Genomic DNA, 71361 nt, shown 5'->3' with positions numbered 1-71361 from the left:
TGCGGAGCTACAACAGTGTTGGAGTGTGTATTCAGGACTGTTATAAACCATTAACCTTGTCACAGAGTTAGATTATGATATACATGCATGTATGTGTCCCAGCTGCTAAGCTTCATAATAAAGAGCAGAAGTGCATACCCTCTGTCATCACTACTCAAACTCGCTCACATCCCCCAGTCCTCGACAGGTGTGTTTCCTCACTTGATTTTGCAGTCACTTGCATCCTGTGTCATGCCTTCAAAACTTACACTAAACAACTGTCCAAATGCACCACGATGGACAGCTCTCGGGAGGCTTGGGTGCACTTTATCTGACCGTACTCTCATTCCTGACAAAATGATGTTGATTGGATGATGTACTGCAATCCAAGGTCATTATAATCAGTTGTGTCATTATGTTTTATATTAAAATGTTGAAAAGTGTTGCAACAAGTTATGAAAACAATTTTTTTTGCCTAATTGAAAAAAACAACAATGTTATTTCTCGCAATCATGACTTTATTTCTCATGACTTCATATTTCCCAATTGTGACTTTATATCTCACACTGAGAATTAAGGCTGGAATACACTACTTGACTTTCGGCCAGATTTTTGCTTTGGTCAGGCATTGGTCCTGGCTTTTGTTCACACAGGGCGCGTTCCGGGACTGATCCCCTCAATGTTACTAGGTCCCCATCCCGGCATCAATCCCGGGACGTGTTTGCGTTCACATAGAAGGCACTCCAGCAATTTTACGGCAATTTCCCGGGATCAACGCGTTGTGTGAAAGGGGCGTGAAAATCACGTAGTGTATGATGTGTACAGGCTCTGATTTTTTAACTTCAGACAATGATTCCATCAAGTCAAAGCACATCAACCATGTTTGAAAGTTTGAGCCAATTTTTTAACACATATTTTTTTCATTTGTCATTGTGTCTCCTAGCCCCACGGACCGTTGGCTGAACATCTGCAATTCACAGACAGCAACATGGTGTCGGCCCAGATACGGCACACATCTGGTACACGTGGATTCCACACGGTCCAGATGTGGGCAGGATCTGGGCAGACACTATGTTGCTGTTCAGGATGGCACACAAAATTGGAAACACTTCAGGATTTTAGAAGTCGTCATCTGATTGGATAAATTCTACAGGATGTCAGGGAGACGTTTGTGTCTAGCGTTCTTTATCATTCCGCATGGAAACAAAGATTCCGTTTCTGCAAACCTTTCAACATACAAATGTATATATTTTTTTTTCAAAGCAGCTTTACAGCACTGATATCAGGAAAATTAGGCTATGCATTTTGGCTGTTGTTCAGCTAAAGTCAGTTTAGTGTCGATTCAGTTCCGTTGTAAAAATCATCAGTTATTAAATTTGTTAATTTCATTTATAAAGCAGTTCTACCAGAAAGACTCGGGAGAATTATTTCAACAAATCGTACATTTATTGACAGCTCAGCAAGCTGATAATATACAAAGTCATTTGGCGTAGGCCCCGTCCGTAGTGCATAATCCGAGGGTATCGGATCTGCAATTCCTGCCTGAAGACGAAGGCAGGGGCGCAGCCGACCCCCCCGGGAGGTATGGACAGGACCATCCTGGTGGTGGTGGGGAGGATGGGGGTAATCGTCGCTTCAGTATCTGCGAACTCAACATGTGTAAGTACCGAGCTTTTATACAGTGAGCATAAGAATAAGATTGGATAGAAGTGAAGGCAATAGGTGACGTAGTAATTGAGTCTTCCCGGCAGAACTTATGCTAAAGCTTTCATTTCTGCAAAAAAAGATGTCATCGTCCACCTCAGCTCAGTTCTCATGCAACAGGGTCAGTACAGTCAGATCAATAATATTGTTGAATATTAAGTGTCCCCAACTAAGCAAGTCAGAGGCGACAGTTGCAATGAACCTTGGGAGAAACCAGGCTCAGTCTGGGCTCCAGTTCTCCTCTGGCCAACAAACGAACTAGAGGTATCTTGTATTTCGTGGAAGGAAAGTATCATTGCATACAGAAAGGCCTTAAAAACATACATGCTTTATTTCCCATTACTTTTAAATTCTCATTAAACACTAATTTTCTCTGATTTTGCTGTTTTTATTGTCAGGACTAATACTGCTGTCAGTTCTCTTTACTCTTAAGGACAGGCAGACATCAGCTGCTTTAATCACGCACTCGCACACATTCACATGTAGAACAACAGACACAGTGAGTGTCAAGTCAATAACGCAATGTGTCTGGGCCAGCTTGACAATGGAGCCTCTCATCTATCAAAACACAGAGGCCATCTTTGAGCAGAGGTTTCCTGAAAGACATACTCACACAGAAGAACATACTCATGTGCGAAAAACAATGACGGGAGAGTTGTGGGGTCTCTTGTTACTGTGATGGAGCGCAGAGCTCTCGGAGAATGTGTAACACATTAGCTCCTGGATTTGCCTTGAGTGTGAATGTTATGCAACTGTCCATATGACAGATGAGAGTAATGTCTACACTGGGAATTCCTACATTTTCTATTGTGGTTTCTCCAGATAAATCACATATGACGTTTGGCATCAGATCAAGTGTCTAAACTAAGCCAGATGGGTCTTATTGCAATAATTTTTTATATATATCACAGGTTCGTCATTTGTGTAGTCAAAAGAAATCATACTTTTTGCCTCCCTGTCATAACATTTTCTCATTTATGGGTAGAGTTGAATCTTCTTTCCATTCTGAAATCCACTAGTCCGCTGTTGGATTTGTTACTCTCTACATCTCTATACTTTGTAACTCCTGTGAAACTTTTTATCCACCTTTCTCTCATCTCCTCTTTTTCCCTCTTTGTTCAACCCTGTGGTTTGGGCTCTTTTGATGTTTAATGTGATTTATCCTCCTCTGTTTAAGCTGTAATGAGCTCTGGGAGAAAAAGAAAGTATTAGCCTAAGGATAAACACAATTTTACCACAAAGAGGTTATATGTCCAGGATTAGTTGTTTTATAGCACCTGTCTATTACTATGAAAGTCACTGCCAATGAGTTTGGCTTTATATTTCCGATCCTTAAAGTCAAGATGAAAATGTTAACGCAACCCTCTAGAGTTATTGTAAATACTTCATTGAAGCACATTATTATTATTAGAACAGGTTGTTTTAAATAAGTTTGACAAGAGACCAGATAAGAAAATATGTGAAATTTACAACAAAATAATACAAAGTGATTCAAATTCTGAATCACTCTGCTGGCACATGTTCAGCATGTCTTGTCAGCCTGAGGGGTTTTTGTATTGTTTGTATTAAGTTCTTATACTTAACATAAATAATCTACAAAAGCCTTGTGAAGATGTAAGCCTAAAATGTGAGCATTTTCCAGCTATTAAATGGTGTTTATGCGTAAGGGTACGTTTACACGACGACGATGTAATAATGCGTTTTTCACACACAGACGACAACGTTGTCAAAACGATCCCCGTCCACACGGAAAACGACTAAAAAACATTGTATTGTGCATGCCAGGCCAGTAGATGGCAATGCCACTTTGTAAAGAAACACTTAGCGGCTATAGACTGAACACGTAATACGCATACACATGATGTCGCCGTTTTCACAAATTCGCATTTTTGTAGTTCGCACGGAGACGATAATGGTATCGTTTTCAAAAACGTGGACTTTGAAACCGTTTTCAAAAGTTTGCGTTTTCAGGCACTCAAAATGCCATTGTCTTGTAAATGAAGGGCCAAAACGCATAACAAGTTTTACATTTTTAATGTCTTGTAAACACCCCCTAAATGTCCTGGAAAATTTTACTCAGGGGGAATCTACAGTGTTTGACTTGAGCATTGAAAAACGTCTTGCGTGTGAGCTTGCAGTTATTGTGTGACACGGGATGTTTATCAAAACTTTTTTTTTTAACAGACGACATAAGATGTTACATTCAAGCCAGAAACACACACGCACTCTCTCTTTACACAGGTGTCTGTGATCTTTCATTCATGAATAGCTAGGCCTACATATTTGGCTCCAGCTGCAGATGCTGTTTACTATCTAAGCTTGTATGGCAAGTCTAAGGGGTCAGACCTGCTTTAGGACATTTCTCTGGGTGAGACTGCTTTTCCTTTCTGCAATATCGTATTTTGAGTGCCCACTGCAGCTATTCAGACAAATCTCGCAGTTGAAGAAATAGATGAGTGATATCCATTATAATGGAGGAGACAAGCAATACACACAGATGATGTTGATGATCATGTTACACAATCTCAAAACCAAAGTAAAAGCATGTTGTTGAATGTGTTTATTCTTTACAACTCCCAGTGACCACACCCAGAGAGGACCAAACCTGTCCATGTGTGAATTCAGATCAGACAAAGACTGAAGTGGCCTCTCCATTCAAGTGGTGACAAAAGCCAACTAAACTTGTTTGCACTGACTTCCATTCAAGTTCAGTGTAGTTTTCCAGGCAACATTTGAGGTGTTCATTGTATGTGCCTGTGCGTTTGTATGTTTGGCTAATAAAAGATAATATATAGCACAGCAAGCAGAACAATAACCATATTGTACACCAAAAACACCATCCCTCATCCAGTTCCTTTTGTGTTGCATGGAAACAAAAAAATCATATTGGTTTGGAGTGACATAAAGTGAGGCATAATTTTTGTAATATTAAAATATTGCTCCAAGCTGTATAATTTTTTTAATTAAAATATTATGTGTATTTTTTGTTGCTTAAGTTAAATTTCTTTAAATATAAATTTTTCATTATTCAACAAAACAGCTATACATTTCAATAAAACTGATCTAAAAAGTGATATAAAGATGAATGAAAGTGCTGTTCATGTTTTTCACAGCAGTTTTGTGTTTAAACGTTGTATTAGTTTTTAAAAATAACTTCACTGCTAATATTGTTAGCTCCTTTTAATTAAACTGCATATGCACATAACCAGTGATGGGAATAACGGCGTTATAAATAAACGGCGTTACTAACGGCGTTATTTTTTTCAGTAACGAGTAATCTAACTAATTACTGCTTCCTCCATTACAACGCCGTTACCGTTACTGTCAATAAAAATGCGGCGTTACTATAATTGAGCTCACTGAAGCGGTTTTCATCCGAGTAGGCTCTCTCTCAGCCATAGGAGCTGCAATGTTTTTTCTCTGGTGTGTGAGTGTTTATGAGGCGCGGGACTCGACAAAAGCGAGGCGAATGCCGCGAGCGTGCTCGACAGTGCGCGAGAGAGACCGAGTGTGTCCGAGAACGCGCTCGACAGTGCGCGAGAGAGACCGAGTGTGTCCGAGAAGCGCTCGACAGTGCGCGACGGAGACCGAATGTGTCCGAGCATAAATACTTTATTTATAAATAAATTACACATATCAGCATTTGAATAATCTCTGTAGCATATTGGTATCATATGCAATGTTTTAATTAGTTTATATAACATAAACTCCCAAATAACCTGCAGGGAACGTTCAAACATATTTGTTTGACGGTTGTGAGCATGCACGTACACGTGCGGCAAACACGACTAGAATTTGGCTAAAATAACCTCTGATGATGACGTTCTCTGTAGATTATGAAAATAAACCCCCAAAAGATTATATTGTATTATTATTATTTATGTTGATACATTGTTCAGTATTATATTGAAAACACTTTTTGTTAAACTTACTATTGTGAGGAAGAAAATACTTCAAGGCTATACAGAATGTCTACCAGTTGTAAAGGTGTGTGAGTTTTATCATTTTAATTATATGCACTAGTGTATGTGTATGTATATTTTTATTAGGATACTATTTATTTATTTTTGGTACATTTCTTAAGAAGCATAATTTATTTTTAGACTTAATTGTTGGCCAGTTGTGGTCTGTGCAATAAATATTAAAAGTTCTAAACCATCTATTGTTTTATTGTTGCACTATAGTAATGATAATATTTTAATATTTAAGTTAATAGGTGTCTCTCACATTGTCCCACAGCAACATTAAAATAGTGTAGATTAGTGTACAATGTTTTATAATAATAAGATGTTCTATTTAGTGTCAATTTCATTCATTTAACATTTCATATTGGGGGTATCCAAGAAATTTCTTATATTTAAACTTTTTTTTTTTTTAAGTAACGCAATAGTTACTTTCCCTGGTAATTAGTTACTTTTGTAATGATGTAATTCAGTTACTAACGCAGTTACTTTTTGTGAGAAGTAACTAGTAACTATAACTAATTACTTTTTTTAAGTAACTTGCCCAACACTGCACATAACATACAATAACCATATTCTACACAATCACCAAAAATAATTTACATTTTTTGTTGAACAAAATAATAGAAAAATGTAGCCTAGGTTAAATTTATTTCAATAAAAAGTGTGATTTTTCATTATTCAACAGTTAGATAAAACTAATATATATATATATATATATATATATATATATATATATATATAATATTTAATTTGAATATTTACTGTAGTTTTTTAAAATAACTTCACTGCTAATATTGTTAGCACTTTTATATTAAACTGCGTGTGTATTTCTTCATTTGTAAAATGCATTTGCCTGAACTGATGTATTTTTTTATTTTTGTGCACAGTATAAAAACATATAAGCTTCCATGAATGATGTTTGCGGGCTCCGTGTGTGAATACGTGTCTCTGTGTGTGTGATAAGACCTAGAGGGTCTTCCTCTCACATTGTGCTTCTTAATGGATAAAACATGCTGTTTCCCCAGGATGCTATACAACTGGGTCAGGATTTCACCATTTGAGGTTAAAGTGCAGAAAATGCACACCCAGCACTACTGCAACATCATAATACCACTATACCACAACGAGGTTTTGCACAGTATTAATAATTGGACATTATTACAACATGAAAGTTTAAACACAAGATGCATGAACCACAGTCTGTCTGTCTGTCTGTCTTTCACTCGGGGAGATGTGTCTGCATCCGATGGTGATTTTGGCGGGAGGATGTGGTGTGTTTATATGAGTGTGTCTGTATGAGTGCCCAGCTGGACTGGCAGTGAGAGCAGAATCGTTTAGCTTTCTAACGGGCAGCCAGGGATGGACGGTCCGCACAATGCCATCCTCTCACGAGCACCTAAACGGACTCTTTGTAGCTCCAGGAGGAAGGATGAGTCGTCTCTGCATCCAGATCCGGCCTTACACACTTCAACACACATACAGGTGTTCAAACAGACTAAATTTGTGCTGTTGCATTCCTCTTCTTTCCTATAGTCTCCTTTTTGTTCACTAACAAAATTGGGTCAACACCTTTATTAAGCTCTCTTAAAAATAAAGGTGCCAAAGAGGGGTTTTACACTGATGCTACATTTTGGGTTCCCCAAAGAACCTTTCAACCCAATTTGAACTATTTATTGTCTTAGTGTGCGAACATCTGAATCATCCTTAAAAACATTTTTGCACTATAAAAAACATTTGGTGCAATGCAAGATTCCACTGATGTTAAAGGTTCTTCATGACCATCAATGCCCATAAAAAACCTTTATCTTTAAGAGTAGACAAACAGTAAGGCTGTGGGGGATGTATATTATTGTACTGCAATTTATTTTCTCACAAAATAATGAATATTTAAATTTTTTCGCATTTCGTTTTAACCCTTAAATACGTGAATGTTTCACCAATCATTATTACATATTCGGGTCTTTAGAGACCCGGATCTATATCTAACACGGATGGATCGCGATAATATAAAACTCCCCTGATATCTGAGTAACCATTACAGAAGAATAAAATAAAGCATATTTTATTACCTTTTGAAGCTTGGAATTAAGGGTTCAGTTTGAGCAGATGTTTTATACCATCATCTCTGTCCTCATCAGAGCGAATTTCAGTACATTCAACATCTGGCTAATATTCACGATTTCAAACATTTTCTCAAAACTATCAATTTTCAACATCAATATTTTGATCGCTGACAGCTTCTTCACCAGATCCACCATCAAGTGACAGTGACACTAATATTTGATTGCGTTCAGTACTTGCTCTGCAGTAAATCACTGAGCCATTTCAAGTTTTGCTGATGATTCTTCCTATTCTTTTGTTTTCTGCCTGCGGTAACTATGAGTGAAACGTCACTTCATCATTGTGTTTCACACATTGCCACCTTGTGGAATAAAGGTGAACTGCACTTATTCAGTCATCAAAGATTAAATTATTGTAGTGCAGAAAAAATATATACTTACACTGTTACACACCTCTGGTCATTAGTGACCCCTATAAAATGTTTAAAAAAAATAAATGGGAAAACACTGATTCTTCACTGAACACTGGTGATATTGTTTACAATGAATTCATTGAGAAATACTAAGAAGATTGATGTCTAAAAAAAACCAGTATAACAAAAATTGTTTTGTTTTGTTTTTGTTTTGAATTGCAAAAACCCCCAGTCAGGGTTGTATAAACAATGTAAGTCTATGGCAGGGGTTTTCAATCTTTTAGACATCACAGACCTCCATACTGTATGGCCATCCAGCTGCGAGGGACCCCCATCCTAAAATTTTAAAGGCAGCGTTATTATCACTAAAGACCCAATTTCTACAAATGAAACCTTTTTGTAAAGTGTTACCGCATTATTGTTATATGTTTTTATACTCACTACTATAGTAGGCTACTGTACTGTTTATTTATTTAAATCCATTTATTTATTTTAATAGTTTTTTTTGCATTTTATTCAAATTATTTATTTATTTCCAATTTCTACTTTGAAAATTAATATAATAAATATACATAAAATATAATTTGGAAAATATTTAGTTTATATGTTACATTACTATGTTTTTTATACTGTTTTTACTATAACTCATTTACTTATTTAAATCCATTTATTTATTTGAATAATTTTTATGGATTTTGTTTAAATTATTTATTTACAGTGCTGGGTAGTAAGTGATTACATGTAATCTGGATAATGTAATCAGATTTCACAAATGTATTTTAATCATATTATATTACGTTTTACTCGTAATCAGACTACAGTTTTTTTTATTTATTATTGATTACATGATTACTTCATTCTCACAATGGCAGTAAATTATTCATAACTTATTGATTCTCCCTAATTCTTCTTTTTCATGTTTTGTGTAATTGCACACACAGACCAGCCACTATAGTCAGGTGGCTATAATTACATGAAAACTGAGACCCAGACAGCATTTGATCACTGGATTTACAGAAATCATTTCACTTTTAAGGAGTGATTTCTCAACATTGCATATCGAATGAACTCCTGACGAACACATTCATTATTATTTGAATTATTACTCAGGGAATCATTTACTTACTTACATTTTTATTATCATTTTTATTATTTAAAAATTATTGGTTTTAATCTACATTTTTTATGATTTATTCAATTATTAGATTTTCATTAAATTCACAAACACCCTGCAGTTCCTTCACAAACCCCAGGCTGGGAAAACCTGACATAATGTAATATTTAATGCTCTTCACGTTGTTGATAAAGAATGGAACATATTTTTTTTTTCTCTTTGTATTTTTATATCAATATGGTACAAGATTATCGTATTCAAATCAATGAGATAAACAAGTTAGGTCAAAGAGATGATAATCTAAAAGTAATCTAAAAGTAGTCTGAATATATTACCTTAAATGTGTACCTTAAGTAATGGATTATGTTACTACTACAATTTTTGTCATGTAATCTACCAAATGTAATCTATTTAGTACAACAGTTCATCTTTTTATTTTTTATTTGTGTATTTTTGCTGTTTTTTCTTGAAAACTTTCCTCAAATTTTAGCACTCCCTCCTAGCACTCAGGGGTCCCTGGACCACACCCTGTGTGTGTGTGTGTGTGTGTGTGTGTGTGTGTGTGTGTGTGTGTGTGTGTGTGTGTGTGTGTGTGTGTGTGTGTGTGTGTGTGTGTGTGTGTGTGTGTGTGTGTGTGTGTGTGTGTGTGTGTGTGTGTGTGTGTGTGTGTGTGTGTGAGTGTGTGTGTGTGTGAGTGTGAGTGTGTGTGTGTGTGTGTGTTTGCGTGGTCCGGTTAAATTCAGTCAAAATGGCCAACACGCAAAACTGTGTCCAAATTGACTAGAGCTCTTTAGCAGTCTTAAACGCCTTAACGTCTCACCTCTCTTTCTTCATGTCACCTAGCAGACATCTCTTTCCCTTCACACACGCACAAATAGACACACACACGTCTGCCTCATCTGGCCATTGCAGCCTGTAACAACAAACCGCCATTCCCCACTTCCTCCTGACAGGTGCTCCCAATGAAAAGACCTCCAGTGTGAGAGATACATGGCACCCCATCAAAGCTATAGAGTGACGGGAAGTGAGCAGAAACAGAGCGAGAGACAGATAAAGAAAGGGGAGAGAGAGAGATGACCCTCTCTGAATGTCCCGAGAAGCAAAGCAGCATACCAACACGGTCATGCTTTAGTTAACAGAGACATCACTGATCAACCCGAGCATCATTTAAGGGTTTGTACGCATCTGAGCAACTACAATGAAGCAGTCATGAACTCAGGCTCACCTGCACTTCCAGTAGAAAGATCACAGCACATCAGCCAGGAGCCAGAGAAGAGGCTACATGAAAAAAGTACATGTAGAAGAAGAAGAAGAAGCAAAGAAGCTAAATTAGCTACTTCATGATTATGTGATAGCAGAACAAGGCTGTTGGAGATAAAGCCAATTCCTTATATCATCCATAAAACATATTAATTGATACAGAGGTTACAGCTAACTATTAAGCCTAAGTATTATGAGGGTTTCCAGCTTTTCTAATTAGCTACAGCTCAAATTATTAAATAAATTAGGCGCTGAGGTCTTTTCCAGGTCTTGACCTGAGCCAGATCAACACTGCCATCTGCTGATCCTGGCAATGTACTACAAGTTGACTAGTATCTTAGCAATTAAACAGCAAAGTGTTGCCTCGTTTTGAATATCAATTGACTGGTGGTGTTATGCAAATCTGGCAACCCTGAGACTTTCATATTGAACTAGCTAACCTACATCATGATAGTTCATTAGTGGATGAACTCATCGGCATGACAGACATCGGCACTGATCCTCAACAAACTCGTCTCCATACTCCATTCGTGACTCTGATCTTCAACCAGATGGAACTGGATAATACTCTGATTGTTCCAATCCAATCTGACTTCTGACCTATAATGTTGCTTGAATCATAATCATACACTGTTCGTTCGTTGGTCAGAAGAGAACTGGTCCCCCGATTGAGCCTGGTTTCTCCCAAGGTTTTTTTCTCCATCCTGTCACCTGATGTTGTTTTGGTTCCTTGCCTCTGTCGCCTTTTTCCACCTTTGTTGCCATTGGCTTTTGGCTTGCTTAGTTGGGGACATTAAATTTAACATTTAATTTAATATTCAATAATAATATTGATCTGCTTGCATTGGCACGAATATATGAGAACTGAACTGAGCTGGACGATGACATCCGGTTTCCTCCAGAGTGGCTATACATTTTACATTTACATTTTACATTTAGTCATTTAGCAGACGCCTTTATCCAAGGCGACTTACAAATTAGGACTAAATTCAGCGAGGCAAGAGCAACAACAACGCAGGAAGTGCTCAAAATACGAAGTTCAGGTATTATTCAGAGTAGCATAAGCCTGATAAGTGGTGTTTCGATGTGTGGTTTTTTTTTATTTATTTTTTTTTATAAGGTTAAGTGCTCACGGAAGAGATTGGTTTTCAGCTGTTTTTTGAATATTGTCAGGGATTCTGCATTCCGGATGAGGGTGGGGAGAGCGTTCCACCAGCATGGAACTGTGAATGAGAATGTTCTGGAAAGTGATTTTGTGGCTTTCTGTGATGGAACCACGAGACGTCGCTCGTTGACCGATCGTAGGTGTCTGGTAGGGATGTAGACTCGTAGGAGTGAGTGAAAGTAGGAGGGAGCTGAGCCTGTGATAGTTCTGTAAGCAAGCGTCAGTGCCTTGAACTTGATGCGAGCAGCGAGAGGTAGCCAGTGCAGAGAGATGAACAGAGGAGTGACGTGGGCCCTCTTGGGCTCGTTGAAGACAAGACGAGCTGCAGCATTCTGGATCATCTGTAGGGGTTTGGTCGCACATGCTGGGAGTCCAGCCAGAAGGGCATTGCAGTAGTCAAGCCTAGAGATGACCAGGGCCTGGACGATAAGTTGTGTTGCATGCTCAGTTAGGCTATACAATTAATAACTTTTTTACAACAAAAATGAAACATCACGGAAGGACTGTGACGCCACATTTGTCAGCTACAAATGCAACTCACGTGGACATGTACAACACAATCACAAATGATGTGAGTTCATGTCAATCAAACACAAATAGTTCCGATGTTACAACCTACCCCACCACTGGAGTGAGTTGTAACACAGGCTGGGGATATGTAGCCTAACAATGAGAGCTAATTTGCTGAAATAAGATCCACACAAAATTGATGCAAGAATGTTATTGAAGAACTAAGAATAATCAGTTTTGAATAAAGTGAGCAATTTAAAGTAACAACAAACATTGTATTTCTATAAGGACTTTAAATTTAGCACAAAACAATTTCAGTGTGTTTGTGTGTGTGATCATGTGTGTGTACTGTATTTATGTCACAACAGTTCACTCACTGTGTTTCCATCCACCTATTTTTAGTAAATTTTTGGATATCACATAAAAAAACACAGAGATGACCATGAATTCTAAAAATGTGCACACACACACACACACACACACACACACACACACACACACACACACACACACACACACACACACACACACACACAAAAAAAAAAAAAAAAAAACCTATGCATGCAGGTAAATGATGGAAACATATTTACAACATAAATTCCTCAATACACAACAATAAACTCACATGATTTTGTCTTAAAGGGATAGTTCACTTTGAAATAAAATGTTGGTATGTTTTAGCTTACCTCAGGGCATCCAAGATGTAGGTGTCTTTTTTTCCGCAGTAGTTTCAATTTTGATATTTTTAGGTCAAACCGTTCTTGTCTGTCAGTCATATAATGCAGGTCTATGGTCACTATCTCAAAGAGCATGCACAGAGTCCAAATTAAAACAATTCCCCGTCGTCCAAATTAAACAATTCCCCATCGTAAGTACACATTGATGGCCTAAGACACGAAACGAGCGGTTTGTGTGAGAAAACGAACCGTATTTATATCGTTGTTATACCTCTTGAACACAGCTGCGTCCAAGTGATCTGAGAGCGCGGGCGGGTATAGATATATACACTAGATGTCGCATTGGCTACGGTTTCGTTCCAATGAACTGCAGTAGCCAAGGCGACAATTGTGATTTATAACTGGAATCATCATAAGGAGTTGGTTGTAACATTTTAAGGAACTGTTACAACTATCCGCACCCCTAACAGCCATAACTGTTATAGCATGTGTGTTTGAAGTTAGAGATAGAGAAATAGCTTCTTTAGATTATGAAAGTCAAATAACTGTATCTAGAATATAATGATTGCTAGGCCATTTTTTTACTTTCCTTCCTGAAAATCTTTTTTTTTATTTAAAAAAAATAAATAAAATGTACAGTGTTGCTCACAGTAAAATGCTACTCCTGTGAGCTCAAAAAAGTTCTGCGAGTGTTTGATATTGATGGCATCACCACAGCTCTTTTCTGACTTGTTGAACTGACAGTGTTACAACTGACCCAGTGTTACACTTCCCTGTCGCCTCATATATATTTATATGCTGAGAGTAAAGTAGTTATTTTAGCAGGCTATTTAGTTTTTGTTAATATTTTGAATAAGGTTTTATTTTTCATTTTAAAATGGTTAAGTTTTAGTAATTTCGTTGCTTTTGTAATTTGTATAGTTCTTTTTTATGTCTAAATACTAAATATTTTTTTTATTTTTTATTAAATTTTAGTATATTTATGTTTTTGTAATTGTAGTAGGCCTACTTCAACTTGAACTAAACGAAAATGAGTAATGTTGGCAACTAGCTGGAATAAAATAAGTTTAGGTTTGATAAATATCTTATTTCAGTCAAAGTCTATTTCATTGTCAAGTAGCATAATGAAAAAATGTGTTGGTTTTAGTTTTAATTAACGATAATGTGCTTGGAGAGGAGATTTGCACATCTCGATTTCGTCCTGGCACGAAGAAGAGAAATGATCATTATAATTTAAAAACAACAACAACAAAAAACTGCAGGTATTAGCATCTTTTCTGCATCTTTTTTTTTTTTTTTTTATAATTCTTGATATATTTGATCAGTATTTGTTTTCATAGTTTCACTAATTGTAATTACAGGATTGTATCTGTGCAATGTAAATAGCATCCAGTTACTACTACTATGATTATATGATAGAAGTTTATAATAGATGTTCAGTTGTTCAGTCTTCCTCAAGAGGGCGTACAAGGCTCAGAAAGTCCAATCCTCAATCGTGCTGCATTCACAAGACATTTTCTGGACGTTTTGTTCTATTATATTTTGTTTTGTTCTGTACAAATTGCACACTAGAAGACTATAAAGGATAGGAACCAGCAAAAACACACTTGTGTAGCTTTCGTTTCATCCTGCCATGTCGATGAGAAATTATAATAAATCCGATTTTAGTGGTGTTACATGATTCAAAAGGCTATACACATAGGCTACATGTTTGCCCAATTGCAAGATAAAGAGTAAACTAGAGACAATACAGAAGTTCTGAGCTCTTTAACATTTGGAATAGTACATCTCAGACAATCCTCTTAATGCACACAATAAGAAACAATCAACACCTTGCACATTTTTATTTGGCAAATGCTCATTTCCTATTTGACAAATACCTGTCAAGGTCACAGAAAAGTGAAATGACGGCAGACTGTTGAAAAGTGCCATAAAATAAAATAGAGTCATCTCCCAACTCTAGCATATTATAAAATAATGAAATATGAAAGTAAGGCTTTATTTAACCCCCATTAAGTGGGGATATTTTACAGATTCACAAAGACGAGCAGCCCAGACACTTATAGGATACAAATTATTTGTTATATAAAATATAAAAATATGATGCTCTGATTTTTCTTTATCTCCATAACTTCACCACATCAGAAGTACTTCACTATGAAAAAAAGCACAGAAACTAAAATGTCTGCCAGTAAAACAGTACCTCTAGTTTTAGAAATAGTACCTTTTTGTCATAAGGACAAAAAATATATATATCAAACATGCATTTGTACATATTTCAAAATAATAAGACATTTAACCAACTTAGCAAAAGATACAAGATGTAACACACAAGTGGAGGTGGCCTGAATCATTTGAAATATTCAAAAATCTTCCAAATAACTTTACAGTAGATGTGCAAAAACCTATAAAAGGTTTTACTCTTGAAATTATTCTTTACTGACTACATCTGTAAACAAATGATACCAGCCTCTGGTTATAATAGCCTTTTCACAGCAAAAGGCTTTTTAAAATATATCTAAAAAAATTTTTTAAAATAAAAATCAATCCACATTTTGTATTCACACAAACAAAACATGCTGAACAAACAAAATAATATACAATATTTATGATATAGATTTTTAGCTGTTTACAGCCTAAGCCAAGAGCAAGATAACGCTCCCTAAAAAAAAAAAACAAAAAAAAAAAACAATTCTGGTCTTAATGGCCTAAACAGCAACAAAGTAAATATGTTTTTATGTGGCCTGGCACATAATTTATTTAAATAAAACCAGCCGTAACCCACTGTTTGCAAAATGTAATTTGCAAAAATTCCATAATTTTTTTTTAGAAACAGGTTATAGGAAACCGGGTCGACAAAAAACATTTATTTAACAAATCCAATATTTTGAATGACACTTTTAAAAGCTGCGTTTTAAATAAAAGCTTAAGCATTTTTATTTTATTCTTAAGCACTTTTCACACTTTTAAATGAACCCTGGGTCAATCTAGACCCCAGGTTAATGGAATCCTGGGTTATCTTGCTTCACGTTTCACACTGCTCATAATTTACCCAGGGTAAAAAGTCTTTCCTGGTGGTTTATTATAGGGTTGGATATTGAGGACCGGTTCCAAATTTCCAACAATCGTGACTTTGATAAAGCTTATTTCGCTTATTTCGATTCCACTTATTGATTCCTGTGTGTGCAATTTAATGTAACCATTCAATCACAACAATACACAAAAGAGAACTAAATTCAGCGCTTGCATGCTGTTTTCTGTGCTGCGCACACATCCAAACGCGAACACGCTTGAACGGACAAATATACAGAATTATGTCACAATATAAACACATAATTATGTAACACTAACCGTATATTGGATCTGTGCATTCGGTCTTAAAGTGACAGAAGCCTAACACCGTGTTCTAACTACACGCGACGCGCGATAAAAGTTATGTTTTCCATGCTAATCAGAGTTTTTGTCCTAACCAGCCGCGACGGCGACGATTCTATTTCAGAAACGGTTTCTATTTTTCTGCGACGTCGCGGCTGGAACAACAAACACAAAGTGTGGCAATGATAATCTCAGGGACTGTTTATGTGCTTTATTTAAAGCAACGCTATGCAGTTTTGTTAATTTTCGCTTTTTGCTCGTGGGTTTCTCTATAGAGCTTCCCTTACAGCTTCGGAATAGATATTTGACAACACTGTCGTAAAAACTCGTTGCCGACTCTCCTCTCTCCCATCTTCTCCCTCTGGTCATGTGCATTTGTTTTCAAAGAAGCCGGCGAACGCACGGAGCCATGTCCACTGAGGTATGTATGATTACACAGAAGGCTCGCATATAAATGTGTGCAGTGCCGTAAAGCAATTTGTTACATTGCGAGACCTGATATCATGCGATACTTCCTGATGCTGAGGCCGGCGGCGCGCCGGGCCAAAGTTGCAAGGGTGGTTTTTCCGCTCACAGGCGCTAGGGGGAAGCGAGACGGCCACCATTCAACCCGAAAAAAGTTATATAACCATTCCAATGACTCCGAAGCTGTTCAGTTAAGGTAACTTAAGCTAAAAAACTCCATAGTTCCCCTTTAATGTTAAAAGCATGCAATGTGACTTTGAATATCTAGTGCTCCCAGCTTTGTAGCTTTAAAAGCAACAATGGATAATTCACCTCAGGTCTTGTAATTAAACAAATGGAAACAAGAAGGTTCAAACTGTGAACAAACAAGTGTATTCTTTGACAAAGATTGTTTTAGTAACTCAGTAGCCTATGTATTTTTAATAATGTTTAAATGGTGTAATATTTGTGTATTTGATTATGTAACCTACTTATCCATTTTCGTCAAGATTGATCTCTGGTGCTGTGCACTTGCCGCGAGACTCCACCCACACGCGGTTCTGATTGGCTGTGGGTTTTGCGTCGCGTCTAGTGTGGACAGACAAATTTTTTGTCGTTGGAATCTTATCGCATCGCATCTGGTTAGGACACAGTGTAACACAACTGCTGCTGTATATATATAAACACATAGCTATATTATATAAACAAACTTTTATGTTAGATGCGATTAATTGATATGACAGCAGCCATTATTTTACATTTGATTACACTTTAAATAGTCATTTTTCTGTAGCCTACCTGAAATTTGTTCAGCGTTTTTTTTGTGCTATTGCTAAATTGTTTGATTGTTTACTTGTCTTTAATAATGTTTGAAATTTATATTGTTTTTGCTGTGGAATTTTGTTAAACCATAAGGTAGGGACACACCAAACCAACGCCAAAGAACTAGCACTGATGAAAGCTGACTGTGTTGTCGCCTGCATATACGGCGGGCAAAAAATCAGTGCTTGAACACACCGAAAGGACCACAGGCGACTGACAACTAACACGCGTGTTCTGCGCTTGAGTGTAAAGGAGATAACCGTCTATTTAAGCAGAAATATTCATTCATCTATATTCGTCATTCCAAAAGGGAGATCAAAGCTAAGATTTCAGGTCCATAAAAAAGTAGCGCTTGCTAACGGATTTGAAATCAATCAATCACTCGTGCTGATCACATTCTTTATTCCACTCAGCTCATGTTATTATGAAAATATTCACATGGTAAGATGACGTAAAATTAGATCAGCCTTCTGTCTGTGCCTCATGACTTCTGTGCTCGCTTTCATCACTTTTGCTCTTATTCTCGTGCACTGACACGTTCGCTAAACTGAACAGCCAATCAGAGTTCTCTCTCTCACCGACGACCCAATGAAAAAACCCAGACGGCGTCCGACTAGAGCCAACGGTGTGGAACACACCGAAAAAACTAAGTCGGCCGACGCTAAAACGGCCCGTCGTTGGTGTGTCCCTGGCTCATAGGCAAAAGGTCCTGTATGCTCCTGAGTTTTGTTCAAGGTATTCAGCTGTAACAGAATGTTCTGCAAAAAGACACAGAATAAATAAGTTTGATATCTAAATGTTTGACTTCTTGACTTCGAAACTGGGAATCGGTAAGAATCGGAAAGAATCGGAATCGATAAGCAGAATTGGAACCGCAAACATTTATATGATACCCAAACCTATTAACCAATGTTTCACTCATTACAATGACTAAACCCTGGGCTAACCTATTGGCATATTTGTGGTGAAAGTGTCACTGATTGGACAAACTCAGTATTGGCTATAAAAGGCAAGAATGAAACGGTCTCTTCTTCACTCCAATTGTCGCATTCTCTGTCACAATTCTACATTTTGACTAATTTGATTAACCCTGCTTAATTACAAGTGTAAAACTTTTCTTTGCCTGGGGTTAAAAGCTTGCTTTAGAGCCAAGATAATGTGGGGTTAAGCTTAATGTGAAAAGCCTTTTTAAATCACTTCCAGGGTAAATCTCTGAGCCAATTAATCACATTTTCAATTAACTGTACCCACAGTGTGCTTATATTTAGACTTATATGCATTACTGGTATTTGGACTTATCCGCATTATGCAATTAAGATGAAAAGAAAATGAATCTATTATCATAATACTGAAAAAAATTATTAAAGCTTACTATGCATTTGGATATAACAATTTGGCCTAACGGAAACTGAACTGTAATAACCAAACAGCTCTGGCAAAAATGTTGGTTTTACTATTCAATTAACTACTGATTCAAGATGTAAAAAAAGCCTACATTTGAAAATGTTTATTACTTTTCAGTAACTGTCACTGGTTTTGACTGACACTTTATATGCTGGAAGCATCCAAAGCACTGAGAGCGAAATGAAAAGTTCAGCGAGTTTAGACAGCCAACAAACAGCAGGGAATTTTGTATCTGCAACAAAATGGTTTCTTACTATTATTTGTGGCCGAGCAGATGATGGCAGTTTACAATAGCGCGGTGTTACAAATGTCAGATTCAAGGTTTGTATGTTAACAAGAAAAACACAAGGCATCAAAATATTGCGATACTAACATATTGGAGAATCCCTGATTCCCACCATCTAGTGTCCATTAATCTGTGACAACATTCCATATTTTGGGAAAGTGTTTGGTGTGAGAACAAGGACTCATCTGTGCGTAGACTAAGGAAAATTGGCCTCTCCCCTGTTATCCAGTTGGTTTTGCATCTGTGTGATTTTGGCCAGAACCTCCAACTCCTCGTCCTGCCGCTCTGTCTTGTGGCTGACCAGTGAACGGTAAAAATGCACAGCGAAAATGATAAACACCAAGCCAAAGGGCACCATGATGGCGGTAGAGACGATTGCTGCGGCTTCCCCCGGGGTCATACTAGTATTATTCCTTTCCGGGGGAGGATCTATAGTCTTCAGAGGAAGGAACTTCACCCAGCAGAGAAGAACCACCTCTGCAAGAAACAGAAGGGTGCCTATGACGGTGGAGAAGGCCCAGGCCAGCTCGATGTGACGGTGCATCCGCTCGTGTGGCGATTCCTTTATGGAGTTGAGGTTGTGGACGTTGCTCACGGCTTCCAGGTTGGGCAGGATACATGTGCTGATCATCAAGGCAAAGAGGTGGACGGCCACCAACACTGTTGTGCAGGCACTGAAAGCAATCAATAGGCCAGGTGGGTAATAGTGATCCTTCTCCAACTGCACTTCCACCATCGCTACCTGAAAACATAAGTTGGTAACATAAGACATCACAGTCGACCTCAACAATTGGTTTAAGCAAAAACTTCATTCTGTTTTGTTAGATTGATGCTTAGAACATTAAAAAAAATACGTTGAAGATACAATAAAAAAAACACATTCAACAAACTTAGGACACTTTTGCCAGAGACACCAAGGCGTCCGGCAAAATCGGGCCGTTTTTTGAGCGGCCGTTTTTTTCTGCTGGTTCAACATGTTGAATCGCCGTCAGGTCGTCGGTGAGAGAGAGAACTCTGATTGGCTGTTCAGTTTAGCGAACGTGTGCACGAGAATAAGAGCAAAAGTGATGAAAGCGAGCACAGAAGTCATGACGCACAGACAGAAGGCTGATCTAATTTTACGTCATCTTACCGCATGAATATTTTCATAATAACATGAGCTGAGTGAAACAAAGAACGTGACCAGCATGATTGATTGATTGATTTCAAAATGGTAAGGAAGCGCTGCTTTGTTTCTGTTTTTTTTTTTTTTACTTAAATAGACGGTTATATCCTTTACACTCAAGTGCAGAACACACATGTCAGTTGTCAGTCGCCTGTAGTCCTTTCGGTGTGTTCAAGCACCGATTTTTTTTTTACGACGCAGGCGACAACACAGTCGGCTTTCATCAGCGCTAGTTCTTTGGCGTCGGTTTGATGTGTCCCCCTACCTTAATTTGACAAAAACTTAATACATCAGATCAGACCATATGCACAGCTTTGAAGTAACTTCATGTAGCCTAATTATTATATTATACTGAAACATTTTCCTATAGTTATGAGTTTTTTTTACCAATTGTTTACAAGAATCATTGGCTATTGACAGATTTATTTCTGGCATAGGCTACATCAAGAAATAAAGATATAACCAATTCTTATTGTAGTACAGTACTAAATTAAATTACATGGCAGCGTTATTTTAGTATCATTGAGATACTATTACTATTACATATATATATATATATATATATATATTATACAATATCTAACAATATCTGATAGCAGGGTTATTATAGTTAACTAAAACCATGAAAAACATTATTGTTAATAAAATAAAATAAGCTATACAGTGAGGAAAATAAGTATTTGAACACCCTGCTATTTTGCAAGTTCTCCCACTTAGAAATCATGGAGGGGTCTGAAATTGTCATCGTAGGTGCATGTCCACTGTGAGAGACATAATCTAAAAAAAATATCCAGAAATCACAATGTATGATTTTTTAACTATTTATTTGTATGATACAGCTGCAAATAAGTATTTGAACACCTGAGAAAATCAATGTTAATATTTGGTACAGTAGCCTTTCTTTGCAATTACAGAGGTCAAACGTTTCCTGTAGTTTTTCACCAGGTTTGCACACACTGCAGGAGGGATTTTGGCCCACTCCTCCACACAGATCTTCTCTAGATCAGTCAGGTTTCTGGGCTGTCGCTGAGAAACACGGAGTTTGAGCTCCCTCCAAAGATTCTCTATTGGGTTTAGGTCTGGAGACTGGCTAGGCCACGCCAGAACCTTGATATGCTTCTTACAGAGCCACCCCTTGGTTATCCTGGCTGTGTGCTTCGGGTCATTGTCATGTTGGAAGACCCAGCCTTGACCCATCTTCAATGCTCTAACTGAGGGAAGGAGGTTGTTCCCCAAAATCTCGCAATACATGGCCCCGGTCATCCTCTCCTTAATACAGTGCAGTCGCCCTGTCCCATGTGCAGAAAAACACCCCCAAAGCATGATGCTACCACCCCCATGCTTCACAGTAGATGGTGTTCTTGGGATGGTACTCATCATTCTTCTTCCTCCAAACACGTTTAGTGGAATTATGACCAAAAAGTTCTATTTCGGTCTCATCTGACCACATGACTTTCTCCCATGACTCCTCTGGATCATCCAAATGGTCATTGGTAAACTTAAGACGGGCCTTGACATGTGCTGGTTTAAGCAGGGGAACCTTCTGTGCCATGCATGATTTCAAACCATGACGTCTTGGTGTATTACCCAGCTCTTTTCAGGTCATTGACCAGCTCCTCCCGTGTAGTTCTGGGATGATTTCTCTACCTTTCTTAGGATCATTGAGACCCCACGAGGTGAGATCTTGCATGGAGCCCCAGTCCGAGGGAGATTGACAGTCATGTTTAGCTTCTTCCATTTTCTAATGATTGCTCCAACAGTGGACCTTTTTTCACCAAGCTGCTTGGCAATTTCCCCGTAGCCCTTTCCAGCCTTGTGGAGGTGTACAATTTTGTCTCTAGTGTCTTTGGACAGCTCTTTGGTCTTGGCCATGTTAGTAGTTGGATTCTTACTGATTGTATGGGGTGGACAGGTGTCTTTATGCAGCTAACGACCTCAAACAGGTGCATCTAATTTAGGATAATAAATGGAGTGGAGGTGGACATTTTAAAGGCAGACTAACAGGTCTTTGAGGGTCAGAATTCTAGCTGATAGACAGGTGTTCAAATACTTATTTGCAGCTGTATCATACAAATAAATAGTTAAAAAATCATACATTGTGATTTCTGGATTTTTTTTTTTTAGATTATGTCTCTCACAGTGGACATGCACCTACGATGACAATTTCAGACCCCTCCATGATTTCTAAGTGGGAGAACTTGCAAAATAGCAGGGTGTTCAAATACTTATTTTCCTCACTGATATATATATATATATATATATATATATATATAGTTTTTTTTTATTTGATTAACAATAATGTTTTTCATGGTTTTAGTTAACTATAATAACCCTGCTATCAGATATTGTTAGATTAAAACATTAATGCTTGTATGCAACGTCTTCAATGTGTCTGGATCTGGATTTGGCACGGCCGACACATTTTAATTTTGCAAATAGGGCCTAGCTGGTTTTCTCATGCTTCTGAAAACACCACAGACCACAAGTCCATGAATGAGGCCAGAAAGCAGCACAAGTTCACAGCCACAGATATGAAAATGTGTTTCGAAGTCAATAGCAGGTTACAGTAGAAGTGCTCTACTCTTGTGCAGTGAGTACATCTAAATAAAAAACTACCACTGAAATGTGTAATTATGTTTACTTTACACCGATCTGTAAAGAGACAGACGTTTATGAACTGCAGTTTCCTCCAGCCACACCTAAAGTACCTTCATTTCCTGTGTTGAGCGCTTATAGAAAAGAGAATAAGCTCAAGCACAGTAATCACCCTCTGAAAAAATATTACACCTTTTGCCAATCACTTTACACACATATTCCCGGAAAAACATTTCTGGTTCTCAGGTGCATTCTCTGTTCAGCAGGGAAACAGTAGTTACGAGAACTAAATAAATGTGCTTTTCAACTTTTAAAGGGGAAGAGACAATGCTTCCCATTTCTTTCGTCATTGTGATCAAAGGCTGTGTTGCATTCAAACTCTACAGATTTTCAGTGTAAATTAATCGTGTGTACAAATTTTGTGTTGGGTCACCATTTCTATATAAGCACTAAGGCAAAAAGTTGTTGTGTATTGTGAAAAACTCTAAATGCCATCAGGGAATAGCTGTATTCATCTAAAACACAAATGTCAATTTCTTATAAAAACTAATTTAATAGAATTTCAAGTCAAGCCAACTTTGTATAGTGCTTTGAACAAAACAACTTTACAGAAATTCATGGCGTAATATTTATAATACCGCCTAATTGTCCACATTCAGCACAATTAGTTTAGCAGTCAATCACTGAAGGTAATTTTGTGTAAAAGGATAACATAACTAGCCTACTTAGTATCCATATTTCACGTTTCATTTGTTTTATCAGTTTTCTTAACACAACACTGTCAAAGGAAGCACATTTCCTGTTGCCATGATGTAATGTTCTGCAAGGAATCTTCCAGTAAACGGAAATCTGTCACAGTGAAGATATTGGGGCCCTTACAAACGTTCATTGTAACCGCAGTTGTTGACAAAATGCTATTGCTAATACAGCTAGAACTTCTTTACAATCATAATTATTAATATGACGCCTCCTCTCAACATTGTAATAAGTTTAATATTTTTTCTTCTTTTTTGATATTACTGGTGGTCAATACCACATTCTCTATGAAAATTAAGACCTCTTTGTTTCACTGTAACAATTACTGTAGTAATTTTGGTGTTTATACTGTGATTACCCAAAAATGACTGTGGAAAAAGACAAAACAAAGAAATTAGTTAAGCCTGGAATGTAAATTGAATTTAGGGGTGTTTTGATTATAAAGTCATTGGTGTTTTAAATGAATCTATTAAATTAACTTTTAATTAATTAAACTAAATTTTCGGAGCAGCACTAAAAGATCATTCTTCTTCGTTCGTTCAGGATGATGCTTCATAGATCGTCAGGTAATCGATTGAGTGAATGATTCAATATTCCTAACACACACACACACACACACACACACACACACACACACACACACACACACACACACACACACACCCCTACTGGCATACCGATGTAAAGTACAGAAAGGGCCACCGAATCGTTGAACGAGAATGAATCTTTTTAGTCAACTGATTCAAAAGATTCGAATCAATGGAATGAATCAAAATCCCCACCACTGAGGGCACCACCAACTAACACTTTTGCGAGTTATGTCGAAGTAAGACTAAGGCTAGTGTAAAAGGCTAAACTCTCTACTCTCTGATTACGCTATATCCATGACAGGTGTCGTTTGCATATCAAAGTGATTGACATGTCACGCGTCATATTACAACGCTATAACTCCGAAAACCTTGCCAGGCTTCCGAGTAATGTACGTTTCTCCTTTACATACAAAGTGTTAAGTAATGCCTTTATATTTACTCACCATAGCAAAGCCGGAGAGCAGGGCAGAGGTTCTGCTGGTCGCTTTAAGTTTAGCTCGACTCAAGTAAAGTTTTCTCCATGACAAAGCTTGAAGTGAGTGCTCGTTAGAACTCATTGCGCGCGTTCTGATGGTAGTTCAAAAGTTATGAAACTTTATGTTTTAATCTGATATCGCCTTTGTATCTTCTTGATTACCCTTCGTACGTTTCCCGGAGCCCTTCAGCCCGATGTGATTTACTCAGATTGTAAGATGACTAACTCCAGTTACCCTGTTCTACAGCCTGTTCCACGAGAAACTACAAGTCGACCTACCCACAACGCACCGTTGACGATCACTGCGCAGCTGACGGTTTGTGGGATTTGTAGTCCAAAACATTTTTCGTGCTGTATTTGAGCTGTCATGTCCTACAATTGATTTTATGTTGCTGCAGGGAGTATATACACACAGACACAGACAGGGGTGAACAAACACTGTCCAATTGGCCATATTGATATAGTGTTGGAGCTGGTCAATCTGGTAGCCAATCTTACCTGATTTTACATTCGATCAGTAAGAGCAGAGCGTGAAGGTAGAATTAGCAGAGCAATAGCACAGTTGTGCATAAAATATTGCAATCCACACAACAAAATGGGAGACATATCAGAGTTCAGAGGTAATGTCAGCATACCAACACATAGGACAAACCCCATCCAACAGGAGTAGCTATCAACGCAAGAGGAAGCTGTCTGAAAGAGGAAGATAATATTACCCAAACGTTTGGTCACTCGTGCCGATGCCAAATGTTTCATTGGTGCCAACAGTGCAAGTCTTGGGCTGTGGACAATTTGAAAATGTATTGTTCTCTGATGAGTCCACCTTCAGTCTTTCCCACATGCCTGTTTTAGTTACAGTGTGGAGAAGCCACAGAGGCTTAATACCTGGACTGCTGGGAAGTACAGTGGATCAGTGATGGTTTGGGCTGCAATACCATGGCATTCCCTACTGTGCTTAATGGGTGTGCCACTGCCAAAGACTACCGAACCATTCTGGAGAACCATGTGCAAACATTGTACGCTGAAGGTGGTGCCGTGTAGCAGCATTATAATGCAACAAATACACACAGCAAAACTTGTGACAGAATGGTTTGATGAACATGAAAGTGAAACAAGAAATCTCCTATGGCCTGCACAGTCACCAGATCTGAATATTATTGAAACACTTGGAGGTGTTTTGAAGGAGTGTATTCAGAAAATGTTTTCCTCCACCAGCACCACATAGTGACCTGACCACTGATCTGGAAGAGGAATGGCTCAAAATCTCTCTGGCCACTTGAAATGAGTGTCCCAAGATGAAATATATTAGATATTTATTATACACCCTTATTAGATTTCTTTCTTATACCCAATGTCTGTCTTGCTATTTTGTTTTTCTAACAGGTGCAGAATCTGAACATGGCATTAGGAATCTGTATGATGAATGATTAAGGTAATATCTCTTCCTCAACTTTTTTTAATTTATTTTTTATGTTTTTACCACTGATTATGAAGTACACAGCAAAATATTGCAGCTTTACTGCATACTGTTGTGTGTAAGATACTAAAACGAGGTTTTATGTCTTATCTGCTTTTAAAATGTACAATTTGGCATGGGGGGGGGGGGAATCTGGGTACGTCCAGTAACGTCATGAAAAGAAGGAGAGGGAGGTCAGGAGAACTAGGCCTACTAAATCAGTCTGTCAAAATGTTCTTTATCAAGAAAGGTTAGTGCAGTCAGTTTATGGATGTAAATGTGATGGGATGCCTAGCCCCCCCTGATCATTTCGCTGGCCGATACTTTAGCGGGAATAGGACACCTAACAATAGCCGCCTCCCGCGGATTAGTGATGGGCGGATCGATCCTGAAGTATCGATACTTCGATACTGACGTGGTATCGAAAAGGATCGATCCTCACATAAAAATATCGATCCAAATGTGTTTTTTTACCAGTCATTTTTTAATTAATTTAGCTCGCAATTCAGTGGGTAAAATAAGCTTCTAAGTGGAAAAATAAGCGAATGTTAGAGGATAATTGTGTAGGATAGAACTTTTTCTCCTAGTCATCTGGATACAAGACAAAACCAATCAATCACAGAGAGCGTTTGATGCTGGTGCTTCGCTGAGCTCACAGGCCCAGTGCGTTTGGGAAAGCCTTGCTTAGATGACAGAGAAACAATCAGGAGTTATTTTGCAATAAACAAACCAAAAGTGTACATAACGTTTCAAAATGTTGACGTCAGTAAGATTTTCTTAATGAAATTAATATTTTTATTCAACAAGGATCGATGCATTAAATTGATCAAAAGTGACAGTCAAGGGTTTTACACTGTTAAAAACAAATCTACTTCATATATATGCTGTTCTTTCAACTTTGTTCCTCAAATAATTTTGCATAAAATGTATCATGGTTTCCACAAACATATGAAACTGTTTTCAACATTGATAATAATAAGAAATGTTTCCTGAGCAGCAAATCAGCATATTAAAATGAAATAACATCATGACTGGAGTAATGATGCCGAAAATTCAGCTTTGATCACATGAATAAATTACAGTTTACTATGGCATAGAAAACAGATAGCCTATGTTAAATTGTAATATTACAGTTTTTACTGTATTTTTGATCAAATAAATGCAGAAGGGAATTAAAAATCTAACAGACCCCAAACTTTTGAACAGTAGGCTAGTACTAGTAGGCTAGTAGTAGGCTAGTACTATAATTAGGGTAGTTTTGTAAAAGTCACTGACTAATTACAGGCGAGTTGAGAGCACAAATCACAAAATATTTAGGCCTAGTGTCATGAAAATGTATTCAGATTTAGCATATTATTGATGCATTCACCTCATAAATCATGACACACTGCTCTAGCACAGCAAAGTGCATACAAGTTCAAGTGCATGCTTTTAAAATGAAAAAGTATCGGTATTGGTATCGGCGATACTGGCCCTGTATTTACTTGGTATCGGATCGATACCAAAATTTGCAGTATCGCCCAACACTACCGCGGATACATCTTGTATACCGGCACCGCGCGAACGATTACCCTCTCAAAGTCCCCTTTTTTTTTTGCACCATTATGTAGTTGTTGGTTATTGTATAATATAACATGCAGAAAAATGCGTGTCACAAGGATTACAGACCTGCCGGCTGATGATGTGATATGTGTAAGAGGACAACACTGTTACTTAAGGATACTTTTATTAGCTTTATTTAATAAAATATTATGCAGTAGCATATTGTCTTCATCGAAATTAAATTTGGGCTGTTTTATTTTAAATTTGACTGCGTTCTTTCATTTCTGAAATTTGAATACCTCAGTTGTTAGAAACGACTGACTGGAAATACATTTGAATAGCTATTTCTAGTAGGCCTCTAGTCGTGCATAGCCTATATCTTGCAGAATGTTAATTATTTTCACAAAATAAGAGGGGTCATAATAAGATATTGTCATGAATAAGATATTTTACATAAATTATGTTTACATGTAGTCCACAAGACAAAAAAAAATTACCCTGTCAAAAGTTTACATACCCTTGATTCTGTGTTGTTACCTGGATGTTCCACATTGGATTTTTTGTTGTGATGGTTGTTCTTGAGTCCCTTGTTTGTCCTGAGCAGTTAATCTGCCCAATGTTCTTAAGAAAAATCCTTCAGTTCCTGCAAATTCTTTAGTTTTCCAGAATATTTAGCATATTTGAACCCTTTCCAGCAGTGACTTTGATTTTGAGATCCATCTTTTCACACTGAGGACAATTGAGGGACTCAAAACACACAACTATTAAAAAAAGGTTCAAACATTCACTGATACTCCAGAAGGAAACACGGTGGCATTAAGAGCTGGGGGGTGAAAACGTTTTGAATTTGAAGATTGAAGGTAAATTGTACTTAATTTGTCTTCCGGGAAACATGTACATATATTCTGTTGCTTCCGAAGGGCAGCACTAAATGAAAAAAATTATATTTAAACAAAATAAGTCAAAATTGGACATCTTCATCCTGTTCAAAAGTGTTCACCCCCCGGCTCTTGTTTCCTTCTGGAGCATCACCTACAGCTTAACTTCAACCTTAGTGTAGCACATCCTGATATATTGTGGGGTGGGTTTTGCGCTTAACTGGTTTGGAGAAACAATCTTGGAAAAAAATATTATAAAACGTCAAAAAATGTAGTATGCAAAAATAATGAAGCAATGTTTTAGCCAATAAATCGTGTATTTATAATTGAAAAATTTTGAGTTTGTATGAGACCATAATTAGCCCTATTTATTTTCAAATGGCTCATCCATTCAGTCTTTAGAATTTCAGTTTGGAGGGCGGAATTCAAGTTTTCTAATTAAGGTGTTGATTAAAATACACAGAATAAGAAAACAAATGTTGTTGTGTAATTGGAATTTATTTCAGGGTTATTATACTTAACTAAAACTAAAACCATTAAAACATTTCGGACACTTGAAATAAAATAAATGTTAAATAAAATAAAATATAAATGAAAAATTATGTTCAACTAGTTGCCAAGGCAACATTTCTCATTTTCATTTAGTTTAACTTGAGGTACTAAAATAATGAAAACTATAAATAAAAGTGAATACAAACACTATTGACCTTCAAAAATACAAATAATTACGACAAAAACGCATTACAAAATGACTAAAATGTAACCATTTTGCTGTGTGACAACTAGCCCCGACCTCCCCTATAATGCCCGATGTTGTGTGTGTGTATATATATATATATATATATATATATATATATATATATAGGGAACATTTTATTATAAAAACTGAACTTTTCTAATTTACATTTATATTATTCTGTGTGACATCTTATTGTTTTTCATCTTTGAGAATTTCTGAATAGATGTAAGATGTTGAACAGGTTGTTCTGGTGAGTTCAGTCTTAACATTTGATGAATACAAGTTGTATTTTAGTTCAAACAACATCTACCATTTTAACATCAACATCTGCCATTCAGCAGAATGGGTTGCATGCACTGATCCAAACAAAGCCCACTTCCTTAAATTAGACTTATTTGAGATTTCCTAAATGAAATAGAGGCCCTTAAATGTGATGCATTTGACCATTGTCATTCAAATGAGCACCCCACCATGTTTCACTGCTGTGTAAGACTTTCGTGCACTGATGGTTGCAGAAAGGCAAGCAACACAGCAACACATTAGACCGAAGCAATCAAACCCAAGTTAACTGATAACTTCCTGTATTTGTAAGAGGAAGACAACATCAGACCCTCTGAATCACTCGCAGAGCGAGACCTTGCTCTCGCATGGTAATGTCAGTAGTCCTTTTGTGTGCAGCAGTGCCGCCCCTCCCCCTCTCAATCTCCCACCCAGACCCACACAGTACAATGTGTGCTCTTTGTAGGCAAGCCTGTAACTGGACGCCAGGTAGTCTGTGATTGGCTGAGACGGGGCCCTCTCTCCCCCGTCTTCTTTTTCTGGTGCATATGCATGAGATAGCAGGCTGGTGTGTGCCTGTGCAGCTGCTTGTTCCAGACAGGAAAAGAGAGGGAGAGAAACAGGAGCGAGACATTGGGGAAGGTTAGAGGAAGAGGAATTGAGAAAGGAAATCGGGTGAGGAGACGGAGGGCGACTGTGATTGGGGGGGGGTTGTGGTAGCCATGTCTATTTTCTGTTTGTCTGGCTGGCTATGAGATCAGGCAGCCATGGCCATGTCACTGAGCGCCGACGATGAGGATTACGACTCGGACACGGCCGAACAGGTCAGCACACTCTCTCTCTCTCTCTTTCTCCACATACACACAAACAATTAGCTGCCTTCTCAGGTTCCCTTCCTCGTAGCACCATGCCCACATTTGAAACAAGGCATGTTTTTTTTCTCCACCTCCTTCTACTTTCTTCACCTTCCTTACCATCTTTCTTCTCTTTCCCTGAAACAGTTAGTAATAGGACATTGTAGGATTGTGTAGTAATAAGACTGGAGAGGTTTCCATGCGACAGGAAAGAAAACGCATACAATAGAGAAGAGTGGTATCACCACTGAGCCGCTGTCTTATTGTTTGTCTCCATTGAGCCTCAGCTATCAGTTTTGATTGGTTTGACACATGCATGCTTTCTTCAGAAAGACTTGCTTTAAGGAAAAAAGCATGTTCCTTTCACTTTACCTTTGTGTTTGGATGTGGTTTTTACTGGTTTGTCTCATTTGTTTGGTTGGGAGAACTGAAATGTTGTAGATAGTAGACTTTTTGGGTTGTGATGTACTCTGACTTTCACACATGTGCAGGGTTTTTAGGGAGTGAATCCTGTATTAAAGGAAGACTAAAGTTCCTCCAAGCAGCAGCATGACTGGACATGTGTTGCCCTTAAGTTCCCTTCCCATGATGCATTGCTGCTTAAACTGTTTTCTAGGAAATGGAACATCATGCTTGGTTTGTTGTTTTTAAGTGCAGACAAAATCTAGACCAGGAAACTTTTTTTCTTTTGCACCCATTTGAAAGGTTAAAAAAGAATTAGCCTAGGTACACGTAGGTGAACATAACATGCTGATTTGTGCAACAGTCATATAGTCATAATCAGTATAGATAACAGTCATATAGAACACATAGACATATATAAACCTATTTTGGTGTGAGGTAGCATGCACATATATGGATATCACTGAACCAAGTAGGCCACGTGTGCTCACTAACAATGTGTGCATTTCAAATCTCTTAATCCCTGTTGTGATGTATAACTGGGTCTTGAATCTTTAAAACAGTTTCTTTGGCTGTTGAAGACTGGGGGAGGGGAGGAGCAAAGTGTGTGTTTTTGGGGGGACAATAGAGGGAGGGGGGATGCCTGGCTGCTCTTGGGCCCCCTGTCTGGGTTCATCTTGGGTAGTCTATAAGTCAAATTATACATTTGCTAAGACTCTTTTTGGTCTAAAGGTGCGGTCATATTAGTTCGGCGAAATTTCACGGACGAAAAGCGGTCTATTGGTGAAGTGATGTAGTAAGTACATTTCACTCAGAAGTCGCTTTCAAACCTAACAACTTTCTGTCGGTTATCATAGTGAATCCACCAGACCAACTTGAACCCATGGGGAAATCTTTGGGCCTGATCAAATGGATTCCTCTTGAAATGACAGAATTTCTTAGAAATTTGGCTAAACACCGGTAAATGTGACCGCACCTTAAAGCTTTAATAGATTAGACTGATTTACACAAATTGCACAGTGCTTTGATCTTCAAATATTTGTTTCTTCCACAGAGCACCTCAACAAAGTTCAACAAAGTTTTCATTGACTTGGTCATCACTATTGTGCAGAGGCGGTAGTTTTCTCTCTTCTGCAAGATCACTGGTTGCAATGAGGCCTTATGACTCATTGGGTCCTTTGACTTGTGTCATGGCATGGGCATTATACATTTCCAAGAATTAGACATAAACTCTCACCCATGCCTATAAACATATTCACACACACTGTAATTATGCTTCCATTGGTGTGTACATGGGATGATGTGTGGTTGATCTCATCTACAACATGAATGAGTGTTTTTGGTGAATAGCGTGTTTGTTTGTGATGCATTCTAGTCACATTGTGTGACCAAACTTCATTTCCTATCATTCTTTGTGGCAGATAAATAAAATCACTTGAATGGACATCACAGTGTAATTATTATTTCCAAACTCATAAATGGGATCTTCCCATGAGGGCTTGAATGCCACCGCAACAGATGATGCAAGTGGATTTTCCAGAATGGAGAATAATTATAGGTGGATTTAGTTTGGATAAAACATGTCTAGGTGAATTGCTTGCTGACAGGAATGAAGAGCCTTGAGGAGGAAACATTATGTCCTTATGTGTAGACCATTGTGACAGAATGATTCCTTCAAGACCAAATTGCAGATCATAGATTGAAGACTATTGATTGGTGGAATATTACGACCAGCCTTCAGAAGACAATAAAAGGAATGAGGCTCCTCAGAAAGTACAGTCTGTGCTATTTGTTTATTCGTGTATTTTGCTGGACTCAGAGGTATCTATGTAGATGGATCTAAGGTTCACATCTAGCCTATTGATGTTGCAACGTATAATGGAAGAGTAACTGGAGAACATCTGAATGAGCTGGTGTCTAATCTAGGATCAGCTTCATCAGTCCAAACAGTCATTTGTTTGAGGTAGAGATTACGTCTTAGATCCTCATACATGTGTATCCATTGGACAGCTGATGAATACTGCTTGCGATAGAGCATTCTTTTTGAAATGACTATCTTTCATATTGGGTTCCACACTCGGACAGCAGGAATAGAGGTCACAGCTGTGATGTATCACTCCAAAGCACAAAAACACTGTTGTGCTCTATAGTAAGCATTCTTATAGTCTGCAGTCTGTCCCGCTCTGCGGTTCCCTGAATCTGTTGTGATGAAACATAGTGCCAGGGAATTGTTGTGTTCTAGTTGTTTTGGTGTGAAGGAAATGGTGTTGTATGGAAGAAAACAGGGTTTTGCAAGGGCAAGAATACCTCTACGGCAGTATTTGCTTTCAATGTCTGAAATGTTCCATTAAGATGAATATAACACCATTGATCTTGACTGTATTTCAGTTTTACAGTGCTTCTATTTAGTCCCTCAGAGGAAATATCTCAGAGGAAATATCACAGATGAAATGCAATTGGAAATGAAATCATAAAAACAGGATGTTTAACCCAATCGTCAACCACTTCCCCCTTCTGAGCCAATTAAATGTTGAATAGAAGTATTCCTTCACTCCACCAGTCAGCAAGAACCACTGTGTTGCCATGGTTACATTGCAGAAGGACAGACTTCCAGTACTGCACTGCAGTTTTGTGCTTGTGTTGTAATGTATTTATTATCTGAGCTGAGGAGGCAAGACAGTGACACTGTGTAATGGAGAAAGCTGATATTAGGAGTATTTTAGAGAGGATGATGATGATGCTAATATCAGACATAGTAATGTTAAGCAAGATGCTGTACAGTGGGAAAGAAAAATGCAAGCTTGACGTAATAAAGAACAAATTGTTCTCACACATATGCATCTGTAGCACCGGGTACCAGTGAAAATCCCCTTTCTCCTTTAAAAAAACCCTGCAGAAACCCTTTGCTAAATCTGTAATTGGATCGTTAGTCACTTCGGATAAAAGCATCTGCTAAATGTAATGTAAATTAAGATTAAATCACATTACTATGCAACGTAATTTACTCTCCTAAGAAAATGTAAATGTCGACCTAATGCTAGTTTTCAGTATATTATATGCTATATGTTATACTGGGCTATCTGGAAATCATTTTTTATCTTGATTTGGCTTTGTTGGCCATTTCATTTATCAAAATAGTACCGATTGCACCATGGCTCAGTGAGTCAGAGATTAATATACAGTAATGCTAGACCAGAGTCCTGACCTTCACTTTCTGTATTTGCAGCTAGGTAGTATTTTAAATATTATTACGTATCCAAAGTACTATTTCACACGATCTCCTCTGTAACCAGAACAAATTTGCTGGAATCCACCATTTCTGCTGCTTATTACTACATTAGAGAGCAATCACAGTGATCCAAATAACAGAGCAGCATAATTAAGTTTTTAAATGGGTTATATTTCAATAGCTGAGCTGCATATGCAATTCAACAGAGATACACAGTCGAGTAAGAGGTGATGATAAACAATAGCTTTCAAATGTTGGAAATCTCAAGGGTGGAAGAATAAAGGATATGAACATAGATTATTTTGATTTGAAGCATATAGCGCATAGTGCAGTAGATTCATACAGGGATGGTGGGTGGGTAAACAAGAGGGACTGGATAGAGCTTTGAAACAATGGAGAGCTGTATAATGTGCAGAATGAAGTCATTGACAGAAGAGCACCTGTGAAACTCAACACGTATTTCTACCAGTGAGCTGATCACATTTGAACCAGGTGCCTGTGCCATTTTTTATATATATTTTTGCCAAGCAAATGGTATAAAGGAGACCATGTGGGATGCATTTCTTGCTATGTTTATTAGCAACATTAAACCAACAGCCAATTTAGCCTATTAGCATCCAACAATACAGCAAAATTAGGTGTTTACTATCAAACCTCATATACCAGCTCATAACAAAATTCAGAACCAATTTCAGTCCTGTTCCCAGGTGTCTAGTACACATAAAATGGCAAGTTTGAAATGCAAATGTAAAACAATACACTTAATAAAAGTATCATCAAAATTGTCAGATTGTACTTTTAAAAGCATGTAGGAGATTCTTCTGTTTTAGGCCTCAAATTAGCCTTTGGACTGAAGCTGGACCCTATTTTAGTGTTTGATGGGAAGCAGTTCTTCTACATGGCTGTCTTCTATTTTAACTTTATAGTTTAATTTCCATTCTTTTTTTTCCATTAGCAACGGCTACCCAACAGACCCAAGCCTAAAATGGCTGCATCAACAGCAACAACTCCAGCAGCAACCACATCTTCATCCACTGCTACAGCGGTCAAGCTCCCATCCAATCGAACCTCCTCTGGCGCTCGCCGCAGGCGCACACGATGCCGGAAGTGCGAGGCATGTGTGCGGACGGAATGTGGAGAGTGTCACTTCTGTAAGGACATGAAGAAGTTTGGAGGACCTGGTCGAATGAAACAGTCTTGCATTATGAGACAATGTATAGCGGTAAGAAACTCAATTCAAACCAACACTGAGATGATTCATGAACCAAATGTAATACATTAAATCAAAACCCCATTTCAGATTTTTTTTCCTTGAGAGACACCCATTTTTAGACTCAATATGATGTAGGAACAGTCTTTGTGAGGAATCTACTTTAGCCAGACCTCAGCGCTGTTTATCTTAATTTCATTGAAATTAACCACTTACTTCATAGAGCAAATGTATGAGGAACTGGAAGATGTAGATGTAGTTGATCTCATCAAACTGAGATCCAGAAGATATGCCTGAACTTTACAACCAAATTAAGTTAACTGTAATCAGTGGCGGAGCCACTATTTTCATAGGGGTGGCCAGGCAAGGGCCAGCAACCAGTCTGGGGTGGCACAGAAATCTTAATTATTTTATCATAAAAAATAATTTGATAATGTATTGGACTGTTTTAGTGCCTACACAACTGAATAAAGTTAATTTGTACTTAATTGTAATTGAGATAGTAGTGAATTAGGAATCATGGAATACTGAGTGAATTTTATATTTTTTTATTATTACCCACCACCTCATATTAAAATTAATTAAATGGTAATAAAAGGGCACACACTATAGCTAAAGTTCAACTTGCTCAGTAAGCTTGGTTCTGGTTCTCAAAATATCCAATAGCTTGTTCTACATTGTTGCATCTTCATGGATGAGATAACATGCAGATAAATACTGTAGTCCAAAGATTATTCAACCTTCAATGCGTTTTATTTAATCAATGAACTCTTCAACCAATTCTGAGTTTGTCAAAAAAAAGTTTAACTTTCTATATTAGTTGTCAAAATAAATAATTGCAACAGTTCTGTCATACCTAAATTAAAAAGGAAAACAAAAGTTCTGTTGTTTTCGGCAGAAGTCAACAGCACATGATGTAAAATGTTATGTTTTTCATAATGTAATGTTGCCAGAATGTAAAATTAGTTATTTTATGGATTTAAAAATTATACATTTTTGTTTGTCCATTACAAATTAACGCAAAATGAATGCCTATCGTCTAGTACAAATGCACAGTGCTCACATTTATTTGGACATTAAAACATTACATATCAGTTTGTGCCTTATATTGTGATCTCACATAGCAGAATATTTTAATCCAGACACATGTGACGCATCTATAACAAATACATGCATGCAGTTTTGACAGCTTTAATCGCCTTTTTGATTCTTACATGAGTTAATTGACGACAACTATGGCTACAGCACGCCGCATTTGCGCGTGATGTGCGTATCGCAAGCACAGTACAATGGCTGTCAGCCGTATGACAGAAAAGTTAGTTAGTTTTACTGACATTTGACCTGACAACATCTCATCTTACCGAAGATAGCCAACTGAATAAGGACAACGCCCCCTTTTCTCAGCATCTGACAGAAGTGTCAGAAGCTTTCACACACATCTTCTAAAATAAAAATAGCATCAGAAAAAAAGAGAATTACGTTTGTTGTTGACTGCACACTATTTGACTTACTCAAAACAGTCTTGCAACCCACCAGTTGAGAAAGATTGACTCTATATTTACTATGTGCATATTACTGTCTGATGTTCTGCTGAAGCTCATTCGGCACTCGCACATTTCCGCACTCGTTTGACTTGCGCCTGGCGCTGAGGTGAAGTTGGAGTGTGCTACTGAAAAGTCTCACGTTTTTTGTGGTCTTAAAGTGATTGTCAAGTTGAATTTTTGTCAATAAAAAAAGAAACAGAAACAGCAGTTGTGAGAGGGGTGGTCAAAGGGGTGGCCAAGCTTAGACCCTGGCCACCCCCTAGCTCCGCCAGTGACTGTAATTCAGTTGAATAGTCAGTTTAATTTAATTAACCATCACCTTAAAATGTGTTTACCCAAATATGCGTGTGTTATTTGATTAAATTCATGTTGTTTTTTAACCACAATTTTTCAAAAATGTTGAGATTCTGGATGTTAATGTGTTGGCATGTGATTCCACAGCCTGTGTTGCCGCACACAGCAGTGTGTGTGGTGTGTGGTGAAGCCGGCAAAGAAGACACACTTGATGATGAAGATGAAAAATTTAACGCCATGCTCATGGAGTGCTCTATCTGCAACGAGATTGTCCACCCAAACTGCCTCAAGGTCAGACTGCCCGAACCCTAACCTAACCACTGACTTAAGAACTGTTCTAAAGTAAATGGATTGCAGTGTATACTGTGCTCTCTTGTTTTGCGTGGGCACAAAGGGAAGGAAGAGATTAGACGTGAAGTGCATGTTAGTGGGTGGCTCTGTTTTTAACACTCTTTAGTTCCCCTTTAGTGTGTGGGGGTGTAATGTATTCACATTACTTGACTAAAGTGTGTCTTCATAAACGTTCTTAGACATCTCTTCTGCTCTAAGTTCGGTCTCTTGCCTAAACAGGTGAAGGATGCAGCTGGGGTAGTAAATGATGAGCTTCCTAACTGCTGGGAATGTCCAAAATGCAATTATGCTGGGAAAACTGGAAAAGTGAGTATTTGGGGAACAGCAGTACAGTGGTTTGGTACTCTAAAAATTGAGTTACAAAGATTTAAAAAGAATATTGGAGTGTTTATCAAAGTCCTTTATTATGAGTTGTGGTTTGCAGTGATATGTTTTTGTAACTTTTTTTCATTCATTTCATAGTACTTTTTTAACTTGTTGCCTCACATATTTAGTTCCTGTTTTAGTTTCTTACAAAAAGCATTAAGCATCACTCAGAATGACAAGGCCATAAGCAAACTGCCAAACCAAATCTAGATGCAAATAAAATGCAAATAGTCGTGTTGTGATCATTTTAATTCAGTTAAGTTACTGACAGGTTGTCAAGCTCTTCCTTTTAATATAAACTCTGAAATGTTTTAGCAATTAAATAGGAAATGTCATATATTATACTAATTCATGCTTGCTGAACAGTTTATAATAATCATAAGGTATAAAGTTGTCTTTTGTATTTTCTTGCCACTCTTTGGCCTGCAAGCAAAAACGGGGCCCAGGCTTTAAGTACGCATCCAACCTGCCAGGGTCCCTGCTGAGGGAGCAAAAAGCAGGTCGTGACGGTAGAGAGGAAGGGGACCAGACATTGACCGGTGCAGCATCCATCAAAAGGAAGAGTGAGAGGGAGGAAACTCCCAGGCTGAAGAATGAGGATCTGCCCTCACGTCTACCCCCACTCTTGACCCCCAGTGGCCTGCCAAGACCACGATCCGAAGTTCCCAACTTCTTGAGGAAGAAGAGGAAGTTATTTGATGACGATGAAGAGGAAGAGGAAGCTAGTTCTAAAAAGAAGGTAACATTTATACAGACAAGCATTATTTGCATAAACAAATCTGCTGTAGTTTTTCATTTAGTAACTTTGTTGTCACATTTTTAGCCGAAGAAACCCTGGAGGTCTGAAGAGCCTTTGATTCCCAAACTCTCTCACATGAGAACAGAAGAGGAGGAAGACAACTCTGATGAGGAGGAAGAGAGGCAGGAGAAGCGAGAACCGCCTCGCCGATCATTTAAGAAAGACTACAGCACAGTGAGAAAAGAGGAAGTGCATGAAGAAGAGAGACGGGAGGAGAGAGATTCACCTTTCAGATCCCTAAAGGAGTTTAACACCCTAAAGAAAGAAGAAGACCAAGAAGAAGACAAAGACGAAGATGATGAGGAAGAGGAGGATGAGAGTAATGGCAAGCGAGTCAGGGACAGCAGCCCTGCACTGAAGAACCATTCTTTATCGCTTGAGAGTGACGCATCACGGTGCAGCTCCCCAAGGGCAGGGCCGAGCAGTGAAGGCAGTGAGACGCAAGAAAAGGCACCACGTCCTCGGGCGAGGCGACACCGGCGCAAGCCCCCTAACCGCCAGCTTAGCGCAGAACTCAGCAAGCAGCTTAACATGGAGATCCGTCGCACGGAGCATTCACTGGCCAATGAGAACCAGCAGCCACTCAAGAGTGAACCCGAGGACAGCGAGAACGAGGAACCAAAGAGAGGCTTACGCAACGGGACTACAGGGAATGTAGGAGGAGGAGGTGGAGGAGTAGAAAGGGGAGCAGGCGGAGAGGGAGGAGGGGAGCGACCACACTTACGAGCAAGGGAGATGAACGGGACGTCTTGGGAGCTGCGGCACTTCTACCCTCCTCAGATCACCCCACTTGGCTTGAACCGCAGTTCACCTACAGTCAGACCACTTCCTGCACGTTCCCCTCCCAAGTGTGTTCAGATGGAGCGGCATGTGATCCGGCCACCTCCAATCTGCCCTCCACCTGATAGGCTACCACTAGCTGATGGGCGTAATCACATTGCTCCCAGAGAAGCGTGGTTGGCTATCTTCAGTCACTTGAGCCACCGTGAACTTTGTGTGTGCATGCGCGTGTGCAGGACATGGAATCGCTGGTAAGAAAACCTAAAGACTGGTTTATCTTTTCACACTTCAAACTTGAGACTTCTTATCTCTGGCCCTGTCCCAAATGTCACCCTCAACTCTTCCGGTCTTTCTCAATTAGTTTACACTTTGGTGACATAATGTTGCAAGGACAGTTTAGTTTACAGTGTTTCCCAACTCTATTCCTAGTGGCACACCAACAGAACACATTTTCGAACTCTTCCTATTCAAACACCTGTTTCAACTCATCAGCTCCAAGCACACATGTGCAAGCAAAGGCCATGAGAATTGGAAGTACCATTTTGGGACAGGTCCTATGTACAATTATTACAATGACATTTTATAGTTGGTCACTCTTAGAGCTGTGGATTTGTGGTTTTAATTAACATCTTTTTATTTATCTGTTTAGGTGTTGTGACAAGAGATTGTGGACTCATATCGATTTGAAGCGCTGTAAGTCCATCACACCACTCATGCTGAGTGGGATAATTCGCAGACAGCCCATCACTTTGGACTTGAGCTGGACCAACATCTCCAAGAAGCAATTAAGCTGGCTAATTAACCGACTACCAGGTCAGTGTTCATGTGAGCAAGATTGTAGATCCACGTCATCCAAACCTGTGCAGCTATCACTAAATGCTTGTGTGTTTGGATACAGGACTGAGGGTGCTCCTCCTATCGGGCTGTTCATGGGTGGCCGTTTCGGCTCTCTGCACATCCAGCTGTCCTCTACTGCGTACTCTAGATCTGCAGTGGGTGGAGGGGCTCAAAGACCCCCAGATGAGGGACCTACTATCCCCTCCGACTGACAACAGACCAGGTATTATACAACACTTCAGATCGATATGCGCATATCCAAGACCCAGAATCAAATGCATACAATACAGTGACTTAATCAGATGGCATATTCTCTAATTTGGCTTTCTCTAACAGGTCAGATGGACACACGCAGCAAACTACGGAATGTTACCGACCTGCGTCTGGCTGGTTTGGACATCACGGACTGCTCTCTGCGTCTCATAATTAAAAATATGCCTCTACTCTCCCTTCTGGACTTGAGTTACTGCAACCATATCAATGACCAGTCAGTAAACCTGCTGACTGCTGCAGGGACCACCACTAGAGACTCCCTAACCGATGTCAACCTTTCTGGTAATTGCACTGTTTAAATATTTAGTCACAAATCCCATTTGTAATACTATAACAAATGCTTTCAAACTGTTACTATTCACCACAAGTTAATATCCCTTTTTCACCAACACAGTGCTGGTGCCAATGTCCGATCTTGAACTGTTGTTTCCACCAAAGATAATTTGGCTTCTTATTGTTCTCTTAAGGCTAATTCACACTGCTCCAACACCAAAAGATATGTTCACTGCGTTTGATTGGGTCAGTATGTTACCCCTGTTGGTGTCTGTTGCAGTTGGTCGGCGTATGTTTTCACCAATTGAAGTTGTTTAATCTGCATTTGTCAGTCGTAGAATGTCTTAGCAGTGATGTAATGGGGCCAGTTGCATAAACTGGTAAGACTAGTCTTACAAATTAGTCATCAATTTTTTTTCTTTAAGACTGTTCATATCTTTTTCAAGTCAGTTACATAAAAACGTAGATTGGTCTAATTTGATAACGAAAAGTAAGACTGATTACCCCAACTAACTGCTAGTTGTTCGCACTAGTTCTTAAGACACTTAGGTGGTGGTGGCGCAATGGATAAGACACATGCCTTTGGTGTGAGAGACCCAGGTGCGAATCCACTGTGAGACACCAATGTGTCCCTGAGCAAGACACTTAACCCCTAGTTGCTCCAGAGGCGTGCGACCTCTGACATAATTAGCAATTGTAAGTCGTTTTGGATAAAAGCGTCAGCTAAATGAATAAATGTAAATGTAAATGTAAGACACAGTCTTGACATAATGGCTATATTTATGCAACTGGCCCCTGATGATTGTCACATTGGTTGAAATCTGGTTTCTGCAGTGTGAACTGGTCTCGAACCAAAAACATTAGCAGCTAGCAGGCGAGAAAATGCAGCAATCACTTAAAAGTTTCCAAAACAACAACTCAGTCTGGCTACACTGACACAAAAAATTATCTCATTTTAATCAGTGAAGCTGTCAACTCAGGAAGCATCCAATGAGGGCAGGTTATGTCATTTGGCTCATAAGATTTGTGGGCCTGTTCAGGGTGAGATCCCCAGGCACCAGCACTATTTCAGTGAAAAATGCATAACAGTTACTCTGTGGGGACCTATCAAAACAATTACTTAAATGTTAAACCTGTGTACCACAGGAGTTGCATTGGTTTACTTAGGACCATAGGAGTCTAATACTGTAAAACTCTTAATTCCCCCTCACTGATTACTGATCTCTTCTTTCTGAATTCTCTTTAGTGTGCAACAGGGTCACTGATCAATCACTGAGTTACTTCAAACGCTGCGGAAGCATCTGCCGCATTGACCTGCGATTTTCCAAGCAGGTGAGCCGACAGGCATGTGAGCGCTTCATTGCTGAGATGTCGGTCATCGTTCCCTTCAAACTGCAAGAGGATAAACTGCTCCAAAAACTACACAGCACCCCCTAGTGTCTGGGAGGAAATGAACACCAGTCTAAAATGATACCATGTATCAGGTGCACTCATGTGTTCGGACTGAAACTGGATTCGCACACTTAAAAAAAAAAAAAAAGCACTGCAACACGTATGTGGACAAAGCGTTTGGTCATCTTCTTTCAAACTGGAGAGAAGAGCAGACATATTGTACTTAAAGGCACATAATTCTGCTCCTATTCTGAATGGTGGATTCTAATGATGATGGACTTTATTCTTCAAATTCTGTTAATCTTTAAGAGGAGATTTATGTGTTATTACCAGGAAATTGTATTTAAATGGTGGTGTAGTAAAAATCAGAGGAAGCAATGGGTATATATACACACACTTAATCAATGAGAGAGTAAGCATGATTGTACATTATTCAAAACCCTCCAAACAAATTTTTTGTACAAAAGATGTATCAGTTCAGATTTCTGTGCTATATTTGGTTCAGTCCTGGATATATGTATTGTTCTTATTTTGTTTTTTAATATAATGGAATTTTTAAATATCTCTGTCCATTTTATGTAATCAGTATTGGAACGTTCCAGTCTGATCAGCATTTTCAGTCATGAGTTTTGACTGCTTTGAATTTCAAGTACTTGCTGTTCTTATCTCAAACAGGTATAGAAGTGGAATTTGTTATTATGAGGTCTATTTATAAACCAGTGCCATATTCCATCTATTGTTTTAAAGTTCTAACAGGCAAGCCTTCAGCTATCAGAAGGCTATATTTCATAGCTATGCCTGTGTAGAGCACAGCTCTACAAGTGTTGAACCAAACAAATTGCTGATCATTTAATCTTGTTAGCAAGTAATTTGTTTTGTTCAACATATCAGGTAGTTCTGCATTTTTTCCCCATGAGGTCAAAAAAGACTTTGCTGAACCTCCATGCAGTATTTGTCGGAGTCATCATGTGCTTTTTATTCCTTCCACAGTGATTATTATTGTAAAATGGTAACTGTTATGATGACAGATGATTTTAATGGTGTGTATTATTGTGAGTTTTGTCTCAGGATATTTACTGTCAGAAAGAGGGAGTCTGCCATTTGATCTAAGCCACCATACTTGTACCACTATAAATTAAGGCGTTTTTTGCCATCTAAAACATTGTAATGTACATTCGGCTATTTATATTTGTATGTAATTAAAAAAATGTACCGTGAGCCATTTGAAAAAGTAAGTTATTTTTCAAACCCCCCCAAAAACAAATGTAAATGTGCGTGTATTAGAATAACTTCAAATATGAAATTTAAAATGTTGCTTAAAGCAGGGAACAATTTAAAGCCAATGTGAACATTGTGTGTCAATGTCTTAATTTTTCCCACTAGGAAATATCTAAGATTATGTAACTAAAACAGATTGCTAATGGCAATTTTAGTTACATAATCTTAGATATTTCCTAGTGGGAAAAATTAAGACATTTTCAAATTGTCAATTTTGATTTTATATTGACTTCACAAATGATGAACCGGAACAACAAATTGACATTTAATCACAATGCAGTACAGTCCAGTGAAAATCTTTCTTAGCACTTTTATTTAAGTATCACAAGTAACTAAGAACATACATAACTCGCTTGTTAATTCTATATTAAAGTAACAGCAACTGACCAAAAGAAAAAGTATTTTTTGTTAAGAAAAATAAACTGATCTGAATAGGCATTTACACAGGAATTAAAGACATGTCAGACATAACAGGTTAAACAAGGATGAAATGAATCTGAATATACACCTAAATGTTACATCCCTTATAATCTAAAATATATCACAAAAAGAGAGGCTGGTATTGCTGTAGTGCAGCTGGTGCTTGTCAGCGCTATGCAATGTGCCATGATGCAACTTGTAATCAGGTTAATCATACACATTAATAATGGTTACAAAATATGGGTAGATCATTTGTTTGGGTCATCACTCAAATGAGGCGACTTTAAGGTTTTACGACTTGCGTTAATTCAAGTACTAACAACAACTGTAGTGCATTAAAAGACAGAAATGCACCTTTTGGCACCCAAATCATCCCTCTTTTTTACACTGTGCATAATTTTAGAAGTTATGGTTACTTTGCACATACATAAAATGCACATCATCAAATGTTACTTTTCAATTATGATATTTACCCCATACACAAGTATTTGGTGCATAAAAAAAAAACATTCCATCCTCTCGTTTGTCACCACTTACACTGATTTAACAACAGGTTTATAGGCTGGTTTTCCAGTCTCATACTCAAGAAACCAGCCAATGCCGCTTATAATTTGTTGAATGGTACCACTGTCAAGTTAGCAGGAGGTACAATGTTACCTGTAGGAAAAACTTTGTTCAAAAACACAATACAAACAGGAAACAAAGGCCCATTCACAGATGTTGCAAAACAAAAAAAGGAAATAAAAGAGCAATAGGAACATTCGGATACTTCCATCCTGAGTTATGGTGCATGAGGATGAACCCACTGGAGTAATATTTTTTATTTATATTTTCTTGAGTTTCTCACAGTGCTTGCATGTGAACTGCGAGCAGAATGTCTTCAAAGCTGTAGGACATCAAGTCAAGGCTGTGAGGTGTTGCAGCTGAATAATTGCATATTATTACAGAGAAGAGCTTGTGGAATGTTTTTACTGAAGCATTTATTGACAAAGCCATTGTGGCCCACCGTCTGAAGTCTTCCTCAAACGTCGTGACAAATTAAGCAGAGAACTTTATCTTCCTCACTAATTCGATGTGAAGACGGGCACTTGCTGGGTGCGTCCTCACCGAATCCTAATGCAGGACGTACTCCCAGAAGTATTAAGACTTGAAAACATGCACAGCCCTTATAACGTATTGTCTGCATATAGGGCATTCGTTCATGCGCTTCCCACATTTAGTGCAGGTGACCATGTGACCGCACTCCAGCAGTACACAGTCAATGACAGCGTCCATGCAGATGCGACACAAGCTGTCGTCATTTGATAACTGGGTCCTGCAACCATCTGCAGTGAGAAAGAGGAAAAAGAGATGAGCCATTACAACGTGTGCCTGTAAGAACATGATCTTGAGTTCATCAATGGGTTCATGTCAATTCTAACCCAGACAGCAACACAGTGTCGGCCCAGATCTGGCCCACACGGGTATGCGTTAAATCCACATGTACCAGATGTGGCCCGGATCTGGGCCGACACTGTGTTGCTGTCTGGGGAAGAACCAATCACAACCAGAGATGGCCACAACTCAAGTAAGATACCTCCAACTAGTGATGGACCAGAATCGAATGGCAATAAAAATAATAGACCGAAAAAGTTTTTTTTTTTACTGCATTTTTCAGCCTAAATCATTGCCTAAAAAACAGTTAACTCTTCTTCAATGACACAGAACAGGTTTTTCAATGTAAACACTCTAAATAGATATCCTTAATTGTTGTGCTCACATCTTCTGCAGTGTCTCATGCACGACACAAGGAAGGGGCCGTTCACACAGAACGTGTTTTTCCATTCTACTGCGCTACTTTTCCAATGTTTTTCAATGTAAAGAGTAGAGTAGGCGAAAGTCTTTAATTGTTGCGCTTATGTCTTTTGCAGGTCTTGCGCATGACGCTGCATAAAAACACTGTCTTTAAGTTAAAAGAAGTTTTAAAAATGCGCATCTGTAGACCTTGCAATTTGACTCTTTTCACTCATTCGTCTCACGTTTTTAACAGCCAAAAAACATGTTCTGTGTGAACTGGCCCTATGACTGATTTATTTCCCGTAAACTACACCATGAACAGCACACTCAGTTCAATTACAAAATTACCTAGAACCAATTATCGAAACTTTATTTTCCGTTTCGGTAAAAACATTCACTTCAGTGCATCACTACATGCCAACTCTTGCATTGTGCAGTTTATATAAACTCTAGCCCTACAAAAAAATCAAATAAAGTGTATACTTGATGAAGGGCATGGATGAAATGGGATAATGGGGGTAAAACGTCACAGAAGAAACATTTTTATGACCCCAAACCCTACCAATAAAATTATTATTACATTATAAATGATTTATGGCAGTGTAAACAATGACACTTTAAATTTTCCTTTGAGAATGCATGCTATCTGGCAGTGGCCATGCAGGGAGGGGGTTGAAGTGCAATGACATCACAATAAATTGCAGTGCACTGGTGGGTGTGACCAGGGAGCATTTCCACCAATCACAAGCCTTACCTCCGATTCCACCATTGCAGATTGGAGGGGGATAAGCTACCACTTAAGTGGGAGGAGCAAAGCACAGCTATTAGACTCAGCTAGGCATTATTATTAGTTAAACAGTCCATTTAATTTACTGTTGTAACCTGAGCAGGTCATTACTGAAATCAACTCAGACCTTAAAAACTAAAACAGCATTTGCACTCTTTTAATTAATTTTTTTATTCAAACTGTGAGGTGAAATAATTTCTTACCTGCAGTGATGGGGTTGCTCACATTTTCCACTGAAAAAAAAAAAAGCATGCTTTTATAAAAAGGACTTTTATAAGTCTTTTTAAAGAATTTTTAATTAAACTTTTATCGACACTATTCTCAATTCTCTCACAATTGGCAGGTGTGGCAAACGTTTATTTTTAGACTATGTGTTGCTTTATTTATGGAGAAGTGTTAGTGCAGAGCAGAGTTAGCACTCACTAGATTTGCGATTGTCCTCATTCTCCCGGTAAAGCCTCCTGACGCGCTCCACCAGCTCCCACTTCTCACAGCAGCCGGAGAAGCTCACAAAGTTCCTCGCAAGGATCTCCTTCAGCTGCCTGACGGTCAACTGCTCCACGTCACCGAGGGAGGACAGATCTGACAGAGAAGCTCTAGCCCGCCGCCGTGTCTGAGGACTAACCTGATGGTGACGGGACATTCTAGTCATGTTATATAATCTCTGCTATTTAACCCTCATATTGTCCGTTCAGACCCCATTTGATGTTTCCCTCAAAAGCATTGTTCCCTTCCTCTTACTGGCATAAGATTTTGTGACTTGTTTCATTCTCGATCTAAACACAAAAAACTGAAACATTGGAAATGAACGGGAAAGGCGAAAAGTTACGTTTTTTACCTTTCATTAATCCTTATGTGCTGTTGGGGATGTTTTCATCCACTATGGGGTGTTTTTTAGTCTTAATTTGGCCATAACTTTCTCTGTGTTTCAGCAATGGAATGATTTTTGGTGTCATCTTATTTTGACACATATTTTGTGAAAATGCTTTGAAAATTTTCAAAAACTCAACAGTACACTGTGGGCAAATTCACAACCCTTTCGTTATGTACGTGGCTGGTTTTTACCTGGGAAGAGGTAACATTTTTAATTTTTACTGTTGATAACCAGGTAGCGCCATTAACCCTTTAGATAGGCCTGTGCAAAAAAAAGCTTAGTTTCTGTTTTCAGCCACGAACATAACGAAAGGGTAGTGAATTTGAACAATGCACAAGGGTTAAAAAAAAATAAAATAAAAATAAAAATCCAGCATAAATCTGAATTTTCACACAGAAATTAAGGCCTGGTGCTAAAGCAAGAATGCAATGTGGGACAAACATGCTTGCTCTCTCGCTCTCACACACACCGTGTGACTGCAACAGACAGTATTTGTAAAATATTTGGCAAACAAAATCAGCCACAAATGCAGATATGAAAGGGTGAGACCTAACACACGCACACACACAAACACTTTCGCATGCACACATACACGCATTTGCGCACACACACATTTCATTTCTGCTTATTGCTATTGGTTTCATTAACATATTCTTTTTTATAATTTATTATTCTAAAGTGTTATTCTGAATACAATCTGACTCTTACGGTTTTTTTTTTGGGGCATTTTAGTTATATTTTTACAAATGGCGCTTTTCCACTGTATGGTACGGCTCGGTTCGGCTCGGTACGGTTCGACTCGGCACGGAACGGTTCGGCTCGCTTCGCTTTTCCACTGCATGGTACGGCTCGGCTCGGCTCGGCTCGGTTCGACTCGGCGCGGAACGGTTCGGCTCGCTTCGCTTTTCCACTGCGTGGTACGACTCGGCTCGGTACGGCACGGTTCGGTTCGCTTTAGCTCGGTTGCTTTTCAACTGCAGTTAGTACCGCTTCAAAGTGGGTGGGACTGATCGTTATAGTTGCCGTCTCTACTGCCATGACATCATCATATTAAATGCGAATTTTTCATTCCGTGTTTCCCCATCCGCTCCGCGGCAACCAACGAGAGGAACGTCTGCACCTCGTCCACTGACCACGATTCAGCCATTTCTTTTTTTAAAGTTTATACTCTTTTTTTTGAAGCAAATACTTTTAAAACAGGCGCTACAGTGTTGGCTGTTGTCTACTGGCTATTTAAATCTAGCGGGTTTAGTGTCTCGTGCTGTAAATACATTGACGCTGGTAGTGATGATTCTGTCTGACCAATCAGTGATCTGCAGTGTTTTCACGTCACATTTTAGTATCGGTACGGTACGCTTGGAACCTCAACAGAGGTGGTACCATTTAAAGTGAGCCGAACCGTACCGTACCATGCAGTGGAAATGCGTCATAAGTGAGCCGTACTGAACCGAGCCGTATCGTACCATGCAGTGGAAAAGCGCCAAAGCGTGCCGTACCGTACCATGCAGTGGAAAAGCGCCAAAACTGATGTGGTATTATTGCAAAAACAAACACTTTTCAAATTTCAACATGTTTTCTTCTAACCAGCAGTTGGCACCTAGATCTTTATCCAGAAACAACTCCTATTTAATTTAGAATATCATTAAAGTATTTTTTTTTTCCCCAATATTTTTATTTTATTTCATACGCAAGCTAATAGTGTAGAGTAATTTTGTGGTAAGTGGGTAAAGTAAACAAAAATAAATGCCAATACAAAATATGAATACATACTTTAATAATACATAAATAACACTGAATGTGACAGATAAAAGTGATGCATTTTTACTAACAAATTTACTTGAATTTTTTTAAAATTTTGTTAAAGTCAAGTGTGGAGATGATATTCTTCTTCTGATCAGCCCAAGAAAGTATGTATTACAGTTCATGACAATGTTAGTCCTTTCAATTACCAGTAAGAGAATTAACTCACCTCTGGCGTGTGTTCTGCCTGGTCGAGGTTAAGGAGTGAGACTGAAGTGGAGTCCTCAATATCCTATCAGCAAGGAATGTTTACACAGAAAGAATATATTAGCCATCCACACTAAGAATAGCTTTACAAAGGATTCACCATTGACTGCCACAAAAAAACAAGTTAACCAAGTAACTCTCAGTTACAACATCATTCAATCCTCTTGTTAATAGTTGTATAAATGGAATGAAGTACACTTAAATCCAATGCCAAAACTGTCCAAAACATTTTTGCACAGGCATTTTGAGCACAGATTTTTGTGCACAGCAGTGCATTCTGGGTAGGATTGCATCAGCCATGCATAAGTTCTTTGGAACGTAAAGTCCCCACTACAGGCTCAGTAACTACTATCTAGTTTGTAACTAACTCTACTTTATTTGGTTGCACCATTTGTTCAACGTAGCTAGTAAGTTTTAAGTTCTCTGTAAAGTAATGCTTGTGAAAACTAACATGGCATTTATCCTCAACGATCCAATAGCAGTCTTCAAATCCATGAGCAGAAGTTGTTGAAATGCTGTGTATTTCTGTTTATTCTTGATTCTAACTTATTTTGGCCCATGTAGCTAATGGTCAGATCCTATACAGTTGGCTGCTTCATCTTTCCATCAACAAAAGTTTCTCTGCAAAGTCAATTACACTGTGCCTTGTTTACAAAACAAAATCCTCCGATGCGATACGGGACATGAAGCGATGCGATTCTAAAGTCTATACAGAGACGCAAAAAAGCTGTTTAAACTGGACGCGTCAAAGCGAACATTCTTTCACTCTTCCATTTGTCCAGTTGACGACAGACTCAAGCGCGTGGAGTATGTCAGAAACTGAATGTGCATCTGTATACTGTATCCAATGTAGACAGCAACAGGGAATATAGTGAGTCCTATTTGATTTTGACGTGATGCAAATGTCAGCCGATAAATAAACGAACGCCAGTGGGCGGGGCCTATGATGCGATATAACCATTCGTCGATCTCTTGCTCTGGAGGCAGTGATATGCAAATGTATTATTACAAATGTGTTATTAATAAAACATTATTTTGCACTTTTAATCCAATTTTTGTAATGTTTTATTATTAAATTATTATTTGAATGAGTCAAGTGCATTGTATTGTGGGATACAATATGCAGCACAATGAGCTCAGGATGTTACTGCTCATTTTGGCAAATGTATCAGGGTATTTCATGCATACAGAAAATTAGAATACTGGAAATGAATGTAAATTAATGGTCAAAAATCACAAAACTCACAGTTCGAATCATGTTACATTTTTTGAGGTATGGATTGGATAATTGTTTTGGATCAGCAAGAAAAAAAAAGAAAAAAGAAAAAAGAAAAGAAAACTTTGCTTTCCATTTGCTACTTAAAGCACACTTTAAGTACTCCGATACCACAGCAAAAACTACTTTCAAAACATTATAAAGGCAAGTGAACAGTCAGTAAAAAAATAAGAACAAATACACTAATTACAAGCATAGATAAATGCAATATAACAAAGTTACAAATAAAGTAAGGTCTAACAGTAGTATTAATTTCATTTACAGACATTCAGTAATTAAATTTAAAATAACACTATAGTGTTCACTGTATAAATTTAATATAGATTATTCTTTGTTAAAACTGTGTTTTTTGTGGTTTGATTAACATTTATGACATAGACAACAGCAGGTATTTATAGGCTGCTGTCACTTTAAGGCCTAATGCACGGATCCATTATAACGATACACATCCGTTTTCTTTCTCAACTGTTTACGTTCACTTAAGACATAACCGACTGTCTACTTGCCGAGACTGGTATTTTGACAATTTTGTGTGTATGTGTCCATCCAAGTGCAAGGAGACGTGAAAGAGGAATCAACCGTGGAGCTTGGTTTGTATGGATCACGGATCAACTACGTTCTGTTTAACTCCTAATGTAAACATGTTATTCCAAATAGCCATGCTCACAGATTAGAATCATCTGGACACACCTGATTGGACTCGGGGCTGTTGCTCCTACTGATTGGTTCTCCTTGAGTTGGAGAGAGAGCTGAGAGAGGGGAAGTGGGCTCTTCAATTGAAGGGGGTGGGCTATACAGGGGACGTGACTGCAGGGAAGGCGTATCTGGATCATCCTCACTTTCGGCACCTTGATGGCAAAGCACCAAGTCCACAAGGTCCTCTTTCTCCCTAAGGATTCAAAGCATTCAAACAACTCAAAAACACTAATGATATGGTCATAATATACCCAATTATTAATAATGCTCACATACTGTTGCCTGTGTGAACGTACCTGCAGGTATCAGTGTTAATATTGCGTAACGTAAGGTACTGCCGCAAGTCCTTAACACGCAAACGCATGAGCTGTGGACGCTGGAATGAAGTGCCCTTCAGCAGCTGACAAGTTGTGCATCTGCGCTGGTTATCCTGAAGTACGGAGCACAGCGAACAAAAACTCTTCTTGCAGTCGCAACAGATGTGCTATGGTGGAGAAAAAGAGGGAATTTGTGCTTAAAGGACAAGTTCGGTATTTTACACTTAAAGCCCTGTTTACAGATCGTTTCTGATGAAATAGAACGGTTAAGATTAAAATTTGGACACATGCTGCTGTCCCGAGAATTTTAGGTTTCTTTCGCTTCACGTCTTTGTAAATGAAAGTTGAATGCGTTTTAGGAAGGATTGTTCCAGTGCCCATATGCAGCCAAAGAGCGAAAGAAACCTAAAATTCTCGGGACAGCAGCATGTGTCCAAATTTTAATCTTAACCGTTCTATTTCATCAGAAACGATCTGTAAAACAGGGCTTTAAGTGTAAAATACAGAACTTGTCCTTTAATCAAAAGGACAAAAAGCAATGCTGTAATAAAATTACAATCTCTCATCTCAAACGAAAGAGAAGACATGAAGATTGTGGATTGTCGTCTAACTCTAGTCTATATTTTGATAATGTCAGAAGGTAATTACTACCCTTGTAAAACAAATAAATAAGTGTGCTTAATTGTCCTGAATGCGCATTTGTCGTGTAATTCATTCATTCATTTTAAATATACTTGCAGATAATAATGTTCATGAAGTTAAAAGTCACGTAAGTGTACACTTTCATGACGGTTTCTTAACACACTTAAGTGCACTTAAAAATCTGCACTCTGTAATAAGTAAAAATGATAACTTACTTAAAATAGCATTTTAAGCTATTTTAAGTAAGTACACTTATTTTGATGTTACTTATTTGAAATGCTTGTCCGTACATTCGGCAGTATACTTTATCCATATTTTAAAGAAAATAGAATTATGAAATTACATACAAAGTCCTACTTAATTGAATTTAATATAAAATAAAACTATAATACATTTTTATTTCATTGCAAATAACTTGCAATTAAGTGTCTGAAAACATTACATTCAGTTTGCACTTAAGAATGTTCTATTAAAGTATTTAATGTTTAATAGATGTTCTTTTTAAAAGTATGCTGCTAAACTGTACTTCTTTTCCACAAAGATAAAGGCCCCATGGAATCAAAATGAGAGATTTGTGCATTTTAGTCGATGTATATTCATTTTAAGGTCATCTAAATGTTGAAAAATCCAAGGTGGAGTAGTGCAAGTGATATATTTTGCAAGTCAAGAGTAAAATCTTTTATGGCTTTAATGAGAAATTTGATGTATAAATGTATTTGTCGGCTGGATGATTAACATAACCTTGAGTCTAGAAACAAAGTTGAATTGAATATATGCCACTCTACCTATAAAATTTACCAAATAAAACTTTTTAGTAGATTTTAAAATGTACAATCTTTGTCTTCTGGGAAAATGGGCAAAAAAATTACTCATCTAGCACGCAGGCGAATATAAAAATTGGTGTCCAATCAAAAGCTACATCGAATCAAAATGTCCCCTACCTTAATAGCACCTTAATATTTGTCCGGCTGTGATTTACTGTAAATTTTGGTTTACATTCAAGCCGTCAACATGGTGCCAACTTACAGATTCTGTAGGAAATACATCAACATCAGAAAGAAATTTGTGTTTGTGCAGCCATTTCATGGGGTCTTTAATCTAATAAATGCTTTTAGATTTAATGTGCGAAATAAATGAGATTGTATGGCAATGGCAGGTGTGCAGGTCTACCTACCCTTCTCCTAAAGACAGAGAAGGCTTGTCTACAGGACTGACACACCAGGCTGGTGTTGGTGGAGTTGGTGGGTGGATATGTGGAGTATCCCGCAGTGGGAGCGAAACGAAACGGCCCCGCACCTGCCCCGAAACCTGGCTGCTGCCCTCTCACGGCACCGGTACCCATCACTTCATTCAGCAGACCACAACATGATGCCCACATGGACGAGGCCCCCGCCTGCACGGAAAACAATCACAAAAGACTTTAAAAACAAATGATGATAAATGATGAGGTTTTCAAACCTTTGAGGTTGTATTAAGACTAGTGCTGTCAATAATTATTTTATTTTTTTCACGTTTCAGGTGTGGCTGTATCTAAATAGGTTATCTTTTGCATCTTATTATGCTGGAATGGTTTAAAAGCACTTGAATAAATTATTGGCTGATCATAGGATAGGCCAACATGCAGACCGTCCTCAGTCGGTCGCTCTCTCGCTTCGTGGAGCTGGTGAGTGAAACCCAGATAGTGTGATCACGTACTGCAATGCATGCTGGGTTAATAGCATTAAATTACAAAACAAAAAGGGGGCAAGGCCTGGTTGAGTTGTAATAGTAATGTGTTGAAATTTGCAGTTATGCGCAGTAATTCGCAAGGGGAGTAACAAACACGCTCAAAGGAGTTGACCAATCACAACACATTGGTCCAGCCAGCCAATCACAGCACATTGTGCTTTCCGATAAGGAGACCAGAAATAAACATAGCGTTACTGAAAAACAGGGAAAAGAGGTGCTGCAACATTTTAAATTATGTGAAAACTAATGTTTTTGAACACTCAACCATGAAAACCTATTCTAGCAGACTACAGAAACAAAATCAAGATTTTGTAAAAGGGCATAATAGGTCCCCTTTAAACAGACAGCCCTAATTAAGACACATCTAATATGTAGAAAATTGCCATTGTGAGAGTGATACTGTCTTGTGCCTGATAACAATGGTACGTCTGAGCTGCTGTGCATCATTTCCCCATTCAGAATGTCCTGCCCAGAAATAGTTCCCATCGACTGGGATCAATCTCATTACAGATGGATGGGAATAGGGCTAAGCTATAACAAGGGATTAGTGTGCTTTAAATGACATCAGACTGCAGCTAGTGCTCTTAGTCACATTTAACAGAGAGTAACCATGGAGTTTTTATTTTCATGGGGAGCCAACAGGATAATCAACTCCCAATTGTCATTGTGTGACACAGTGAAGGATCGGTCCTGTTGCTGGGTCTCGCCTCCCAACAAATGAAAACATGAGAACAGAAGAGTTAAAAACAAACCAACACATTACTGATCATTGCATCTAACAACTGAATACTGAGATGCACTACACAAATAATATAACTCCTAGATGTTGACTATATAAAGGCATGAAAGATGTCATCAATGCACAAAATCACACAATACAAATAGTGCATGAAATGCTAAACTGGAAATCAGCTGTAACTTATCGAGCTGATAGCAAATGTAGCAGATTAGTAATGCTAGCCTGATGCACAGCCAACAGAGAAACAAGTTCAAAAACTAAACAAGCATTATGAGAAATTACTGTACCTTCATAGCAGCTCAAAGACACCACGGGAAGTCACCCAGCTGTATGTAAAGGCAGCCAGGCCATTGCTCACAAAACGGCTAACTCTTCATTTCACAGTCGCTGTCTGCAGCCGCACCAGGTCCAGGAGGATCGCTATGTGACTGTGATTAAGCGTTTTCAGCCAATCAGAGTGGTGGATATCCTGTGACGCAATACCAACCAACCAATCATCTCGTACCTACAATAGTGCAGCGGAAGTTTGTGCATTTATATTAGAGTTTCTCATATTTATTACACTTCATGTAATGGCATTATTTGTTTCATTTGCTTTCGTAATTTTAGCATGATAGCTTAACCCCAGACTAACTAGTTCGCATCCTAGAGCCTTATTATTTGTTGGACAGAATTATTATATGAGCGGAAAGTTAGCGTCATCACCATGTGAGTGATATTACAACATAAATAGTGGTTTAAGTATTTCTTGTGGTTTATCACTTATTAACACTTATTTTAAGGAATGTTTATTAACAGATTAATTGACTCAGATACTGAATAATTAATGAGTGTCACCCATAGTGTCACCTGAGTCACAGGTCACTGTTGCTGTTCCAACAGATGACAATCCATAATTGATCAGTAGTTTTGAGCTTTATTTTTTAAAGCTTAGCTGTATGATCAGATACAGAATTGTTGTTTAATGTTATACACTATGTGTTGTCAAACTGTAAGCTAGACATGTCCCCTTCAGGGTTAGTTAGTGTGCTTATGTACAAATGTGAAGGGTAAATGTATTTTGAAAAATGTAGGCATAGTCATCACTTGATAAAATCCACTGACAACATGAAAAAAGAGCATCTGATGTGAAAAGATGTGGAAAAATAAATGTACAATTCGTTGGACATAATAAACACAAGCACATTAATTGGAAACAATAATATCACAATATCCTAAACAATTTATTCTTAGATTTTGTTCATGTATATTAATCATTTGCATATAGTTAGTAGTTTTTTTGTGTGTGTTTTTTTAAATGAATGTAATACCATGGCGTCATGTAAATATTCAATATTTGCGACCTCTACTGTATGCAGATATATATTTTTAAAAAAATATTTGCGGACATCTGATTTAACGATTAAACTTATTTTGTCTCAGGAATATTGATAATTAGCTGAAAATCTGTGAAATTATTAACTCTGTGCTGGAATACAGTATAAACGTTGTTGTTAAGGAATCGGAATCGATTTATCAGCACTCTGCAGCGCGTACTAAAACGAGTCGTATATTTTCACTAAATCTATTGAACCGTTTTGCAAAGCAGATTTTAACGATTTATCATCGTCGGGTTGAATGTCTCGAGTGTCACTGAACTGAAAACCATATTGTTCACAAGAACCGATACAAAGAACTGAATCGGAATTCTGATCATTAAAACATAATCGATTCGTCTGTGCTCTGCATTGCGTCCTGAAACGTAAACGGAACTGGAGGGTATTTTGAAGAAAAGTCTCCGGCTGATTGTTAGCAAATGATCCATGTGGATATATTCGAATATGTCCATGTTTGATTAATAACCTAACGCATCAAACAAAGTGGTTATGATTACAGATTTTCACATTGAAGAAAGGCTTCAAATCGCTATGACTGCATTTGAAACACCGTTGATATTTGACCGTTTTATCAAAAATAATGTAAGCTAGTTTACACATTACAGCATAGTTGTTGTTGTGTTTTTTTTAAATATTAAACTAGAGTATTTACTGCACCAATATACTTCATTTAATTGATATTTGAGGAATATAAGTCCCGTGAGGCAATGGCCAGTGTGCATGAAAGTCTGTATTTTAACCCCATGATGACAAATGGGGTTGTTCATGCCAATATCTTCGGTATAAAGGATTGGGTCACTCCATACAAGATCGCAGTGTTAACTTTACTGTATGAGATGTCCACAACCAAACCAATGGCACTTCTAGAAAGAAGACGCCTGAACAAACTCATCCTGCCTTTACAACAGGTATGTAGCATGTTTTCTTGTAGGCATGTTTATGTTTAACGTTAATGACCCTTTAAAAAATAAAGTTTAATTAATAGAAAAATAAATTTTCTAGATTAAACCATACTGCACATGTGTGATTTGTGTTTGTGATGACCAGGGTGCAGATTTGACCCTGGAGCAGTTTGTGAAGATAGTAGAGGAGTGCAGTCTTCGCATGGTCAATGCTGTTAAACTCAGGTACAGTGGGCTACTTATATTTATAAAGAACTTTTCTACCTGGGTAGGTTTTTATATATTAATCGTACATATTAATTATCACCTTCTGTTTTCAGAATTTTTTTAATGGCTGATGGAGAGTTGCAGGACATGGAGCACTTTTTTACTATCCTGCCAAATGCTTTCAGTGACTCGGAGGCATTCAAAACCAGTGTTGTTGGTAAGTATGTGTTTGTTTCAGGGCCGTAACCAAAATGACCATCAATTATCGGCCCATTTAAAAGGTTAGTTCACCCAAAAATGAAAATTCTGTCATTATTTACTCGCCCTCATGTCGTTCCAAACCTGTAAGACTTTCATTCATATTTGGAACACAAATGAAGATATTTTTAATGAAATCTGAGAGATTTCTGTCCCTCCATTGACAGTCCACACAACTGATACTTTGACGCTTCAAAAAGTTCATTAAGAGATCCTAAAATGAATCCATATGAATAGAGCGGTTTAGTCCACATTTTCTGAAAAGACTCGATCGCTTTATATGATTAACAGATTGAATTTGGGCTTTATTCACAAATTAACATTCATCAATGCACACATCAGTTATGTTCGTTTGACGTACGAGAACCAATGGCGTTCGTTCTCGCACATCAAGTAAGGGTGGTTGAGCTTTGGACTACACCGCTCAACTCATATGGATTAATTTTACAATCTCTTTATGAACTTTTTTGAAGCGTCGAAGTGTCAGTTGCGTAGATTGTCAAGGGAGGGACAGAAAGCTCTCAGATTTCATTTAAAATATCTTAATTTGTGTTTCAAAGATGAACGAAAGTCTTCCGGGTTTGGAACGACATGAAGGTGAGTAAATGTTGACAATTTCTTTTCATTTTTGAACAAACTTTTAGAACTTTGAGTTCTGGGGCTGGATTTGTGAAAATCTTATTAAGAAAAAAGTTCTTAAATTATATTATAAAATGTTTGTAAGTAAGTGTAATTCCTGAAAAATTCTTAGGATCTTCTCAAATATTTTTTTTTATGTAATATTTTCTTGTTATGTAATATCCCAGGAGTTTTCCATCTTTTAGGTGCCATGGGCCCGCTAATATGATCATCCTCATGCTAGGAACCCCCACCCGAAAATTTAAAAGACAGTTCTATATTTTTAAGTATAAAGACCTAATCAGTACTGTGTAAATATTAGTATTATAAATGTCAATTATGTTACATTTGCGTTTTTTTCTATTCTCTGTAGTATGGTTATTAGTAAGTTATTTTTAAATTTATATTTTACAAATGTTTTTTATTTTAAATAAATGTTTTTGTTTATTTGTTTTAGTTATTTATTTTAATCTAAATGTGTTTATTAATTGTAATCAATGTATTATTTTAATAACATTTATTTTATTTAGTTAATTTGTTTAATCTTTTTATATATATATATATATATATATATATAATTATTTATTTATATATATTTTTGAACGGCTTTTCTTTAAATTTTTCCACCATTTGTCCACCTATTAACCCCTTTTAACTAAAGAATCATATGATGTAAAATGTGTCAGATGAGATCATGTTCTCCATTGAAGTACATTGATCACTTTCTAACTGTATAAAAGAGTGTTTTTCACATTAAAAGGGGTTGTTTTGGGGAATACAAAATATCTAGATTTTTTCTTTTTTTTTTCAAGTTAGAAAACGTCTGTGATTCATGTGACACAGATTCATCTGTGAATCTGAACCCTTAATCTCTTTGTGTTTGTAGGTCTGTTCATGCGTCAGATGCTGCTCGCCTACAATAAACTGTCCTTCAGTCAGGTATATAAGCTGTACAAGTCCCTGCAGCAATACTGCCATCTTGGAAATCAGCTGGAGCTGTCGGCTCTGCCCTCTGAAGACATGGAGCTGACCAGCAATGAAGACCCCAGCGCCGACCGCATAGACAAAGATGAGCTGGACCCTACATCTCTACACCAGTCCGAACTGAGGTCAGAGGGAATCATGTGTAACTTGTGTTATTAGTGGAATCAGGGTTGTGTTATTGTGTTGGGGTCAGTTTGACCCGTATTCGTACTCTTTATTTCTTGTAATTTTGTGACTATTTCTAATTTAGGGCCTTGTATGTGCATGCAAAGTTTGAACTCAAATGTGTTTTGGAAAGGCTGTACAAATTGTGGTTACGTCAATTATGTTAGGGATAAAATTGACCCCATTGGTTTTCATGCAATTCACCAAAAATCAACACTTTATAAAACCCGGAAAGAGTCAAGTTAAAAATGTATTGTATCCTGTCATTTATTGTAGTTGGTCAAAGACTAAAATATAAAATACATGAGAACTTCGCTGTTTCTTCATCCACATCCACAGTTTCACAGTCAAAACATCTGTGAAAGGATGTTTTGGGTTGTTAGTTTTTTTTTTGGATCTCATGCACTTGACTCTTGTAGGACTGAAAAGAAGTGCAAGAAACCCATTTTACCTTCACAAGGAGTTGAGAATCAGACATAACAATAGGCAGAGACTATTTACACAAAGTACGAACAACAATAAATACTACTTACACCAAGTACAAATATTTTTAGATAGATACTGTTTATACTTAGCTGTAGTTATTTGCTTCTCAGTTTGCAAATAGTTACTATAAGAATTCATGATATTTTTTGTCAATTCAGCTAATTTTGCAAAAACAAATATGTGGGTCAAATTGACCCCTAAAATCATTCAATTTCTCACATATTTGTTAGTCTCTGTCAAACTACAATAGATGTTTTCTGTTTTTACATGAATGTTTAGTGTTTTCCATAGTGTCTACTTTTGGCAATCTGCATGGAAACTAATGAGAAGTCAATTTGACCCAACAAGCAGAGGGTTATTGGATAGGTATGGAACTGACTGTGGGGGTTATTTTCTGTTTTCATCAGATCTGATGAGACCCAAGGTCCTTTATCTCAGAAACAAGCAGAATACTTCCTTGCACGACAGGTTTGTTATAAACTAGAAGAGATTTGGCTTTCATAAACACAGCTGTCTATGATTCCTTTTGCACTGTATGATATCCATCTTGTTTTTTCCCAGGCGTACCTCCTTAAGAACGATGAAAACAAGGCCATGTCGCCAGCTAAGTTACAGGACGAGCTCAACAACATTCTCAAATTTAATCCTGACTTTGCCGAAGCTGTGAGCTGAACTCCTTCCTTTCAAGAAACAGATGATTAATCTCTTTTCACTATAACCGAGCCACTCTCTGTCTCTCCACAGCATTACCTCAGCTATCTGAACAGTATGCGAGTGCAGGACATCTTCATCTCCACTCACAGCCTCCTGCACTACTTCGACCGCCTCATTATTTCCGGTGGAGAGGGGAAAAGCAATGGAGATGAAGGCTATGGCCGCAGTTTACGATACGCTGTCCTTAATCTGGCAACCTTGCACTGTCGTTTTGGACACTAGTGAGTATTAGTTGTCTAGATTTTGAGCCACTACATTGTGTCAGGAGCATTTTATTTTTTCTGCAAAAATAAGTGGCAGCAAATCAGAATTTTAGCCTCTGAGTCTGAACTGAACTTGTTTGAACATATACAATATTGGCTGGGTAACAATTCACTGCTTGTCATTTTGGGTGTCCTCAGAACTTTATAATAAAAACATAAAAAAATGTTTGTTGTTATATGACTAAAGCTGATTTCTATGGTTGTGTTTGTGCAGTCAACAGGCTGATCTGGCTCTGCAGGAAGCTATCCGCATCGCACAGGAAGCAAATGACCATGTGTGTCTCCAGCACTGTCTGGTAAGAACAGTTTCTCTCATTCCTTGCCTCTTAAATTTTAACGGTTATTAGAATTATGCAAACGTATGCAAACTCTACCTTTATGACCTTTCAGTGACATGCGTTTGTCTCAGTTTGAACTATATATAATGTGTGTGTATATATATATATATATATATATATATATATATATATATACACATACATACATACCAGTGATGCGCGGGTTGATCCGAAATGAGCGGGTGCCTGCGGTCACCCGCGGTTACCCGCGGTTACGAGTCATCCAAAAATATTTTTAATGATATTCGGGTCGCGGTCGGTCGGGTCGTTTGAAATAAAGATGCCAATTAAACCTTTGTAATTTATATAGTAGTATAGAGAGCATAAGCGGAGTGGAGCGGTGAGAATCTTCGCTCATCGCTCACGGAACTGTCCACCCCTCCGCTCCCCCGCTCAAAGCTACATCAGGCCGCTCCGCTCATTATCGCTCGATCAGCGCTCAACGCAGTTTGATCCGCGCTCCACTCAAATCGCCCCCCGCTCGCTCCAAAAAGGGGAAAAAAAATCTACATGTAGCCTATATCACTGTAGCTTAGACCACAGCCTTACCTCCTAAAGAACTAATGAGCAACAACAACATTTTTCAAATAGAAATGTTTTATTTCAAATGACAAATTAGGCCTATATGTAAGAAGGAATATAGCCTACACAAAGTCCTGTAAAATTAAACGAATAAATGGGCCTAATAATATGAATAACAATTATATAAACAAAAATATAGCCTACATAAAAATTTTAAAAGTAAATTTACTATTAGGCCAGAATTTTGATAAGTTAACTTTTGTGCAACGCGCACGATTAAAATTTAAATGGGCTTATATCCATTGTACACACAAACTGCTGTAAAATAAAACGAATAAATGGGCCTAATAATATAAATAAAATTTATATAAACAAAAATATAAAATAAATATACATAAACGTTTTAAAAGTAGGCCTAGGCTAAATTAACTATTAGGACAACATTCTTATAACTGAACTTGTGCGCAGCGCGCAGGATTAAAATTTAAATGGGCTTGTATCAATTGTTTGCATTTTACCCTGTATTTAATTTAGGCTACACTTTAAGTTACCGTATTCAATTTGCTAACCTTTTGCTTTCTTCCCAGCGTGTTCACATATCACACTGCATGTTTTCGAGAGATGTGTCTTTTTAGATTCCAAAATTAATCTTTAGGCCTACTGACTGAAACGATGTCGTTTTCTTCTACCACATAATAGTTAGTTTTACACCTGTATGACTTCTTATTTTCCTTTTTGAAGTAGCCTACTTTTTGAACTCCATTATTGAGCCGAGTTTTGACTGAAAATAGAATCCATCTTGCAGTCATCAACAGTAGACTGAGTCAGGCTTGACTGAGCATGCTTCAGAATCTTGGTGTGCGCGGAGCGAAATTGGAGCGGGAAATAGGGCGACGCTCCATCCTTTTAAAAATGCCGCTCTGCGTTCTGTCCAAGATCCGCCCGCTTGCTCCCGCTCCACTCCGCTCACATGCAATTTTCTATGAAATACATAGGCCTACACTTTATTGGCTGAATAACTGGCGCGAAGATGACGCACGAGCTCAGTCTGCAGGTAGAGATGGAGGCGGCAAGAGAAAAGGTGAAGACTGGGGAGTGGAAGCTCCGCAAATACACAAACAGAAAGAGCAAAGTTGCCGAAATAATGAAAGATAATGACCAAAGTGCTGGCTTTGTCATGTGTATTTCTTGCTATGCATTTACTAGCCTACTTTTAAAAAATGCGGGTCAGGAAGCGGGTCGGGTACAATATTTTCTTTCTTTTTTTTTGCGGTCCGAGTTGCGGGCGGGTTAGTTGAAAACGTCGGTCGGGTCCGGGTTGTTTATACATTGACCCGCGCATCACTGATACATACATACATACATACATACATACATAAATTATATATATATGTGTGTGTGTGTGTGTGTGTGTGTGTGTTTGTATAAAAAAAAAATTTTTAGTTAACAGTTTTCAAAATTAATACTAATAAGAAATGTTTCAACCCCATTTCAATTACTACCCCATTTCCAGAAAGGTTGGTCGGACGGTTTGTAAAACGTATAAAATCAAGATTTTGTGGTCTGTTCATTCTCTTGTACCTTTATTTAACTGACAAAAGTACAGAGAAAAGTTTTCCAATGTTTTCACTGACCAACTTAATTTATTTTCGATTTTTTTGTAAATATAATCAAAGGGTGATTTCTTTGTACTTTTGTCAGTTAAATAAAGGTTACATTATTTTTGATCAAATGCAGCCTTGGTGAGCATAAGAGACGTCTTTCAAAAACTAATTCTTACAGATGATCAACCCTCTACAATGCGAGTAAATCACTCACATATGCAATAGTGATGTAAAGTCCGATTCATTTCTGCGAACCTGTTCTTGCGGACAGTTTGTTTCAAAGAACCGGTTCAAAAAAGCAATTACCGTAATCGGTTCTGGTGTCCGTAGAGGTTTGATGATAGTGTGTGTATATTATGCTTAACAGTCTCTGCTGTATTCTTATTTTTTTCTAATTTGTGATTTTTAGAGTTGGCTGTACACACTAGAACAGATGAAAGGATCTGATAGTGTGGTATTAACGGAAGACTCTGTGAAAATTGCAGCTCACTTTTGCCTCCCTGTAAGTAGCTCACTAAGGTGGAACCATTTTAATGCCCTTATAATAGGGAAATGCTTTGCATAACCACAATACATTATTAATCTCTTGCAAGGTCACAATGAAATAAATAATTCATGCTCCCTGTTGTTTTGCAGTATTTAGCTTCTCTAGGCATTCAGTCCCTGGTCCAGCAGGGAGCAAAACAGGGCATGCCAGCCAACAAGCTGCTGGACGCCCTGCGAGGAACCGACATCATGCACTGGAAGCAAAGCCTCTCTGAGCTGATAGAAATCAGCCTGGCACAGACCACCTCCATATGGAGGATGTATGGCAAAAGGTCATAACACAGATACCTTCTTTTTATGAAATTTATAAGTGACATATTATGCCCCTTTTCACAAGAAGGAATATAAATCTATGGTGTCCCCAGAATGTGTCTGTGAAATTTCAGCTCAAAATCCCCCCCAGATGGGGACCTTTATTGTAGCTTGTCAAATTTGACCCTTTTTTGGGTGTGAGAAAAAACCCGCCGTTTGGTATGTGTCCCTTTAAATGCAAATGAGCTGCTGCTCCCCGTCTCCATTTAGAAGACGGCCGATCCTTTACACGAGCTTCGGATACTCCGGCAATAACAAAACGAATAATCTCACTCATTCAAAATCTCAGAAATAACCAGTAGCGGAGTGCAGCCTTACGGAGCGGCTCAGGAAGAGGTTGCAACTTTAAGACGCATTAATTCATCTCATCCACTTGCATGTATCGTCATGTTTAACTTTTACAAAAGTTGACAAAGTTCCCTGAGGTCTGTGACATTTTTTTGGTCAAATAGTGTTCTGTGCTCGTCTGTGCAGCAACGACAGAACAGTTTGCATGCTTTGCTCGATTTTTGCCATTGCGTTAGAACTGGTTACACTGTTGTCGCTTGCGTAAACCAAATGGCGGCGGCGTGGGTGGAAACATACAGATTAAGGGATGGTAATATTATAATAAGATCCCCTTCCTACGCCAGAAGGGGAGCGAAATCTGAAGGGAAAGAGAACTGTGAAGTGAAATGAAATTTCTTTCAATCATATGTAAATAATGTCTTCAAACAGACTGTAAGGGCTCACACTTCCATTGCATTGATGTTAGTGCCACATCTCATACAGTTTTGTTGGTTTTATGTAGTTAAAGTAGATTTTTTGTGTTCTCTGTAGCACTATGGCACGGCAGCAGGCTCAGCTCCTGTTGAATATGAACAGTCTGGAGCCGGTGAACTTTAGCGTGCAGCAGAACAACACTGAGGCCTTTGCCGTCGCTCTCTGCCATCTGTCTGAACTCCATGCTGAGCAGGTACCTGACCTCTCTCACAACTACATGAACACAAATGCTTCTTGGAGCTTACGCTTGATTTCATGATTACTCTGTGTCAAAATGTATTGAATGCTAAATTAGCAAGTTTTCCAGTTCCAGTTGTGATTCTTTTTTTTCCCGTCCTCAGGGCCTTTATGCTGTTGTGACTGACATCATGAAACACTTGAAGCAGCAGTTTCCTCCCCATACCCAACATGCCAAAGTACTGCTGAACAAAATATAGGATTTATCAAGCACAAATCAGCAGCAGCTATATGGTTTTTTTCTCTCTTTCTCTTTTTAACAGCTCTGGATGCTATGCGATCTGAAAATTCAGTTTGAAAAGGCTATGAATGATGGGAAATATCATTTGGCTGAACCTCATGTCACTGCTATCTCTGCCTTAAACAGCACCGAGGGATTGTACAGGTAGATAACGGCACATATTATACGTTTTTTTAGTAGATTGGGCTGTACAAATGATTGTTAATGTCCTTGTCTGTTCAGGAAAGCCCAGTTGCTGAAAGCTCTGAATCAGACGTCTGAAGCCTCGAAGATCCTACAGCAGCTGCAGCAGCAGTGTGAGAAGAGCAAGAACACAGAGATGATCATCAGGTGCGTCTTTATGAAAAGAAAAGTCTGAGATCACATTGGAAATCTGGGATTCAAGATCTAATTGAAACCTGGAAATAAGTGATGGTTTAGTGTTTAGAGAAATGGAAGTCAGGCTGAAATCAAAATTGAATTTTCTTACTGCTGCTGAAAATTCAGCTTTGTCAAGTATATTAAAAATGGAAAACTGTTATTTTAAATTGTAATATTTCACACGATTACTGTTTTTACTGTATTTATCAAATATATGCCGCCTATGAGTATAACTTATTTCAAAAACATAAACAGTTTTTTCAACGTTTGTCCAGTTGTGTGTACATTTCAACCTTGAAATCTTTAATCAAACTGTCATAACTTGCTCTTCCTTCGAAATGACCCACTTCTCTCAGCTGACTTGTCCGAATCCTGAATCATTTTCACTATTGGACTTTTAGAGCTCACTGTATATTAAAAAATCTTAATGACCCCAAATATTTGAAGTGTATATTTGGAATCTTGTTGAAACGGCAGTGTTCCCATGTCAGTTTTGAACTCTTCAGTGTGTTTGTGTGGCAGGGTGATGCTGGCCTCTGCAGAACTCCACTGGGACTCGTCTGGATTTGCATCAGGTCTGCCGTTACTCTTACAGGCTCTTGCTCTGTCCCGCCAACACAACCTGCAGAGCTTGACCTCAGAGACAGTGTTACACCTGGCATTTACACAGGTACACCAACAAGAACCTTCACAGTTTGTGCTCAGACACCTGATAATGACTGACAAATGCTCACAAAACATCTCCCAGTTCCTTGATTTCACCAAGTGTGAAGTGTTTTTTAAGTGTACCTGTGTGTTTGTTAGATGAAAGATGAAGAAATTGTGTAATTTTCAACTAGGAGTGTCTGATATTGATCATCTCTCTTGATAGCTGATGTTGGGGATTCCTGAGCAGGCTCTTGCACTGGTGCAGGACGTGTTGGAGTCCGTTTTGGCGCACGGTTCTCTGATAGACAAGGGCAGAGCTCTGCTGTTGGCCGCTCGCTGTCAGATGACTTTAGCAGGTACTGCCTGAGTCCTGTTTGACACCATCTCACTGTATTCAAGTCATACTTCATATGTTTAAGTGATGCGTGTTCTTTCCTGCAGCACTGGAACAAGCCGTGCACACTTTAGAAGAGGCAGCTGTGTATTTCTCTCGTCTTGACTGTAAAGAGCGTATGAGAGACATACATTATCTACAGGCACGCTTGCATCACACTCTCGGCAACGTCTCTCAACGCAACAAATACGCCATGCTCTTCCGCCTGCTGGATCAGGAGCTGCCGTCCTCCGGGATGACTGTGGTCAATCGTCTTTAGGAAACTTCTGCTATGGTGTTAATGGCCGACACCAGACTATGTACCGTGTGCATATTGGAAATAAATTTTATTTTGTGTTTGAAAAACTAAATTCTGACCTTTTTAATACATGTGGGGATGGGGGAAGCAACTAAAAAAATTTAAAAAAAATTAAAAACTGTCATGCTCATTTAAAATGTACAAAGTACCATACTATGGTATTCTTTAAGTACTTCAAATACCATAGTAGATTAATTAATGGTACATTAATACCATGGACTATTTCAAAGTACTGAAATAAACGAATAGTTAACAAAAATGAATGCATTTTTGTTGAATACAATACGAAGATGATTGAAAGGCAACAGAATTTATTATTATGAACTCAGTAGCCAACAGGCGAGACAGAGACCCATGCACAAACAATACCAGACACCAAACAGAACACAGGCAGGAACTTAAATACACTTAAAATCTTAGTGGAAATGATCTCTTTTCAATCGCATTTTTCCAAGACATTTTCCTTTGGCCAGATCTTAAAGGGGTGGTTGATTATGATTTCACTTTTCTAACTAGTTAGTGTGTAATGTTGCTGTTTGAGCATAAACAACATCTGCAAAGTCACAGCGCTCAAAGTTCAAAGCAAGGGAGATATTTGCTTTAAAAGAAATTGCTTTTTAAGGACTACAATAAAGGCTGGTAGGGACAACACAACATTCCTCCTGGGTTAGTGACATCATTAACCCTAAAATTTACATAAACCCCGGCCTGGGTAACACGATTTATAGATTATCATGACAGAATATTCTGATCAACAATGACTAGAAGTTAACTACACATAAGCTACATAAATTCATCAACTAACCATTCAGAAAAGTTGTCTACATGTTGTCACTTCTTCTTGAGTCTCTCCATCTTTGTCTGACTCCGGTTTGAACATAAAAGGCTAAAAGTTGTTTACATTTTCAGGTCGCAAGCTGTTGAAGCTCCGCCCTCTGTGCCGGGAGCAGCAGCTCATTTGCATTTAAAGGGACTGACACAAAACGGTGCGTTTTTGCTCACCCTCAAAAAGTGACCATTTTAACATAATATATATAAAAATATCTGTGGTTTTTTTTTGCTAAAACTTCACATACACACTCTGGGGACATCAGAGATTTTACATCTTGTGAAAAGGGCATTATACCACCCCTTTAAAATAAAAGAGTAGAAATGATAAAAGAACTTACAAGGTAGACAATAACAAAAGAGCATTATAGATTAATTAATGTAAATTTAAGGTGCTGAGCTGACCCTTCAATTTTCCTTCATGTGTGATTGACAGTCTTCTCAACCAATTGGAATAACTTTCAGACACGCCCCCTTTCATTTCGATACGCCCACTGTTCTGCCCAGCAAAAGAACCATATTTGAAGTTTTTCTCCCAGATTTCTCCACATATTTCTCCTCCATCATGGAGGCGCTTGGGGGATACCCCACCAAATCATCTGCATCCAGAGCAGGACTGTTCAAGGTTTTACTGAGTGTGGCCGTGTGCATGGCCTCACTGTACCTACTGCAGAGTAAACTGTCAAAGTCACGAAAAGCCAAAGATTTCTACTCGTATGAAGTGAAGGACGCGAGAGGCAGGGCTGTCTCACTGGAAAAGTATCGAGGGAAAGTAAGTTGTTGTTTTTTATTTCTGTTTTAAGTGGTTTGACTTAACTTGTAAGACTTTTGAGAAACATAATTGCCCTGGTTTTGTGCTGCAGTATTTTGACTCGAGGGCTCGCTGTCTCTGATAACAGGTCTCTCTGGTTGTAAACGTGGCGAGTGGAAGCGAGTTAACGGAGCAGAATTACTTGGCTCTGCAGGAGCTTCACCGAGAGCTCGGCACGTCTCATTTTAACGTGCTCGCGTTTCCCTGCTCGCAATACGGTGACACCGAATCAGGCACCAGTCGGGAAATCGAGGCTTTTGCCAAATCCAACTACGGTGTGACGTTCCCCATCTTTAGCAAGATCAAAATAATGGGGTCTGAGGCGGAGCCCGCATTCAGATTCATCACAGGTAGGTTTTACCTGAGGATAATCTTCATTCAATAACTTTAAAGTTTTACACAAAATAAAAATTGCAGCACCTTTGAGAAAAAACATCAAAACGATTTACAGTCACAATTAGCTGAAAATTTGTGTTTTCTAGATTTATTCTTAAGAGCGGGGAAGGGCGACCCCTTATGGGCGCTGCCATTTCGACATCACGTGACCAGTTCCTACTACTTGATTGTAAGAAATTATTAATAATAACAGCAGTATATTTATTTTATATAGAACAGTCAGTTTTCAAAATACAAAGCATAAACATAAAAGTACATTAAAAGAACACAAGGAAACCAAACAAAACGCCTCGCATAACTTGAGCCCTCCGAATTTATGCTAAGCTTGAGGTGGATTGTTGGTGCATTCGAACTCATGTATTCATGCACTATTCAATGCCATTTGGCAGTATAAATAGTGTGAGTTGTGTGTTCACACCAGGGCTGGTGTAAGCTCAAGGCAAAACACGGTTGTTCCGCCCACACCACACTTCACACTCACGATTAAACCTTTAAAAATAAAACTTCACAAATTAGCTCAAGATTATTGGACACACACACACACATATGGGGTTAGAATTGTTGCTTTATTCCAAATACTTAGATTATGATCCACAAATACATGGAAGAAGATTCACAAATTAAACATTCACAAATATAGCCTACTGTACGTTGTTGCACAAAAATGAATTCAATTTTTTTATTTGTTCATTTAATTTCTTTCTTGAATACTAATGTTAAATACACCTGTAGCTGAAAAAAATAAAGGAGTTTATTTAATTTGTATATTATGTTGTGTATATGTAATGTGTTTATTTGTTATTATTTTTAATAACAAAAAAATTATAAAAAATTACAGATTTTTATCTTCAAAACTTTAGCCTAAATGTCTGCCATTCTTTTTTATGTTATATTTTGATACCTTGTAAGGCTTTGTTTTTAAAATAGGGACATTAGTTTGACTGTAATGCACTTGCAAAATAGTAAAACCAACATGCAAAAAAGAATCGTGATAAAATCGTAATATGATATTTTTGCCATATCGCCCATTAATCTCATTAATTTTCATTGTAGAGCTGGCGACTTCCAGCGAAACGAGTGACAGTGACCATTGGCGACAGAATGTAGACGTGTCATGTGACAAAAGTTCAGAAAATTTTAACTTTATGCAAATTAGCAGCACATTTTGCGAGCAACAACCAATAGGAGTGAAGACTGTAGCTGCGTTCACACTGCCAGCGACTTTCTTGCATCATGTTGCCAGTGGCTGGTGGTGAAAGTTCATTTAGATTTAGAATAACTAATGGGGTGATAACTTGTTGATATAAATGCAATAATTCCAAACGAATGTCCAAAAAAAAAAAATTCTTCATGCACTCAACTTTCTTTATGCAGCGGATGGCGAGGTGCTGTCAGACTCTGATGGGAATTGGGACACAACTTATGGTAGCTCATTGCACACAGGGAACCCACCCATAAATATTTGATCCCAGACCTGTACATTTTAGTGACAGCCCAGCTATGGGATAGTAAGGCAAATCATAACCTCTGGTTTGAAATATGAGGACATTTCTTAATTAATTAATTTATAGTAATATTGAATAATGAATAATATTATGAACTCAATATTCATAATATTTATATATATCTAAAACCTTCTTTCTTTCTCTAGATTCAGTACAGAAAATGCCAAAATGGAACTTCTGGAAGTTTCTTGTGAGTTCGGAAGGCCAGGTGGTGCGTTTCTGGAAGCCGGAGGAGTCCATAGAGGACATTCGAAAGGAAGCCATAGCCCTTGTGCGGAATATAATACTGAAAAAAAGACAGGAGCTATGATGTGCACAACCCCCCTCAGAGACTCATAAGTGAAGCATTGTGCACATTTAAGTGCGTATAGATCATCTGGGGTCAAATGCGGAGGGCTTCGCCTGCAGTGACATCAATGAGAATTAATAATTCTGATTAATGTGAATAATACTGATAGAAGATGATCGTTTGAGGCCTGGCTTTGTGTGCTTGTGTATTTTTAATAAAATGTACAATTTTATGATTGGTAGTATGATTTTGCAAAACAAAAAAAAACTTTTAAATCTGTCTGATTTTTTTTTTAATAAGTTTGATTCTTGTGATCAATATGCAATATTGCACGTTTCTGATCATTTTTCTGGTATGTCATCAATCAGTCATACAATCATCAATTAAATATGTCACTCATCTGGAATAAAGGAAGGTATTGCAGATAAATGCATATTCATAATTTAGTATAATGACGTTATTTAAGAAAATAATTTACAAACTTGCTTATTATAAATGCT

The 71361-nt window shown here is 38.1% G+C and overlaps 5 protein-coding genes across 13 annotated transcripts; 3 read left to right on the top strand and 2 right to left on the bottom strand.

The window, feature by feature from the left end:
• Window positions 1-14676: 14676 nt before the first annotated feature.
• On the bottom strand, window positions 14677-24862 carry orai1a (ORAI calcium release-activated calcium modulator 1a). Its single transcript, XM_082188458.1, has 2 exons — window positions 24728-24862; window positions 14677-19920 (listed from the first exon to the last, which is right to left on the bottom strand). The coding sequence occupies exons 1-2, from the start codon at window positions 24839-24841 to the stop codon at window positions 19375-19377; spliced, it is 660 nt and encodes a 219-aa protein (XP_082044584.1). The 5' UTR covers window positions 24842-24862; the 3' UTR covers window positions 14677-19374.
• A 74-nt stretch (window positions 24863-24936) lies between these two features.
• Window positions 24937-43475, top strand: kdm2ba (lysine (K)-specific demethylase 2Ba). 6 transcript variants are annotated; one of them, XM_082188413.1, is made up of 11 exons: window positions 24937-25075; window positions 26143-26191; window positions 35094-35360; window positions 37334-37477; window positions 37757-37843; window positions 38295-38642; window positions 38727-39733; window positions 40132-40295; window positions 40381-40542; window positions 40656-40874; window positions 42112-43475. In XM_082188413.1, exons 2-11 carry the CDS (start codon window positions 26183-26185, stop codon window positions 42300-42302), a joined length of 2598 nt encoding a protein of 865 aa, XP_082044539.1. In that variant the 5' UTR covers window positions 24937-25075; window positions 26143-26182; the 3' UTR covers window positions 42303-43475. The 6 variants fall into 6 exon arrangements, with proteins under 6 accessions (XP_082044539.1, XP_082044540.1, XP_082044538.1 ...); XM_082188414.1 differs by lacking the exon at window positions 24937-25075 and having other exon boundaries at window positions 25866-26191; XM_082188412.1 differs by lacking the exons at window positions 24937-25075; window positions 26143-26191 and adding an exon at window positions 30038-30477 and having other exon boundaries at window positions 38334-38642.
• Window positions 43476-43778: 303 nt separating this feature from the next.
• Window positions 43779-55233, bottom strand: rnf34a (ring finger protein 34a). Of its 2 annotated transcripts, XM_082188438.1 has the most exons (9): window positions 55085-55233; window positions 53505-53723; window positions 51668-51855; window positions 51366-51564; window positions 49362-49424; window positions 46942-47143; window positions 46722-46751; window positions 46486-46527; window positions 43779-45280 (listed from the first exon to the last, which is right to left on the bottom strand). In XM_082188438.1, exons 1-9 carry the CDS (start codon window positions 55088-55090, stop codon window positions 45096-45098), a joined length of 1134 nt encoding a protein of 377 aa, XP_082044564.1. In that variant the 5' UTR covers window positions 55091-55233; the 3' UTR covers window positions 43779-45095. The 2 variants fall into 2 exon arrangements, with proteins under 2 accessions (XP_082044564.1, XP_082044565.1); XM_082188439.1 differs by lacking the exon at window positions 46486-46527 and having other exon boundaries at window positions 55085-55232.
• Window positions 55234-55341: 108 nt separating this feature from the next.
• Window positions 55342-67084, top strand: anapc5 (anaphase promoting complex subunit 5). 2 transcript variants are annotated; one of them, XM_082188421.1, is made up of 18 exons: window positions 55342-55505; window positions 56962-57081; window positions 57221-57300; window positions 57396-57499; window positions 59045-59267; window positions 60201-60261; window positions 60355-60456; window positions 60538-60728; window positions 60985-61066; window positions 63644-63736; window positions 63871-64052; window positions 64912-65047; window positions 65196-65270; window positions 65355-65476; window positions 65555-65662; window positions 66215-66362; window positions 66564-66696; window positions 66782-67084. In XM_082188421.1, the coding sequence occupies exons 2-18, from the start codon at window positions 57010-57012 to the stop codon at window positions 66991-66993; spliced, it is 2124 nt and encodes a 707-aa protein (XP_082044547.1). In that variant the 5' UTR covers window positions 55342-55505; window positions 56962-57009; the 3' UTR covers window positions 66994-67084. The 2 variants fall into 2 exon arrangements, with proteins under 2 accessions (XP_082044547.1, XP_082044546.1); XM_082188420.1 differs by lacking the exon at window positions 55342-55505 and having other exon boundaries at window positions 55815-57081.
• A 1261-nt stretch (window positions 67085-68345) lies between these two features.
• On the top strand, window positions 68346-71093 carry gpx8 (glutathione peroxidase 8 (putative)). Of its 2 annotated transcripts, XM_082188528.1 has the most exons (4): window positions 68346-68632; window positions 68760-69021; window positions 70442-70492; window positions 70719-71093. In XM_082188528.1, exons 1-4 carry the CDS (start codon window positions 68426-68428, stop codon window positions 70880-70882), a joined length of 684 nt encoding a protein of 227 aa, XP_082044654.1. In that variant the 5' UTR covers window positions 68346-68425; the 3' UTR covers window positions 70883-71093. The 2 variants fall into 2 exon arrangements, with proteins under 2 accessions (XP_082044654.1, XP_082044655.1); XM_082188529.1 differs by lacking the exon at window positions 70442-70492 and having other exon boundaries at window positions 68350-68632.
• Window positions 71094-71361: the final 268 nt, after the last annotated feature.

Source organism: Leuciscus leuciscus (genome assembly GCF_965113295.1).
Source record: "Leuciscus leuciscus genome assembly, chromosome: 13".
NCBI classification, from domain to species: domain Eukaryota; kingdom Metazoa; phylum Chordata; class Actinopteri; order Cypriniformes; family Leuciscidae; genus Leuciscus; species Leuciscus leuciscus.
This window is presented reverse-complemented; position numbering and strand designations above follow the sequence as displayed.

What these genes read in the sequence shown, in the direction of transcription:
- orai1a (XM_082188458.1), bottom strand. Translation starts at nt 24,841, where the DNA reads ATGAGTTCTAACGAGCACTCACTTCAAGCTTTGTCATGGAGAAAACTT. An exon ending in TGCTCTCCGGCTTTGCTATG is followed by an intron (nt 19,921 to 24,727) that starts GTGAGTAAATAT and finishes TTATGTTTTCAG; the next exon opens with GTAGCGATGGTGGAAGTGCA.
- kdm2ba (XM_082188410.1), top strand. Translation starts at nt 30,421, where the DNA reads ATGGCCATGTCACTGAGCGCCGACGATGAGGATTACGACTCGGACACG. An exon ending in ATGCTGGGAAAACTGGAAAA is followed by an intron (nt 37,844 to 38,294) that starts GTGAGTATTTGG and finishes TAAGGTATAAAG; the next exon opens with TTGTCTTTTGTATTTTCTTG. An exon ending in TGCAGGACATGGAATCGCTG is followed by an intron (nt 39,734 to 40,131) that starts GTAAGAAAACCT and finishes TTATCTGTTTAG; the next exon opens with GTGTTGTGACAAGAGATTGT.
- rnf34a (XM_082188438.1), bottom strand. An exon ending in TCTCTGTCTTTAGGAGAAGG is followed by an intron (nt 51,856 to 53,504) that starts GTAGGTAGACCT and finishes TCTCCACCATAG; the next exon opens with CACATCTGTTGCGACTGCAA. An exon ending in ACAGCCCCGAGTCCAATCAG is followed by an intron (nt 49,425 to 51,365) that starts GTGTGTCCAGAT and finishes CCTTGCTGATAG; the next exon opens with GATATTGAGGACTCCACTTC.
- anapc5 (XM_082188420.1), top strand. Translation starts at nt 56,881, where the DNA reads ATGGCCAGTGTGCATGAAAGTCTGTATTTTAACCCCATGATGACAAAT. An exon ending in CACTGTCGTTTTGGACACTA is followed by an intron (nt 60,729 to 60,984) that starts GTGAGTATTAGT and finishes GTGTTTGTGCAG; the next exon opens with TCAACAGGCTGATCTGGCTC. An exon ending in TGTGTCTCCAGCACTGTCTG is followed by an intron (nt 61,067 to 63,643) that starts GTAAGAACAGTT and finishes TGTGATTTTTAG; the next exon opens with AGTTGGCTGTACACACTAGA.
- gpx8 (XM_082188528.1), top strand. Translation starts at nt 68,426, where the DNA reads ATGGAGGCGCTTGGGGGATACCCCACCAAATCATCTGCATCCAGAGCA. An exon ending in TGGAAAAGTATCGAGGGAAA is followed by an intron (nt 68,633 to 68,759) that starts GTAAGTTGTTGT and finishes CTCTGATAACAG; the next exon opens with GTCTCTCTGGTTGTAAACGT. An exon ending in GAATTGGGACACAACTTATG is followed by an intron (nt 70,493 to 70,718) that starts GTAGCTCATTGC and finishes TTCTTTCTCTAG; the next exon opens with ATTCAGTACAGAAAATGCCA.